The sequence below is a fragment of the Amblyomma mixtum genome, chromosome 3 (assembly GCF_055824585.1).
Source record: "Amblyomma mixtum isolate Tamu chromosome 3, ASM5582458v1, whole genome shotgun sequence".
Taxonomy (NCBI): Eukaryota; Metazoa; Arthropoda; class Arachnida; order Ixodida; family Ixodidae; genus Amblyomma; species Amblyomma mixtum.
The window spans coordinates 348,617,806-348,689,894 of NC_143014.1; positions in this window are offsets into that span (position 1 = coordinate 348,617,806).

Sequence of the window (72,089 nt, forward strand, 5' to 3'; positions counted from 1 at the left end):
TCGAAAAATGTCATAACTGCACCAACTAGCCCGATCCGCTACCCTTCTGGATACACATTACACTTCTGGGCTACATGGCCACCGCGTGACAGCTGAGATAAAATAATGCACAAATAAAAAAACTCCAAAACTTCGGCTGCGGTTCCAAAGCCACTGATTTAGAGAAATTAAGACAGTGAGAACAAGAGCCATGTGGCATCTTGCTTCTCACTGTCGAGGGTCACATTGAGGGCTAAAAAATGCACGACTGCATAAAACGGTCACGAGACCTCGTCCTTATTTGCTATGATTTTTCAACCGGGGAAAATATAATGAGAAGTTTGCGGCACGTACGCTCTTGCTTGCACCGTGCGAGAGTGCTTGCCAAAAGGAAACACGAAAAGACAATGCAACACGCCCGGTTGCTTGCCCTCGAACTGGCGTAGATATCAATAGGGAAATAGCATGTCTACAGATGATATGAGATCTTTAACATATTTTCCTTCTGTCAAGATGCGCATTCAACACGTAACACACTCAAAAAATACAGGATTACCGCATCTTTCTGCCAGCTCCCTTTTTCCTTACGTCTCTTGGTTTTCACCCCTTGCAACGTTTCCTTGAATGCTCCCTCTATTTTTTTTTAGCTTTCTTTAGCAAATAGCGACTAAAGCGTTCTTCTTACACGACCATAATAAGGGAACTGAGTGTCGCTGGGCGTTGGAATTGTTATAAAGGTTCAGTGGTGACCAAACATAAATACATGAAAAGTGGTCGCTAAGAACTTCTAGCGCAACCTTACAGTAATACACGGAAGGAAAAACGAACGCAGACAGCGCACTAGCAGGCCAGTAAGTGCTTTTGCAAACATTTTCCTAGCAGTGTAAAAATAGATGTTGGTAAAGACGGCAAGTAGACTCACCATTTTGCTGAATTTCACGGTTCCACGACGAGAGATTCAGTGTGTGCGCGTCCAACTGAGGAAACACAGGTTGCGCTGTTCGCTCGAATGTTCCTCGTTCATTTGACGCGCGTCATGAGGCTGCTATACATTGTCACTTGGAGCACGTCGCCACCTCGTTGCACCCCCAAGCGGAAAGAAAAGCTGCTACCAACTAGCATATGCTTCGATACGAAAGTTGGAAGGCAAAAAAAAATAGTAGTAATCAATTAGAAATGCTGCGTTTGTTATTCGTGCCGGGCCTGCCTTCCCCTCCCGCATCTAGGCGTCAAAGATTTCGCGGTTCACTCAAATTATTATAGCGATACATAACTAAGCAAACAAATTTCCTTTATACAGCTGCCCTCCACGAGGCATGGGTAGCGCCCCCCCCCCCCCCCCGGATTTTCCCTATCGCCTTCTCAGTTTTAAGAAAACACAAATGCAGACAAAAACAAAGGAACGATTAAAATGACACATGTGTCCCAACTCCCGAGGCCTAAGCAGCTTGCTTCACACCATGCACCACGGTTCCACGTGGTTCTGCCGCCAGAGACAACCTTGAAGGCCATTTCATCGAGCTCTCGACTTTGGGGCTTTGAAGTTCGTCCTAGAAATAGCTGAATGCAGAATTTAGTTACTGCTTGCTCCCTTCTTCAATACGGGAAAAACTGATTGTTCTTATCCCGTGTAGAAAGCGCAGTTTTAGAAAGGTTATGTATGGGATCTACTATTGTTTGGCATTGCAGTAATCCAATCTGTACGAGCTGAGAAATCAGACATCAGAAATGACATGGCAACATAAAAATAAGTCTTCCATTAGGATCTTTGCAAAACGTTACAGAGCGGAGAGTGTTTCGAATACGCGAAGTCAACGGCGACGCACTCCTCTACCTGCGATTTATTAGCCTTTCCGAGGAGCTATAATGAATGCTCACGGACTCGAGCGCTTCCTTAACAAACTAATCGGGTTCCGCCAATTACGCACATCTCCACTACCGCGCGATTGCAACCGGGTAGGGAGTTAGGCCTTGCACCCCCGCTGGCGCCTGCGCGCACTCTACGATCGAGTCGTGGTTCCGGTGCTAGAAATACTTTTTTTTCTATGAATGAAGATAAGAGGTGCAGTTTAAGGGAGCCTCTGTTTCATTAGTGGTACCCTCTACACGAGTGGCCATGAAATGAGGACTTCATTAAACTTTTTCCTGCTTCTTTTTTACCTCCTGTATTACTTCTCCAATTAAGTCCAGGCTAGCCTCTTCCCTCCTCCAAGCCCACTTTTCTTTCTTTTATTTTCTCACGCCGCAGTGAACCGATTCCACTATTACTGCCATTCCCTCTTTCTCTCTCTCTTTTTGTTCTCTTAGGGCCCAGTCGCTTATTCGTTCGGTCCTCTTGATCCCGTCCCTCTTTCTGCTTCTCAAGGTTTTGGTCCCGTCCTTCGTCGTCGCCGCTCAATCCGCAGAGCATGCTACTCTTTAGTTCGGTTTTTCCTCAATGCGGCCCTTCTAGCTTTCAGTGCGCTTGTGTTGTGTCTCCTCGTTCGCTTTTGTCCTCATTTTCTTGCGCTGCTAGGTATGAATCCACACCAACTAGCCCAACTTTCTGTACTTATTCAGTACGACCTTTTTAGGAGGTCTTTGGTTTACCCACCATCACTGATGGGAACGCCTATGAATATTTCTTTTTTTGCGACGGCGCAGTAGTAACTCTCGACCCGATAGATCGGCAAATTGAGTTTGTTGTTTAATACTGCCGTCAACAATTTCACTTAGTTCCTTGCTTCACGCCTTCTTCACACTTCAACATTGGAGCTTATCTGCTGGCATGATTTAACTTGTCAAGGAAAATAATAGGAGCACACATCACTTTAGGAACAAAAGAAACAGAAGACGAAGGATAAAATTCACTAAAGGAAATATCTTTCTGCTGGGTTCAGATACAACTAAAGAATGGACGAGCCAATTCGTGTCCAAGGCGGCCTTCCCACCATCAGCGCCGACTGATCATTCTGACGTCTCGGTGGACTAAACTGAACCTGCTGGCGTCACATCCCATATTTCTGCCGTCCAAGTGCCGTGCGACTCATTGCAATGTCATCTAACAGTAGGAATGAAATTAGCGTCGCGTTTTTAGGAGCACGTTTATCATTGGATTTTTAGTTGTACACGAATATAATATTTATTTACTTATTTATTCATCTTCCGAATTAGATATAAGGATTTCAGTACCTACGAGAGCTCTCGAACTGTGGAAATTTCTCCTTGGGCGGCACCATTGCGCAGTGCAGCAGCCACCCGTGTTCGGGGTGAAACGATAGCTCTACAACGAAGATTAGAGCGATGAAAGTGGCAATGTATTTTACCTTGTTGTTTTCTTGTTTTTGCAAGCGATACTTTTGCAAAATGTTTGTAATGTTTGCCGTGCGCAGTAGCGCTTTTGAAAGCAGCGGTAAGAGTTTGTTACACGCAGTGGTAAAAAAGAAAAATGTTAACTCGGCAGCAAAAGTGGGTGGGAACCGTGCCTCAAATCGGTTCGGAACGGTTCCTCCCATTCGTTTATGTTCAAGTTCAGTTCCAAGATGGCGGAAAAATTGAGGTTCGGTTCAGGTTTTTGCGTCGGTTCGGGTCCGGTCCGACATCCTACTTGTGTTCATCGGAAATGGAGCTGGACAAATTCAGTACGCAGCAGTCTTTTTATGCACTGCACTTATTGCTCGCAACTGCATTTATCTCGTTTGTCTTTTAGATGATCCAGTGGGCATTTCTTTGCAACCTTTCAGAGATGCCCTTAGCTCTTTATTTCATTGTTCATCCCGGAACGGCTTTTTTGGTTTTCCTCCCCAAGCCCATGGTCATGAACGCACAAGTCTTCGTGAACGCTTGTGTCGTACACAAGATGCTTCTTGAGCAGTAGACCGTTAAGGTCACTGAAAAATGTCTGTAATTTCCATCTTCATTCTCTATCTTGACGTTCCTCCCCTTCCCCAAAGTTAAGTAGCGTATGCGAAGAGATTTTTTTGCAGCCGACTTCACCTTTCTTGACACTTAACCCTTCGCTCTTACGCGGAATCTTGCTGCATTGAAAGGAGCTGCCTGGTCCTGCTGTAGATGCGTTGCTGTTGACCTACAGCAGAGGATTTGTAGGGCTGCGCATGAGAAAGCTTTTAAGGCGAAGCCCGTTAATGGCTCCTACTGTCGTCCGTTAAGAAAGCGCACCACACGCGTTTAACTCGGGAAGTAAAAAGGATAGAAGAAACTCAATGTTTGCTTCAGATGGAGGATGAAAAATGAACCTAGAAGCCAAGTTTGATGACTGTAGGTTAATTGAAATGTTGAAATTGCATCAAAATAGCGCGGACGTCGATATTGCCATGATAAGGGTGTGACGTCACATCTACCGTAAGTCGTCGCGGCATAGTGTCCTCGGCTTTCGCCTCACAACACTTTAGTTGCGAAAGTGTCCACGCAAGTTTTTCACCCTCCACATTCTAGTAGCTACGTACATCACACGAGCGGTGTAACTGCCTATATGCTTTTGGTAAGTGCTGTGCGCTCTCAATAGACAAAATTAATGAGATTGAAGGCCTTTGCAAAGAGTGAAAACGAAGTAGGATTATTGCGAGCTTTTTTTATTTGAATGGAATGGTGTACCGGCCACTGTACACAGTTCATATGCGGCATGCTTTCGTGTAAAGTTTTCTTGAAGTGTTCATGAAGGCACGTTTTTTTTTCTACCCGCCGCGGTGGCTCAGTGGTTACGGCACTCGGCTGCAGAACCGAAAGACGTGGGTTCGATCTCGGCCGCGGCGGCCGAATTTCGATGGAGACAAAATTCTAGAGGCCCGTGTACTGTGCGATGTCAGTGCACGTTAAAGAACCCCAGGTGGTCGAAATTTCCGGAGCCCTTCACTACGGCGTCCCTCATAGCCTGAGTTGCTTCGGGTCGCTAAACCTAAGTAAACTATACTAAAGTAAACTAAAGTAAACTAAACTAAACTAAACTAAAGCAAACTAAAGTAAACTAAACTTTTGTTTTTCAATTGTTGGCAGGAAACAAAACTCCCTATATCGCTTTTGCATTTGCCGGTTTTGACAATAAGACATTACAGGCGTTGAGAGCGGTGTGCTTGACAAAATCCACGGTAGCGTTTCGTGCGCGGCCGCTTGGAAACGTAACCAAGGGTAGCGTTACATTTGATGTACTCCGATTCCTGAGATGCATTCCGGTTTGCTGCGCTGAGCATGTTTTTTTTTTGTTTTTTGCGGCCAACACTCGCTGTGTAGGGCCCGGCCTGTGGAGACTGATCTTCCTTGCACACTATACACCGCTCCACCCCGCGTGCTTCTCCACTGAAGACGACACGTTGAGGCTAGCCTTTCCAACGCCATTGATGTGTTGAGGTTCCGATCGATAGCCGATAGCCAGCCGTTTCTACGCCAGCTCCTCTCTGCGTGACGCTGATCGCATCTCGCAAGTACGGAACTGCCACATGTGGCAATAATTCGACGCGACAAGACGCGCAGTGAGTTCGGGCGATGAGCTGACAGCGGTTTCCTCGAAGCTGTCAACAACCGCTTCATCAATATGCATGGAGCGTAATAGATAAGTGAACGCCTCAGAGGAGCTGTGGAACAGAAAAGGGCGTTATACAGGGCATCTTTTCATTGTGCTCCCTGCTTGCGAATGTGTGAACGGCGTACAGAAAGCAGAAGCGGCCGCAACTGAGCAACGCCGTTGAAACGCGGCGCTTCCCAAGTCTCATCGCTTTATGCGGATGTACCAGCGACAGTGTCTTGAGGAATGTCGCTTCATGAAGCACAATTACAGCTAAACAACAGTTAATTCCCGTGACGACCGGCTCGCAGTGTTTTTTGCTTGGCGTTCAGCACCATCTCCCAGCGAATGTGTGTGGACGCGTGTAGGCCGCGACCGACACCGCAACGCATTTCACCGTCCTTCTCTCGGCTCTACTGTGCGACGCGTGCGCGCCTACGCTCCGCAGCTGCTCGTATCAGGCACAGCTTCAGGGTATATCGGTGTTTTTTGTACTTGGTGCACAAGTAGCAGATGATACCATCTATTTTTTTCATAATTTTTCCCCTTTTTTGTTTTTGTCATCCTATTCTGCGTTTACGTTTTCTGGCGCCGCCCGGATGTACACGTCACGGGTACGTCGCACTCTGGGCAGATCAAGGAATATCGAGAATCGTGCCCCACGAGTGTGATCACACGTGGGCTATTGGATTACCCAAGCGAGGTGATGTACGTAGATTTGACGTCTAGGAACCGCTCGGTTCTCCAAAGTTAGGCTGCAATACTGGGCCATGTCGACGACGCTGAATTTTTTGCGACACGAGGCCTTTAGCGCCCATGTGTTAAGTACCATTGCCTTGCTTAGGTGCAAGTGGATAAATGGCTTTGGAGGATAAGAGAGTCATTCTAAGAAATGCACAAACTAGCCCAGCAGTGTGTCTTAGTTTATTGCTCAAAAAACATTCTATGAGTTTCCTGTGAGACGGTATTCACCCTTCTTCGGGCAGGAGTAATTTCTGCACTTCACTTTTTCCCACACACACATTGGAAGCGCTCCAGGTCTCCAGGGAGCCGAATGCCTCAGTTCCTGGTGTGGATGGCACCGAAAGATTTGCACGAAGACGCCGGGGGAGCAGTTGTCCTGAAGCCACTTGTCACGCAATAGCAGCAGCACCTTCTAGTCCTCATGCATTCGGCGAGCTCTTTCCAGCATGAACGTGACGACGCGCAGCTCTTCTCGCTTGCTGCTAACGTCGTGGTACATCATTTCCTTGATGTTCCGTATTCTATCCATAGTCCCTTCGAGCCTGCGGGCAGATTCCGCATTACGGTTTTCCAAGGCGCGCCTATGGTGCCGATCCAGGCCGTGGAGTGTAATGTTTAAACACATAATATGTTGGCAGGTGGTATAAAGCTGCTCACGTATGGCAGCCGAAGCAGCTTCTAGATGCTCAGTCCTGCTGGGCGTAGAATCCATGGCTTGCTGCGGAGACGCCATTTTGCAAAAGATTTCGTCCTCCTCCTCTTCGCCCAGCTGCGTAGCATTGCGTTTCAAAAAGATTAGTGCTGCTTTCAGCGCCGGGGATTTTTCATGATAGCGTGTACACCTCGTGGTGTTCTTCCATAATAAACCACCAATACAAAGTGACGCCTGTCCTTCTTTTTTTTTTTTTTTCAAGGAGCACCTTTTCACCTTTTTTGGACCTTTTCGCGGTCTCCTCGCCGCAAGGGTGCGCCAGTGCAGGCAGACCGCATGGGCACCCAATAAACTCCCGGCACGGATTGCAGACGGTAGCGCCAATTCCTCCTTCTGTTGCGTTCATAGCGAATGGTGTACGAGTTATCTCCACGGCGACGGGCGTGCGAAACACACGGGCGGTGTTCGGATGGCATCTGCTTCACCTGAGGACTGGTCCGAAATCGGGCCAGCTGGGGCAGGTAGGCCGATGTATTGTGGTCTGCTTGCTGCGCGCGGCCGAGCGCCGCGCTTTCGTACACCCTTTATTTCCTCTTGTGGCATATTAAATTTGGTTGCTCTTCTGGTCAACAATGGTAACCGCTGTGCTGTGCCAATGTAACGAGGACGGAGAACATATTTTTCATGCCATTATTGACACATATATCTTTCCCGTTACTTTCAGTCTAAAAATATATTTGTCAAAATACACTATATGGCTACGTTACAGTATTCCGCGTAATACAGATAATGTGCTTCGTCGCGCCACAGGGATTTGACACTGGAGCTTGCCTGGATTACCCGGAATCAGCGAATAAGTGCGGTCGCATCTCCGTAGAACTTTCCTCGCGGCGAGTGCAGCAGTATATGCGACAGTTAACGCCACGTAGTTCGGTACCGCGAGACCGGCCCCCGCTCCAAGCAGGCACTTTTGTTGCCCTGCACTTCGCCTCGACGAAGAGTGCGCGCATACGACTGAAGCTTTTCGCCGATAACAGCCGGTCCAGACAAGTTCCGATGTTAAATTATTTATCAGATAACACAGACTAATGTATATCACAGGAGAAACTTTCACAACTCCAGGAGGCAAATACGGAACAACCTCTATTCTCTTTCCTGCGTCGAAGTCGGGCCACTTAGTCCCGACATTAGTTTAAAATTTGTGGGCCAACCGTTTGTCGCAGAATGTTCTGGATGGTGTCATACAATTCAGCACTTTGCGCAGCATAAACTTCCATGTCAAGTTAAAGCCTGTCTCGCGGAAGGGATTCGAACCGGCGACCTATGTCCGCCCAATGCCACGTCTTTTCGAATCTTCATACGAACATTGCGGCTCAACCGCTAGTCGCAGTGTTGGGGGCGGTTGCATACGGTTTCGCATTTTGTGCAGGAGAAACTTACTAGTTAAGTTAGTGTAGCTCACGTCAGGGATTGAACCGGCGACCTATGTTCACTGTGTTAACGCTCGATATTCGATCCCTGCCTGAGTGGGGGCTAATTATAATTAACAGTTGTGCTGTTCCTGCTGGTGAAGATTCCAGCGCACAAGTCTGTGTGGGATCCATACATGGCCCATTTGTGTCGAATATCTCTTCATTCTGCTGGGCGGCTTACATGAAAATCTTCAAACTGGCGAGGTGCCTGGTGTGTTGTCGCTGGCATGAAGGGATAACTTGTTTACAACGTGTTTACCTGGAGCGAAATTGCAAACCTGATAACATCCTCCTTCAACATGTCGGTTTTTGATGTACTGATTACTGTGCCGTCTTCATGCCATGGGGCCTCAGGTTTGAATGCTTGGATGCCTGTGATCAGGATGAAATTTTACTATAGTGTATGAGTGTACTGTGTGTAAATGATGGTACTAGAAGAAAGGAGAAGAAAAGTAAGAAAGTAAGAAGAAACGATAAGTAGTAGAAAATTCTTTCTTCATTCTGCAGAAAATTTGCCGGTGAGCCGCATAAACGTACTGCCCCAGGGGGGGGGGGGGGCAGTTCGCTAATTAAGAAGGAAAACTTTGGTCTTCAGTACTGCATAAAAACGAGTCTTCTTAGACTTTAGGCCACATATTAACTACGCTGCGTAAAAAAAATGCAGGCGGCATTTAAGCTCAACCTTATAGGTGTACTCCGTAGCGTTAGTGAGTTAACGGTGAATTGGTAATTCTGCACTTTACATTATAGATCCCTCAGAGTAGATATACCATTCTTGGCGCCGTGGTGCAGCGGTTAAGCGATGCATCACTGCCCTACAATGGCAGGTTGTTTTTCCCGAGACACGCCTGGCTGCCAATCGTTTATTTAACTGCCACCTAAAGCGGTGGTCAGTTTGCTCGCAATCCAGTGATCAGGTTGTGGTGCGCTGCAAGGTCACGTAATCTACGTGGCCCACCTAGGTAGGCGGAGCAGCCGGTTGATCCGACTGCGAGGCTTCAAACGGTCGACGCCGCACAATGTTTTTCAAACTCGGGGGCACCAACGCTCTCGCGATAAAAAGGCCGATTAAAGTGCGTGGCGTTCAGACGAACTGCTTGCAAGCGTAGAAAAATTCTTCCCGAATCCGGCATCGGCGCCCCGTGCTATTTGTGGGATATGACCAAGGGTGTACACCATGCAGGGTGGTCAGCCCCGGTCCAGTTTATGGAGCGTGTCGTTTTTGGCTCACTCAGTGAGTGTTTCTATTACGGTTGTACTACAGGCCAAAAATAAAACGCGAACGAGACGACTGAATAACGAACAAAAACATAAAAAGGTCTTAGCCGGGGGGTGCTCCATACTACTGAAGGTAATTTCACTTCGAAGGCGCGAAGACTGCCCCTTAAAAGTGTTCATCAACCTCGCTTGTATTTCCGCTCCCAGAGGTAATACGTTGGTGTTTTTGCGTTGGTTTTTTTGCTGTCTTGTTCGCGTTTCATTCGTTGCTCATATACTGCCCGTATACTACTCATATACTATTCCTTCACTACCTGAGCCTCATTTGTCCTTGACCTCTTCGCCGGGACCAGGCGGCCCAATTGGCCTGTTTTTTTTTTAATTGCACCACGAGTCCGGTTTTCTTAACCAACGAGTATACAGGAAAGTACGAGTACTTAAAGATCGTAGCGAATGCTGTACCACTGCGCCACTGGTACGAGAGACGTTGCACTGATTTTAGCAAGTATTTGCTTCTTCATCCTTCGTCTTTGCAGCTCCGAGAAAGATAGCCAACACGCCACTAAGACTGTTTTAATTAGACCCCCGTCACCGCGTCCGTTACGCGCAACTGCCGCCTTCAGTGGAGGCTGATTCTCAGTACACGCAGAAGCCCCGCCATCAACCAGTTTGCCACAGCAGGGAAAGAGGAGGCAGCTTATTGCAAACCTCTAAAACTAAGAATTTTATTTACTCCTGCACACTGCTTAGGATCTCGTAGTTTGTGCGCGGTCAGATCGTAGATGCACTTAAACCGGACAGTTCACTGCTGCCCATGCCGTGAAAGAATGCAGGCAACTGTATCCCCACGGCGATCGCAAACCACCCGTTGTTTCTTCGCCCATGTGTTGTCGTCTCATATCGGACTCCTCGTGAACTAGTTTTGCGGAACGGCCGACTCAACACATGAGAACTCCTTGCAGTCGATGTTCCACTGAACGTGACACCTCAGTCAGCCAAGGTGTCGTCAGCTCCGGAGGGCGAGGGCGCATCCTTCGGATAGTGTCATGGAGCCGTAGCACAGCTGAGTTCCGAGAAAAATGAACTGAACCTTCCCGCCCAAGTCACCACGGTGGGGCAGAGTCGCTGCTTGGCACTGGCTGGTTCCATCATGTACTTCTTGTGCTCCGGCGAGGCACCGGTTCGCGGGAAGGTCCGACGGAGCTCCACGTAACACACAAAAACTAGGCATGTCCACAATTTTCTAAAAACAAGTTTTGAAAAGGTCCCGATGGAAACGCGCTTCGGTCTCCTCCATATGTCACTGTACGGATGTCCGCTGGGTAGCTAGGCCTTGTTCAGCAGTACAAGCGTACCTACGAATCCGCACAGGAACGCGCTCAGCGCGGCAGTGATGTAGAGGTCTCTGGCCGAGATGCCTTCGAAGGTGAAAACTTCCACGAACCTCCTCAAGCGCGGGTCCATGCTGTGGCTTGAGTTGTGCGTGAGGGACGAACAGCTGGGAACGTTCGAGCTCTTTATGGATAGGGTGAGGGATCGTCTTCGTCTTCTTTTCTGCTACTCCTCTGCAGCTAAGAACTGTGAGATAATGGACATCTTATTTAAACAGTAAGAAAAAGTATTCGTAGAAGGAGCTTCCGAGCGACTCAAAAAGTTGCCTTCTAGTGGGCACAGGTGCCTACGTCCCGTTCTTCACTCGCGTTTTTTTTATGTGCGACATCTCAATATGGTACTGGTACCTCGAAGAAAACGCTTTGGGCACACAGATTGGCTTCAGCAGGCGGTGTTGGCTGCTTTTTTCGCAGGTTTAACGCAACCAGATGTGCGAGACTGTCTTTTATTCTAACTGAAAGGCGCAGAAACAGGACACGGATAAAGGCACAAAGGCACGAGAGATGGCTGACCTAAAGCTGACAGACTTACTCCTACATAGACTTAAGTACCTCACGAATAAAAAAAAAGTACAAACAGGGCTTAAATGATAAGAGAAGAACGAAAACGGAAAGCAAGAAAGAGGCCGACTTAATTCATGTAGTTCTTCGCCGCTATTCACTCAGAGTTTATAATTATAGAAAATGCGGTGGTACTAAGCTCCACGTTAAGGGCATGACGCAATAACGTTAATGACCTTCTTCAGCGGCCTGGGGTCCTCTTTGCACATCACTTCGCAGACACAGACACTGTGGGAAGAGACACACAAGGCTTAGTTCCCATTAAACGAACGTGCCTCGGTGGCTTATAGGGGCAGTGACACGTGATCAAAGGGCACGGGTTCGAATTTCATCTCACCCCTGTTTTCATCTCACCGAAATTTTCTTTTCAGCACAGCTTACTTTCATCGAGCGTGCGTTTTATTTTTCATTCACATCTTTGACATGCCACACAATTACAACGTACAGGCTATGAAAATATGTAGTATTTCCTTGCTTCTGCTAAATCCGGGACAGTAACAGCACATTTTTGAAAACTTAGTTAGATTTTTGTAAAATAATGTCTATTTTAGCTGTGCAACGTTCTACGACGCTTTACCGTCATTTATCTTTTGTACAGTAAAATGTGAGGAAGTGAGAAACTTTTGTATATCGGCTTCAGCAGCCTTTAATGGGGGGGGGGGGGGGGGGGTTGTGAGAAATAAAAAACTTTCAACTTTAACTGCTGGCGAATGTACATTTCGTAGTTGGGATGGAGCTGTGATTGTGGTATCCTCGCCAGATCCGAACCTATCACCCGCCCGGCCTTAATAGTGCCAACCACTCTATTTCGTGTTGTGTTGTGTTTTATGGCCCATAGGCGACTAATACCCCTGTCACTCTAGCAAATTTAATGTAATTAGAACCTTAAGAAAAAAAAATTCAAAAAAAATTTCGAATGTCATTTGGTCTCTTTCGGTGCTACACGGAAAAAAATTATGTCATTCGAAAATGATGGCATCGACGATCAGTGAAGAGAAAATTGTCGAACTGAACGACATCAGCGCGCATAAAAGATGTTTGAAATTGTTGTGCAATGTTTCAAAAGCGACTGAGAACATTTGTGTGCCGTATTATGACCTTAAAATATTATTTACGGCCATTTTGCACCTCTTTAGCCACCAAAAGCCAAGCCGGGTGCAAAGTCAATCACAAATCCGATAAATGTAAACAATGAAAATGGCTGACATGGCGGTGCGCGGACACGCGCGGAGCTTCGAAATGACTTCCAAAAAGTGAACTGCTCAGTTACGTCTTTAAGTACCTTCGAGCTTAACGAACACGGCACGCCTACCAGCAAGAATGACGCAACCCAAAATGACCGACGGTCGCCGGAAAGACGCTGCTTCACGCTCGGCCGCTGCTGTTGGCTGTTGCTGAGACCGAGAGTAGTAGCTATCCACGACAGCCCCTAGTGTGAACAGATTCACACCAACATTAACTTTTTTTATCGAAACTAAATAAATGCACTTTCTAAGTTTGGCAGTGTGCACATTAATTTTTCGCGTCGCTTGTTCCTCCTGCGTATCTGGTGTCCAGAGTACGCATTCGGTTCGAGATCGAATGCGAATGAGTTCCCCCAACTCATTCGGTGGCGAATGTCATTAGAACCTAATGGCATTACATGTTCCCGTGTAGCAGCCGATTAATGACATTAGGTGCTAATTTCATTCGATTCGAATGACATTAAATTTGCTAGTGTGACAGGGGTATAAGGCCATCATGCGCCAAACACCAACCACTCTTTTCCGTGCTTTCGGCCCGTTGTAAGCGTTCAGTGTATATGACGCTCCGGAAATCATCAAAGGCCTAAAGTAATGTAGTGCCGGTTTGTATTGGAAATAAAAATTGGCAGTGGTTTAGCTCTGGTTAAACCTGGAGGATTGCGAAAGCAACGAGGAGAGAGAGACAGGCGATGGAGAGCGCAAGGCAGAGACGGCGGCCCCGGCACGCTAGCTATGCGCCGCTACTGCGCATGCGCAACTGGCGAGCGCGGCGGCGGCACCTCTGAGTCACCTGCGCAGGGAAGGGGGCGGCGCGCCAGCTGTGCGCCGTGTAACACCACAGCTCCTCGCGCATGCGCAGTGTGGCCTTTAGTCAGCTCCGTGATATGGTTCGGCGACTCGCGTGGCGTTGCTTTCGCATCAGAAGAAAGGCAGCCTGGGTCACAAAGCCGTATGAAGCTGTCCCAAAATTCGGTGCACATTAGGAAGACTGGCGTGGCGCGGAAACAATCTCACCAGTGCGAGCCGTTCAGAATTGTAGAGCAGGGCAGAAAGGAACCGCGGAGAGCTCTTAACGTAGCGTGTGTGTCTGCACTCTCCTCTTCGCTCGTCGGCGCGGCGTGAATTCCGCGAGCGCCGTCGAACAATCGAGAAGTGTGGAGGACATGCTACTCACTGCCGACGGAGAGGACGTAGCCTTTAGCGTGCTGAGTGGTTTCCTGTCCTCTTCAGTCGCGCGCCAGCGGCGGAGAATCGGAAGAAAGAGCTCGAAATTTCTGGTAAACGGTCTCCGCACGTGACCAATGGGGATGCGTGCCCGGTGCGAGAATGAGAAGGAAAGTATACAGTTAATACTGTGCGCCTGTGCGCGCCTGTCTTGGTGGGAGGAGCAAATTCAGTCGCTGCGCGCACCTATACTATATGATGGGCGTTGACCGCTGTCTGTCAGCCCATGCCGCCGTCTAATCTTCGGGCGCTGTGGTTTCGGGGAAAGTGCGCCCGCAAGACTCCCGGGCTAACAGCACTCGCCCAGCCACGGACCAGCGAGGCAGCGTGCGCAAGCCTGCGGTACGGCTTCGGGTGCATTTTGGGTGCAAGGCACTTTTGTTGCATTGTCTCTCTCGAGTGTTAATTACTTTGCAGGACCTGTATTGTAGATCACTTTGTATGGGCTCGTACCGGTGATTACAAATTCCTCTCTATCTTCTCTTTGCTGTACTCTATAAAGCTTGTTTTATTTGTGAAACTTTGGCTCCGTCCCATTCTCTGGCTTGTGACTGGCGAAAGCTGGGCAACAAACGACCACTGGATAGCTGGACTCTGGTTGAGCTTGCCAGATTGAGTCGAGGGCACCTCCTTTGAGACCGAAACCACTACCGCGATACGCACTAATGGTGTCTGCGAGCGGACGCGAAGAGTGGACAGCAATTTACATGGTGAATACAAGGGGGGTACTGCGCACAAAAAGACAAGGACAAGATGATAACACAACAAGCGCTTGTTGTGTTATCATCTTGTCCTTGTCTTTTTGTGCGCAGTACCCCCCTTGTATTCACCATGATTGACCGACTAGCCCAACAACGTACGCTTTTAAGCAATTTACATCTAGCGCACACATCACTGCGAGGTTCACGCGCCGTAGAAGCTTCACCTTCCTGGATCCATAATGAGCCCTGACAACATAGGCCCAAATAACTTTCCTTTTGTTGTATTTAATGAATGTTAGTTCACTAAAATTGTGTTCCTCTTTGATTGTGCACCGGTTATTTGTTAATATATTGTGTTCATCCCATCCAGTTTACAACGCTCCGGCTCTGAGAGCGCATCAAAATAAATAAATACACTGCAAGCGTCGTCGTGTATTATCCCCACGGCTTTCCACGTGGCTCCGAGAAGCACATAGTGAGGTGCCCAGGACGGCTGTATTTGTCTGCTCCAAAAGGCAATGTTGAATTAAACACGGAGTTGTAGTACAAGCTTAATAATAATAGCTAATAGACTCAGTTTGCTAATGCTGTTGCTGTTGCTAGTGCTAGTTAGTTGCTAGTTAGTGTTGCTAGTGCTGTTGTGCCTGAACCCTCATTCTGCTGGCCTGTCTCGGAACCAGAGCCGTGCGCCCGCTGTCACGCAAAGCAAGCCCGGACTCGCCGCCATGGCACGGCTTGCAACGACTCATCCTGGCTCGCCGGCGCAGACCCTTCCTCCTCCTCCTCACTAGCGTCGGCTCGAGCCAATCCGAACGGTGGCCTGTGGCGTGACCTTATTGGAGCAAAGGAACGCCTGGTGCAGAGGAACGCAACGGTTACCGGCGGCTATAAGAAGAGAGCCGCGCTGAGACGCAGTTGCAGACGGGCAGCAGACGCGCCATCGTGCCAGAGAGACGCTCTCCGCAGGGCCTCGTCCTAGCCCGTTGTGCTCACGGCTCTTGTACATATCTTGTAAAAAGCCTTGTGAATACTGTATATAAACGTCAGTTCACTAACCGTCGCATCGACCGTTCTTCGCTCAGGTCTGCTCAACAGAGGCAGCAGACTGAGACGCTCAAGTCGCAACCGTGGTGGCAGCGGTGGGGTGCACAAATTCCAACAGTGTTGACCAAGGGTGGGGTGCCTAAATCCCAACAGTGGTGGCAGCGGTGGGATGCTCAAGGCACAACAGTGGTGGCAGCGGTGGGATGCCGAAGTCCCAACAGTGGTGGCAGCGGTGGGATGCACAATTCCCAACAGTGTTGACCAGGGGGGGGGGGGGGGGGGGGCTAAACTCCAACAGTGCGTGCTGATCTACTTGGAAGCGTGAGCTAATGGCGATACTGCGAACCCATCACTTGCTGAGCAGATCTCACTTGAAATGTTTCCAACCCTCCGCCGGTCACTCAGTACTGTGTGCGAGGAAATGAGGGAATTCATGATTGTGGTGAATTTTGTCACCTGTAATTTGGCGAAATGCAGCTTACGCGTGCAAAAATTGTGTGCGCTACTATTCTGTGAGCACTGCCGACGTGCCCTTACATCAACGCTGAGCCTGAGAAGATTGGCAGCAGCGAAGGACTGTTTTGCAGCGTGGCCAAAATTTATGTGCATTTCTGCTGCAGATGACGTTGCGCGAAATCAAGCCTGGCGCCAGTAACAGTGTTGCTTCGCGTCCACGTGCCGAAGATTGCAAGTGTCACCGAGAGGCGTCATCGTCGAAGGCACCCGTGAGCTACTGCGCCAGAGCTACGCCACCTCAGTCGCCTACAAAAGAACCGCTTCAACCCTGTCCCCGACAGATTGGCGACGTGACTAACTTTGAAGTACATTTCTGCACCTGGTTAGTGTTTTTCGGGACACACTGCCGAACCTTTGTTTCTTGCTTTTTATCAGTGTCTGCTGCCAGTTGCTTGAGCTTGATTGTACTTTGTTGCAGCGTACCGGCTAGGACAAAAGATGTTGCAAAAATGAAAGAGAAAATGAGAGCCGAATATGCTAATCTTCAACAGAAATTGCGTCAAGAGCTCAGATTATTTCGCCAAAATATAGAAAGAGAGCTTCGAAGTGAGATTTGCGAGCGTAGAGACGAACAGATTGAAGTTGCGAAAACCCTGGATTGCGCCAAAACACTACCGGTGAACTGAAGAAAAACCTTGAAGCTGAGAATGCGAAGAACGGAAAACACGGCGCTAGATGATAATTGTCATTGTAGAAAAGATGCTGCCGGATGTTGATGACAGACTGTTGCAGTTAGAGCAGTAGCCTAGGAAATGCAGTATTGAAATTCAAGGTATTATGAATGAAGGAAATGAGAGCATTCCTGACATACTTTCTCGGATTGGCAGTGCCATAGAAGGACCTATTTCAGGGTCTGACATTGGAATCTGTCATCGTGTGCTAACAATGAACGCCGAGAAAAGCAACATCATTGTCCAGTTTAAGTCCCGGGTGAAACGTGATGAAGTGCTTGCTAAAGAGTGCAAAGGAAGAGCGTCTGACTAGCAAAGACCTTGGTTTCACAGGTTCAGAACCCACCTGTGTCAATGGGCACTTGCATTGATCACTGAAAATGCTCCTTAAAATGACTATAGAAGAAGAAAAAAGAACATATATGGAAACCTGTTTGCACATGCATACAATGGAAAAATTTTTGCGAAACGTTCCGTTGATAGTTCTGTGGTTTTGATAACAGGCGAGAGCAGGCTTGAGCGAGGTTTTGACGAGCATATTTTGAACTAGCATGCAATCTTCATCCGCTTGTAGACCGCTGTTTTTTTTCATGGATTATCTGCGGTTTGCCACACCTGAATCTATTAGTATTCATGAATCTTCATATAAATCAGTTCTTCCCATAAATGCACGTGCAGTAGGAAATAAAGAAGATGAAACTAATCTTTTACTGAACTAATTTTCGTTTAAGTTCACCATTGTAATGCTCACCGAAACGATGTATTTTTCACGCTGTGACATGGTCCAATTTGAAATTTGCAGAAACTTTCATAAATGGCCCATACTGGTGCGGTAGTACCGTTCCTGTACATGTAACATTGAGTAAAAAGTGTGACCTCGGACCCGATTTGAGTACAGTAATGAAAGGTTATGAAATAGTAATATTAAAATTCTGTAATGAAAGTGTGGCAGTGGTATATCGTTGGCCAAACGAAAATGTTACATCCTTCTTAGATTTTTTTCAAGGCTTCTTGGATTACGTTTAAGAAAACATCTTTTGTCTTACTTGTAGTTATGATTTAAATATTAACATTTTGGAGGAGGACAACTTTGTCCACTATTTTATCACCCTGTTACAGTCGTCCGGTATTGATTTGATAAATTAATAACCTGTCCGACAAGAATTACAACCACTACATAGTCCGCGCTAGTCCTAAGTTTTGCAAACGCTGAAAGCATCCTTTACAGCGCTGGAACTATTACTTCTGTCATAGCTGATCACTGTCTAGTTTTTGTGACACACTCAGTGTTTCACCTCCAAAGAAATCTTGTCAGGTGTAAGGAAGACGACGGGCCTACGCGCGAGTCGCATTGCCATCGCCTGGTGCACGCTCCTGTCGGCCAGCTGACCTCGGACTGCTGTTAGCCTTGCTCCCGTTGTGAAGCTTCGCTGAACAAATCCCACCTGACATTTGAAATGCGTACGCTCCTGTCTCGACTGCCAACGCCGCAAGAAACCCACCAACCGTATTGCTGGCGAGTTGCAGCCGCTGTCTTGTCCGCCTCGCCCTTTCGACCGCATTGGCATCGATTTATACGGGCCCCTCCCGCATACTGCTTCTGGCAAACGATGGGTCATTGTTACCGTCGATCACCTCCCGAGGTATGCTGAAACAGCCGCGCTCTCTGCTGCCACGGCACAGGATGTGGCATCCTTTCTTCTGCGTCGATTCATCCTTCGGCACGGTGCTCCTCGTGAACTCCTCAGCGAACGAGGCCGCGTCTTACTGTCTGACGTCATCAAAGCTCTTCTCCGTGAGTGCAACGTCATCCATCGGACATGCACCGCCTACCACCCTCACACAAACGGCCTCACTGAACGCTTTAACCGAACTCTGGGGGACATGCTGGCTATGTACGTTGGTTCTAACCACACGAACTGGGACCTCATTCTTCCGTATATTACATTCGCGTACAATACTGCTACGCAGTCTACAACCGGATTTTCTCCTTTCTTTCTCCTTTACGGCCGACATCCCTCCGTTCCCATTGATACTGTTCTCCCCTACCACCCTGACGCATATGAATGTACCACCGTTTCCGAAGTCGCCAGGCACGCCGAAGACTGCCGCCAGATCGCCCGGTCGCTCACGACAGCTACCCAGACCCTCCAGAAAACCCGCCACGATGAAGATCAACCTCCCCAGCATTTCTCGGCCGGCTCTCTTGTCTGGCTGTGGATACCTCCCCGTACTCCGGGCCTCTCCAGGAAATTGCTCGCTAGGTATCAAGGGCCCTACCGCATCTTGCAGCAAACATCTCCCGTCAACTACATTGTTGAGCCCCTCACGTCGTCACCCGATCTCAGACGCCGCGGCCGTGAGACTGTCCATATACACCGCCTCAAGACATACTACGACCCCGCTGTCTTGTCTGTCCCTTAAGACGCCAGGATGGCTCCTCTTCTGTCCGGGGGCCATTGTAAGGAGACGACGGGCCTACGCGCGAGCCGCATTGCCATCGCCTGGTGCACGCTCCTGTCGACCAGCTGGCCTCGGACTGCTGTTAGCCCTGCTTCCGTTGTGAAGCTTCGCTGAACAAAGCCCACCTTACGCAGGGAACTATTATTTCTCAGAGCATTACTGAAACCATGTTAGAATATCTTAGAGAAGGAATAAAGGCACAAAACTGGTTGCTAGCTATGAAATAAACGCTGCAAATGATGCAGACAATGCATTTATTACAGTTTTTACCCATTCACTCAAAGCACTTTCGGTTTAAAGCAATCAAACGTACAAACAATAAACCCTTTGGTGAACTATCACCATATCATAATGATAAAGGCTAAATTCGTCTTTGCCACATTTCCTTGCGCACGCGCTGCGAGGAATCACTGCGGCAGATTATAAAGGCAAGAAATCACTGAATCGCAGATATAAGAGGAGCAAAGGTTTTTTGCTATGAGCAGCTTTTCGACAACATTACAAAACAAGTGTCCTGATATAGCCTCGAAAGCTTTCAATAGCCTTCTTGGTCAAGGTAGCAATAGCCCGGTTCCGCTGATAACTGCAAGTGGTCGTGAGCTCTAAGGTAGAGAGCTGGAAAATAACTTTAATCATCACTTTGCTACCGTAGCCTCTGCTGATAACGATTCTACAGTAATAGACGTCCCAGAAGCAAACGCTCTTCGTAGTATATTTTTGAAGACAGTAGACGATCGACAAGTCTTTCACATTTATGTACCTAAAAACAATGCATCGACAGATATCGATAAATTGCATAAACATAGTTAAATATGTCGTCCCGCTCATCTCGTCAATACTAGCTCATATTTTTAGCCTATGTTGGCAAACAGTTTTTCCCGACCGCACGAAATACGCAAGAATTTCTGTACTCTAAAAAAGCGGCGACAGAAACTTGCGGATAAACTTCAACCTATATCGGAACTTCCGACGTTTTCTAGAGAATTTTAGAAAATTATTGCATACCGCATAACATACTTGTTTGACAAGAGAAATCTTATAAATAATTGCCAATATGGTTTCCGAAAAAACAGGCGGTCTGAAAGCTCTCTATTAGAACTTAAAAAATCTTACAAAGCATTGCTGCTGGTCAACATTCCAGCGCACAGGTCTGTGTGGATCCATACACGACCCATTTGTTTGGAATATTTTTTTGATTCTTCTGGGCGGCTCACATGGAAGTTATGCAGCTGGTGAGCACGTACTTAGTGCGTTTTGGCACATATGAAGGGATAACTGGTTTACCTCGAGTGGGATTTCAAATGGCTAATCATATCTGATTACATTTATTTGTGGTTTAATGAGAAAGAGGGACAGTGCAAATTGAACCCGCTTATCAGTGTAGTGTAAATTAGTCATGTCGAAAGTTTAGCATAGGTTTAGCATAGGTGACTGATGGCTTCTCTGCTTTGATGTTTATTAAAGGAGGCTCTGTCGAAAAAAAATTGCTTTTGTGTACGAGACATACCGGTCGATATTTAATGTTGCACAAGGTAAAGAACTGCAATTAGGCTGCATAATGTAATCAGCATGCATGAAGTACAGTGATGAAATTTAATCAGTTCACGAATATTGTCTTCCTCAAACTGTAGACTTAGGGCGTACAACATACCTCACTCCTCTGAGCAGTCGCAACTTGTGTTGCGCGGAAGAAACTCTCTCGGTTAATTCGATGTGCGCAGGCTTTCCGTACCTTTTTCCTACGGTTGCAAAGCTGGCGAAGTTGCTTCTCAACGCTATTGGTGTTTCCACATGCCATACAGCCCTTGAGATATTATCTAGTAGTATCCTCCCAAAAATTATTATTCTTGCAGTGAAATAAAAAAATAGCCTGCCTTCCTTTTCTTGGATGCCCTGCTTGATTTTTGAAAAAAATTGCCAACACAGGAGTAGAAAAAGGCAATTTTTCATGGAGCCTAAAATTTGTGCATTTTGCAAGCTTTTTTACTATTATATTTGAAATGAAATGTTTGTATTGTTCATTAATTTTACAACTTGCGGCTTGAAAAGTCAGCGCCATTCATACTCGCTCTGTTCGACACCGCCTTAATCGTACTGAAAAAGCAGTTTACCACCCTTGTGCACACACCTCTGTGCATCGTAAATTGTCTTCTTTTCATATAGCCAGGGACTGGAAGTGCTTTTGGGCTGATGCAGTTCACCACTTTAATCTTGTGCACTTGAAGAATTGACAGAAAAAATCTATAAGGTATGACGATCCGCCCTACCCGTAACACCGCTGTGGCCTTGTTGTCTTCAATTCCGTCTGCTGTCTGTGCTTTTTGCATTGCTTTCATTTTATTTCGCGCCTGCTTGCCCAGATTTGGGTGCTTGAGCACGACAGCAAAGAGCATTAGAGGCATCATTAAAAAAATGAACCAATAAATGACTGCTGATATGGGCTTAGGGACTGCGAATACTTAAGAACATGGAGAAATTTCGTTGGAAAGCATGGAAAGCATTTTGTATGCATATAAAATTCACTGATTGGGAGTAAGTGCTATGTGCCATGATTGGCACTCCAGCAGATACTGTGAAGTTTTTTACCTTCTGAGAACAAAGACAATGATAAATGACGTGCAATGCACTATCTTGTCTGGGGTATGGCACGTCTTAAGAGAACACTCAGGCACGCTGGCTGACAGTTGAGAGGCAAAAACCGCTCATGTTTCTTTTTGCCTTCCATATCAAGTGGCATGCGGTGAGAAGATATGCGCATGTGCCGCATTACCATGCTTGCACACAAGTCACAATGACTCCACATGCACGAAGCTACCATTCAAGTTGACAGCATAACTCTTCACACGGAAACAATTTTTAAGCACTTTTATGCTTTCACGCTGCGATGCACCAGCATAGTGTTATTCGAGGGCTCTAATACAAAGAAGCGAAAGGTTCGTGTCCCATGTAAGCAGCTGACATCATTGTAAATTATTTAGCTTTTGAAGAAGTCCTTCAATTCGTTCTGTGATACGTTTCGATGAGGAAGTCACCAAGCATAACGGGTTACTTTTCTTATTGCTGTTTTTTTTTGTCTTAGTTCTATTTCAATAATAAATGGGCTTACACACAGGGCTTGCTTGATGTGCTCTGCAGTTGCAGGCGCCTGTAGCATTCCTGAGGGGCTGCATGCTGCAGATTTCGTCAGACAGCTGCGTACAGTCAGAGAGGAATGAAACACGAACATGCATATGGCGTACTTTTCTACTTTGTAGTGAGATATTCATTTAGAAATGGTTTATAAATGTGTACTTCGGTAGATCCTTTACCTTGAACCATGAATCGGGCTGATTACATACTGCGACTGAAACCACCGTCGTAAAATATTTAGATCTCATTTCGTTGCAGCCTGACTGTACATAGGTGCCATTGCTGTATTTTATGAATAATTGTATTCAGGTTTAGAACCGGAATTTTTTCGGGTTTGGTTCGGATTCGGGTCCACGCCTTTCGGGTTCGAGCTCGGTTTCGTTCCGGAGACACATTTCGTTCCGGTTGGAACCGGTTCGAAAAAATAACTGTGATTATTTTCAGTGGCACATAAACTACTGAAGCTGCCGCTCGCCAAAAGCAAGTTAAAATAATGCCTCCTTGTACGCTTTTCAGGTACTAAAGTGCCCAGCAATTTTATTTCAACTTTCACTTTAGTTGCTGTAACAGTCTACCATTATGAGACCTTTCGTTACGAAATTATTTGCATTAATGCGAGTATTAGATGAATAGTTAGTACTAGTGTAGAACGTTGGATAAAGAAAACAACGCAAGCCGTGCTGGAAAGATGTTAATTCTTTGTTCGGATGTGCTTTCCGAGCAGAAAACAAGGGTTACTTTTCTTTTTGCCGGTGTTTTTGTATGAGTTCTATTTAAATTTTAAATAGGCTTACACACAGGGAGACCCAGCGAACAGTTTCACAAATTTGTAAATAAGCTAAGCTATTAAAAACCAAAACTGATGAGGCCAATTTATTAGCAAGTTGGACGTCGCTTCCTAAAAAAATATTCTCAATCAGGTGGCTAGCTGTCTCAGATTTTTTGATTAGCGTTCAAGTTAACACAATCACATGCTCAGTGCGGAGGGGGGCAGAAGCCATGGGGAAAGCGATTCCAGATTGATTTCTCAAGCGGCGAGGATGTCTGTTTCTGAAGTCCTGGAGCGTGAGAAATTTCGGCTCTTTTTCCTCACGAAATGAAAACTGAGCGCTCGAGATGCACACGAGGCTTGGTGCAAATAGAATGTTCGCCGATTACGTGTACCACTAATTACGGCGCAGGAAACCAATGAACCTATTCCTTTGTATCGTCACATTCGGTTTTGTTTCCCGCCTTCGCTATAAAAACAAACACACGCAGCAAGCGTTGACTGTTCTTTTGTTCGCACCAGGCGAAAAGGCTAAAAAATGTGCATACCGTGGTACGATTGCGGAGGCAGTTTTAATTGGGCGTCGTGGGCGCCTAAAGATCGGCGAGCGTTGTTTTTGCAAAAAAAAGTTCTTGTGCACCTCGTGTACTCTGTTCCGGTTTTTCGCACAAAAAAAGTACTTAATTTCCTCGCAATTTACAGCTTTAGAGAATGACGTTTCCTACATTTAAAGAACTGGTATTGGACTTTCTTATACCTGGCTACGTCGTCAGATACTTAAAACTATTGCTATTCCACTGCGAGGGCTTGCAGAATGCTCATTCCTATGCCTGCTAAGCTATTGACCTTTAATCATTGGCACGACTACCGTCTTACCCTCTTTACCCTGAATACCCTGCTTATGCCTTTTTTTATGCCGTTTTCTCCTCTTACTCGAGCGCTTAACTACCTCACTGGCAGGTACTTTTTTCTGGCTTATTCTTTAAGCTCAAAGGGCGCTCTTTCAATATACCGTATTGTGCGTTTTTATCGTAAAGACTTTCAAAATTTTTCTTACCTCAACCGCTGGCTCCTTTGCGGTGAAACTGCACACAGAGCTTGCGTATTATGGTAACTTTTGTATCGTAGCAAGTTTTACAACGGTACTTACTTAGTTGAGCCGTGCATGATGCAAAAGCGCAATCGCGTGCGTCGAGATCGGCGTACCGAAACCCAAAACACCGAGTTTTTGCTAAAGGGCGGCAGTAGCGCCATCTGTCTTCCACAACGAAATTAAACAAGGAGAACACAGCTCAGGACTTCGCGACGTCGTCCTCCGACGCTTTAGGAGAGCCACGAAAGCAGACGATATAAGCTGAATTGAATACAATCATTGCCAGAAAAAAAGACGTCAAACAATATTCTTTTAATGGCAAAGCCTCGTTAGAATAGTTGATTCTGGCATTTTTTCCGCTCAGCTGGCCGAAAAAGTTCGAAGCGCTTCAGTTGAAGCAGACGAAAAGGCCCCCGCGCTCCTTGCAACGCTCGCCTTGGGACGCTTTTCGCTGCAGACGACAGATGGCGCTACTACCGCCCTAAAAAAAAAAACGGTGTTTTGGGCTTCGGTACGCCGATCTCGACGCACACGATTGCGCTTTTGCATCATGCACGTCTCAACTAAGTAAGTACCGTTGTAAAACTTGCTACGATACAAAAGTTACCATAATACGCAAGCGCTGTGTGCAGTTTCACCGCGAACGAGCCAGCGGTTGAGGTAAGAAAAATTTTGAAAGTCTTTACAATAAAAACGCACAATACGGTAGACCATATTTACTATCAAATTTGGCGGGCGGCAGGAGGCTCCCGCCGAGAGCGCCTGCGGAAAGCATGCAAATACATCACCAATGCGGTTGCGACACCTACGATCTCTTACTCGGATTATGTGGTCTGTTGCCTCGGGTAAACAATACCAGCCTTATTCTCAGTTGAGGAACACAGCAAAACACCGAGCTGCCGGGAAGCGTTAGCAAGCACCGCGCGGTATAAGCTGCATCAGCTCCGTACGTACAGCCCAGTATGGCACCGGTGCTGGCTTTTAGGCACGCGTCTAATACGGGACGCCATCAGCAGAGTAAGATGGCGGCGGCCGGGCATCAAAACAAAAAGCTCGAAACAAGCGAACGTCAAGCAAACTGAGGACGGGAGGGGACAGCGTTTATATGCGTGCCGAAAGGCGCTGACAAAAATCTCCACTTCGTCTTCGGGTAGGGGTCATTATCGTACTTGCCGGACAACAGGACTGTCTTACCCCTGTGTCCGGGACGTGATGCTACTGCCATCCTGTTGAGTGAAGGGCTCCGGAAATTTCGACCACCCGGGGTCCTTTAACGTGTACTGACAACGCAGAGTACACGGGCCTCTAGAATTTCGCCTCTGTCGAAATTCGACCACCGACGCCGGGACCGAGCCCGCATCTTACAAGTCAGGAGCCGAGCGCAATAACCACTGAGCCACCGCGGCGGGCTGATGATGACATCTATCAGCATATTGTTGAGCTGGGCTAGGCGTTCGTCAGTTCTCGGTAGGACGTCCATTTATTCACATCACGGAGATGTGCCTCAAAATCAGTGGGGTAATCCATATAGTGCAGAACAACACAACATTCATCAACCAGCAATCTATCCGATTAATGTAGAAGCAATTCAGATAGTTGGACAATAAAAGCTATTTGTCTTGTATGTTCTTTTATTATGCCTTTGGTCTTCAACTGAGCTCATTTTCATATCTATGGCTATAAAATTATCCCCTTTGCCAAGAAAAACATTAAGATATAATTCAGCGCTTTATCCCCGGTGATCTTTCCTGCGAGCACTGGTATGGTTTAGCTAACTTTGCGAAAATAATAGTGTGGGCGTTAATCGGAGCGTTGACCAGAGGCAATGCTGACGCACACCTTTTTGGCCAGGTGCTGGGGATCTCTGGTTATTATTTCACTATTACTAGACATCATTCTTCCAGGATGTTTCAGTAGAAGTTTGCGCTCCCATCACCATGACGTTTATATTTCAGGATGTGGAATGAGAAGTCTCTGGCGACGTTTTCCGATGCACGGCTGCTGGCTGCGATGGCGATATGTATAAGTTACCTACCCTGTATTTTCTTGTGCTCACTGCTTGCATCAGCAGCTTTGAGTGTCGGTTATTATTTAGTTTTTGAGCAATCACATAATTTTTTAACAAACACGGGCTAAGGAACTTACGGCGAATACCCCGTGCTCCCTTAGCAAGCAAAACGGCAGGATGCTTTGAGAAAGATCTCAACTGAGCCGTGCGCTGAAGCATTCGTTGATGACCCGCCTCCTCAGATTTTTCCTAACCAGGGGCGCGACGTCAAAGAGGGAGGGAAGCGCGCATAAGGTCAGCCCTGCATTGCAAAATGACAGGGCCTGTTTATAAAAGCAATACTCCCGTTCTTTTGAGCCGATTATTTGCTCATAGCTCACTCTACAAGCCCGACAGACCTCAGTTCTCGCTGAGCAAGCTGCTCTGGCAGCATTTGTGCTATGCCTCCGTCTGATTATTTTTCAATCTGGCCTGTTTACACCCTATCCCTGCCAACTTCATCTCATCCGATAACCTAACTTTCTGTCGCCACCTGCTACGCTTGGCTTCTCTTGGAATCCACTCCGTTACCCCTAGGGACCAGCCGTTATCTTGCGTTTGCATTACATGCCCTGCCCAGGCCTGTTTCTTGAATCCGACTAGGATGTCATTAAGCCGCGTTTCTTTTCCCGCAGATTAGTTCCGTTAAGATAGAGCTGCTTTACACATTTGTTTTGAGCGGTATTAGTAAACTGCCATGGAAGATGTAAGAGAACCTGCCATATGCGCTCCACCCCATTCGTTCTTCTAGTTATTTCCGTCATGATCCCGATCAGCGTTCACTACCTGCCCTAGGAAGACGTATTCCCTTACCACCTCCAGCAAGTTGCTACAAACTGAGTGCTGTTCCCTCAAACGGTGGCGGCGGCTGGCAAAGGACAGGGTTAATTGGAGACACATTGGAGAGGTAGTTGCCCTACTGTGGGCAAAGTCAAAATGACGATCATGATGGTTATGGTAATGATGTGTATGTACAGCCTTTCTCAAATGTAAAGAGACCTTTGGATCTGTGTCTCACCTTAGTAGAAGAGCCTTTCTAGCCCACTATGAATCATACGTTTCTGAGAAGTGAAGACCGAAGTGCTGCCTTCGGGAAATTTGAAATCCGCCCATTTACAGCGAGCACCCGCACAGCGTATCCCAATGGTGAAAGCGCTGTAGATTTATTCTTCAGCTCTGATCAAATTGCATAAATATCACTCTGCTGTTCCATTTCTCAACAAATTTTTGTCATCAGTAACAAGGCGCGTGCTCTTAGAGGCAGCTCCTTTCCTCTCTGCGGATGCCGGAAGAACCTACCAGTTGCGGCGTCTGTTTTCAAGCATTGCATTCAATTGAAAAAAGAAAACAAGCAAACAAACATATTAGTCCCGCGTATCGTTCGGAACAACTGTCGTCTCATGAAAATGTAACTCCAATTCCAGGGAAACCTGTGCAGGCTAAATGTGTCTATCGTCAATATATTGCTCATTTTTTGTACCAAAACTGTGAAACATGGTAGCAGTTCCCATCGGCTGGTTTTCTTTTCGAAAAAAACCCTTCGTTGTTTCTAGAAACAGATATCCTCGCCTAACGGAGTGCTGAACAGAATCGTTTGAATGGTAACATTACCAACCCGAATTGTGATAGCCTGCGCACGGTGGCTACTGTTCGTTATTAAAACAGGCCCGATTGTGGCTAAACACAGCAGAAGAGGAGGCAACAATCGCTGTGTTGTGTTAGAAGCGTTCTTCTCTCTAAGAGAAAAAGCCGTAGTCTGTGCGTATTTATGGTTTACATGTGCGTGTGTGCGTGTGTGCGTGCGTGCGTGCGTGTGTGTGTGTCTGCGTGTGCGTGTGCCTGTGCGCGTGCGCGTGTGCGTGTGCGTGCGCGCGCGCGTGTGCGTGTGTGTGTGTGTGTGTGTGTGTGTGTGTGTGTGTGTGTGTGTGTGTGTGTGTGTGTGTGTGTGTGCGTGCGTGTGTGTGCGTGCGTGCGTGCGTGCGTGCGTGCGCGAAGCCTTCACCGCCAAGACCGTGCGGGTCGGGTGCGCGGTCAGCGCCCACTGATGAAAATGCACCTTCCACCAAACAGCGTACACTTCACCCTCCAAAAGCCTCGACACTCAGGGAGCCCAAGAAGCAGCGCAGTGAACAAGCAGCGGCGAAATCAGATTGAAATCAATATCGCGATAACCCTCCGCGGTGGCTCAGTAGTTATGACGCTCGGCTGCTGGCACGAAAGGACGCGGGTTCGATCCCGTCCTCAGCGGTCGAATTTCGACGGAGGCGAAAGTCTAGAGGCGCGTGTGCAGTGCGATGTCTGTGCGCGTTAAAGAAGCCCAGGTGGTCAACATTTCCGGAGCCTTGCATTACGGCGTCCCTCATATCGCCTGAGTTGTTCTGGGACGTTAGACCCCCATAAACCATGCACCAAAAATTTGATGGATGGCAAAGAGAAATGTTCTATCAGTACCCTTACTCCATTTGTGCATATTTTTTCCCCCAAAACCTGGGGGCTAGAAGCAGCGGATGCCTGGTTGGATTTCTCGTGTAGAGGAAAGAAACGCCAGACCATTCTATCTTTAAATGTGCATACATGTCCAGGATAGGACGCAGGTCAAAAGTTAAAAATAGGTTGGAATTGACTGTGGCCTGTTTGAAGCAACGTGAAAAAAAAAGACAGATGCAGTGCAGGAGATCGTACACGGCCTTTATAGGCATCAATTATCAGCAAAAAAAAGGAGAAAATATCCTCGTACAAGGTAGATGGTTTGGTTTGGTTTATGGGGTTTAACGTCCCAAAGCGTCTAAGGCTATGAGAGACGCCGTAGTTGAGGGCTCTGGAAATTTCGACCACCTGGGGTTCTTTAACTTGCACTGACATCGCACAGTACACGGGCCTCTAGAATTTCTCCTTCAAAGAAATTCAACCACCGCGGCCGGGATCGAACCCGCGTCTTTCGGGTCAGCAGCCGAGCACCATAATCACTGAGCCACCGCGGCGGCTCGTACACAGTAGAGTAAAAGTGAGAAATTATAAACAAACTGCTAAAGAAACACATTAGGGTGAAATGCAATGCAGTTTAAGTGCCGCACAATGGGGCAAAGATAACGGCAGCAGCAAAAAGAGTCGCGTACACACTTTATATGTAGAGGTTATTGAAATTTGTTTACACAGTACGATTTGAAATCATGTCGCCGGAGGTTACGCCCACCTAGTCGGTTAGATACGTACAGGTTAAGAATACCAGATGTAAGGAAATTAAGTGTTCGTTACCGTAATTATTTCTATTGCTTGAAAGGGACGATTTCTGAGTGGATCGGCTTTGGACATACTTTTTCGCCGGCTTTAACGTTGTGACATAAGAAAAAAAAATTAAGAATTAACGGGAGGAAAGTTTTATGTACTATAATAGACGATGTTCCCGAAAAAAAAAACATTTGTGCTAATTACATCATATCTGGTAAATGAATCCGCCGTATGGGCAGCAAATCTAGCACCTGCGGTAAGCCTGATAGATTTCTTTTGAAGAATTACGAGTTTTTCAAGATTCTGAAGAGGCCCATGATTGTTGGCTTCTTCGAAGGATATTCTGAAAGCTTATTTAAGTTAGGCATAACTTTGTACATTTGCTCCGTGGGGCATCATTAAATGCATGTAAATGAAAACCTCTGAAAGCCCGCAAAATGTTTTACAGGGCTAAATCCTTCTGGTAGCGTTATTATGGCTGCGTCCGAGATGATTCTGTGGTGTAAAAGGCTGGCATCGCATCGATGTGTGGCCTTGTCTTCGCAAAATGTGTTGCTGAGCGGCCTGGTTGACTACACGGCGCCAACAGAAACGAAATGCAAAGAAGCGCATGCTCTTGGTATTGTTGATAGCCGACAGCTGGCTAAGTTGTTGGAGCGCGAACAGAAATGACAGACAAGAAAAAGATGGTCTAACCTGGGTACCCTCTCAGCCACGTCGTTAAAGAAGAAATTGTCACGACAATTATTCTAATGCTTTCTAATTTCTGTAACGAGTATATATCGTTCTTGTGGCGATTTTCTCGTCAAACGCAGTTTTAAACGACCTCTATTGTCCTTATATGGTACACATGAGACATAACCTTCCGAGTGCTTTCCATGTATGATCACCGCAAATATGCTAACCCATCCTCTAATACAAATTAATTCATTTTCCGCGTAGGGCTGACTTCGAAACTTTCAAGAGTCCTTAGGAATTTCTGGCCATGGTCCAACTTCGAAATTTCGGGGGCCCTCATATTTTCCACTTTGGCGGTACCCTGTAGTCGGTCCACTGGTGGGCATGCGGTGTTATGTCCCAAACCTCTCAATCGCATTCACAGATCGCGAGAAGTCCACATAACACTCCTGGCGTTGTGGTGCAGCAACTGTACCTGCAGCAGGTGACTGTTTTGAAACATCGCCACCGGTGGGGCTTGAGAGATCCATGTTGCTCTTCCCGGGCTCGTATAATGCTCATGCTCGGCGCCACGGTGAGCAGATGACAACTGCACTGAACTGGGCAAGGTGGTTGACATCCTCACAATCAGGTGGCCAGGTTGCCACCTGCCACGGTGGCAGTTGTGATGACGTCACAGGGTGACCTGAGATCTATAGAGCAATCAGGTAATTCCGTGGGGAGTTTCAAATTTCGCGGTCCTCTCTGATTGGTCTATTCGGGGTCACCTGACTCTGTTGACGCCATTAGGGATTTGGCCAACCAGCGAATTTTGGTTTCTGCGATGACGGCGACTGCTGACGAGAGCGTAAATGCGCAATAATATTTCTTCTTCCATGCATCGTCCTTTGCATTCCTTTCTCTTCTTCGTGCGAGTTTCGATGTTTGCTCCAAAGGTGCCAAAGACAACATTGAAAAGAAGATGGGCGATGCGTCATCTACAGTCAACATTCCGAAATGGAGGAAGCAGCATGAGCAGTGCCATGTTTACTGAGGAGAAGAAGAAGAAGGAGCTAACTCCGGCTAGGGAGCTACACGTCCGCATAGCGTCCGTCAAGCTGAGAGGCAGAGGATGGCGTCCAGACAGGAAAATCGGGCCGAATGGTGTCGCCGGGACGTCGCGCCGCAGGCGGCCGCTGATGCGAGCGGCCTCGGTGATTTCTCCGACAGTGCGTGCACCTGGCCCTCAGCTTTATCCAGGAAAAGCTGAAGACAACGAACGCCACCATGTACAGGTGAGATAACAAGTAGACGCCTGTGCGTCAATGCCTGATTTACACGCGAAACATGTCACTGCGCAAATATTTGATATTTGTCTCAGAATGTAATCGCCTAAACCATTTAACTCGCGCGCTACCCTTCCGATGGGAACCACTCTTGATGGACGCCTCAAAACTAGCCATTCACGTAGTAGAGGTACTAACCTACACTGAAACTGGAAGACAAGCAGATTGCGCTCGCTGCAAAAACTCGCTGCAAAGGTGCCGAACCGATATTCCCTTGTTTTTGTTCTCAGTATCACCGCCTGTCGGGCCCCGCTCGTGGAGGTTTGCCCCCATGAGCTTGATCCCGTTAATTAACGGTAGAATCTGCACCATCTTGACAAGCATGATGTCAACAAATTTCGTTTCGGTCATTCCAGATGCGCCTTAGAAGTTAAAGTAAAAAAATAATTACGATGTTATTGATAATTCTTACCAACACTGGAGGCAGTCATAGTAAAAATATTGCCTTGAGCCAGGAGAGGTAAGCATAGTGTATTCGAATTGGTCTACACCCTTGCGCTAACCGTGAACGCCAAATCCTGTAATTCCTCTTCTGGAATTGTCATGAATCATCGGCTAAGGAGCATAAGCGTAAATTATTAACTAAGGCTTTGGCTGCGGACACGGCACTCAACAAGCATGGTCTCCAACGTGCTAGTTTTTGCGTGTCTGCAGGTCCCGTTCCTCGTCGCTGCTAGGAATTCAAGCGTTGTCAATTTCGACAAGCCAGGGCGCTCACCGCTGCGCCCTGCTTATCTGCAACTATCATCGATGCAGCTGATCGACACGTTCATCCAAAGATCCTTCTTCGCCGACTGCCACCAATGACCATCGATCACAGCACTGGCTCTTCCCCACACAAGCGGACTCTCGGACCCTCACGGTTTCAGTTGCGGGCACGGCACGCATACAAGCATGGTCTCCCATGTGCTGGTTTTTGCCTGTCTGCAGGTAAGATGAGACACTTCCTTAGTTAGAAGTAATTACTCTTGTCTCTAGTTGTTCTGCCGTGCCCCCGCACTCTAGCGTGGCTTGTTTGTGATTGTTGGTCTGCATGTCTTAAACTTATCACAAGTGGTGACGTTGAAATCAATCCGGGCCCGGGCAGATAAAAAACTCGAACAGAGTTTGGAAACGCTGAAGGAACGCACGAGGAAGCTAGGCGACATTAAACGCGACCAGAGAGCAGTTCAAAAAAAAAATGTGAAAGAAAACAGTATCGTCATGCTGGTGATAGCAGAAGCGATAAATCACCAACTATGAACCCGTGCCGACACCGATCTTTCATTCGTTTCTCCCTCTCTGTCGCCCCTCTTTCCCTCGCCACTCTGGCTATATAATACCCCTTGATCCGAGAATAAAGCGTCATTCTCCGACCTGGCTACGCTGTCTGATGTATCGACCGGGAGCGGCTTGTCCACCGACAACGCCGTCTCAACACGTCATAAAAAGCTTTGAGGACAGCTTAGCTCTTCGTTTTCGAAGACCAACGACGCGTAGGAGACCGTTACTGGCCTAAACGAAGCAGTCGCTGACCTATCTAGGAAAGTTGAGGACATGGAAAACCGCCAACGCCGCAATAACCTTATTGTTTATGGTCTACGAGAACAAGACAACGAAACGCGCAAAGATTTGGTGAAAGCGGTGAATGAAAAAGTGTTTTCTGTGATTGCCGTTGCTCCCAAAAGCTTAGAGCGAATACACCGCCTCGGTGGAAAGCACCCCTTTTCGAGACCAGTTATTTTCCGCCTTTTTGATTTCAACGAAAAGCAGGAAATCGTACGCAACTGCTCCAAGCTGACACTGGCGTTTCAATCTGCGAGGATTTTTAGAAGCTAGTTTCACATTGCAGAAAGTGTCTTTGGGAAAGCGCGACAAGTGAGAACTTAAGTGGAAAAAAAGTGCGTCTTGTTTACGACAAGCTCTATGTGAATGGCAAATCTTATTACTGGGAGGATGAAGCTAAAACACGGAAGGCTTACAGGGATGCTTGTAAGCACGAGAGTGAAAGCAACCGACAGCGCAACGAGAACTCCTCCTTATGAGCTCATAATTTTGAACCTTAATGTAAGCAGTATTTTCTAGAAGACGTCACATTTTGAAGCTGTTCTTTTAGAACACGAACCGGATAACGTGACTGTCTTGAGAGTGCTGATTTTCTTCCTACGAATTACGCAGCATGTCGGAAAGACCGTGGGTCTCGAGGAGGGGGAGTTGCCATTGTTTATAAAACTTCACTTGTTTGTGCAGAAATTTCTTCTCCACCTGATTTGGAGTGTGTCATGTGTTCCATGGGAATAGATGTTTTGTAAATTGTAGTTGTCGCAGTATGTCGTCCTCCAGGTACCACCGAGGAATGCATGGGTTTACTTAATGATTTCTTCACTCACAAGTTCGGTCACTGTAAATACAAGATGATAAGGGCTGGGGATTTTAATCTACCTCTTATTTACTGGATAAAGTGCACGCTAAAGGACCCCACGTGGTCGAAATTTCCGGAGCCCCTTACTACAGCGTCTCTCATAGCCTATGTTGTTTTGGGACGTTAAACCCCATAAACCAAACCAAATCACTAATTGTGAACACACCCACGCGAATCCATGAATCGGGAGAGTCGCTACTTGACCTTGTTTTTCTATGTAAGTCTGTTTCAGAGCTTAATTATCGGTGTGAAGTCTCAGAACGGATCTCTAATCACAAGATGGTCATTACGCACTTATGCACCAAATACCACACCGTAGAAAACTTTAAAACCTTGACCGTCCCGGACTTCCTTAAAGCTGATGATAACACAATTAGATAACATAGAACTAGGGTACGATGATTTCACTCGTAATATCTCTCTAGAGGCTACATCTGTAAACTATGTGTGCGAGAAGTTTAAAATGATAATGTTTAACTCGGTGAAACGATTTTTCCCATGCGCACTAAAAAATCAACAGAAGAAGTCCATGGATTACATGAACAATTGTTCATAAAAGCGCCTTTTGAAACGTCTTAGAGCTAAAAAATCCACCTCTAAAACACTGCGCGAGTATATTAAAGCAGTCTCTCAGGAGTTAAAAATGAAAATTATCCAAGCAAAGCACTTTTATATGAGTCAAACGCTAACTCGTTTCATCAAAACGGCTCCGGGAAAATTTTGGAGATTTATTTCGAAGCCAACATCTGGCATTGAATTGTTGACAAGCAAAGACAGAGCTACTACTGACTGGACTGAATTGGCTTGCCTCCTAAATGAATACTTTGAATCAGTTTTTATTTGAATGACGGTATTACGCCCCAAACGGACACTCTTCATATACAACCTGAGCCTGGGCTTAAAGTAAGTCAATCCGGCATTTTCAATGGACGTCTTAAACTGCACAAAGAAAAATCTGCAGGCCCTGATGAAATTTCTAATGCTTTTTTAAAGAGATACGCAGAGTGGTGTTCCTTTTATCTCATAGTTTTTTTCACGAAATCCCTTGAGTCTGGTCAAGTACCCAATGACTGGAAACCGGATAAGGTTATACCAATTCATAAACAAGGTCCCAAAGATGACGTCACGAATTGCCGGCCAATTTCCCTGAGCAGTACATGTTGCAAAACGCTGGAGCATATTTTGACCCTTTCGTTTGATGAAAATTGTGGAGGAAAATGGGATTCTGGGGATCAATCAGCACGGTTTTCGAAGAGGGTACTGAACATACAGAATTGTGACTGCGCTTGCACATGAGATTGGTGAATGTATTCATGGGAAGGGACAAATAGATATATTTTTTACCGATTTTCGGAAAGCATTTGACGGAGCATCAAATAGAAAACTGCTTATAAAGCGGTCTTGTACCCTCGGCAAGAATCTGCTAGTGAACTGGATAGAGGCATATATATCAGAAAAGGAGCAATTTGTTTCATTAAACTCCACTCCTAGTTCTCAAAAATCAGTTCGACCAGGTGTGCCGCAAGGTTCGGTAATTGCGCCTTTGCAGGTTTCAATATATTGTTACCGGTGAACGCTTACTAAATAAGTGAACGAATCGTGAACGAAGAAGTGGCGGTGCGCTGGACGACGCCGACGTGGTCACAGTCTGAGCTGAGTGCTGGCCATCTTGGAGCAGCCGCCAATATAGACTTACCGCCATAACTTCCCCGTAACATCATTTGGTGTGAGGTGCTGGGGTCTCTTCATCGCCATCATGGTCCCGGAGCTTCGGTGTCCTGCGCCTGCCGTGGACGTCGGCCGCGAGTGCCTGGTCCGCGCCGCCTGGCCATACCCCAGCCCGCCCGACCTGAACCGATCTCACCGCTCACCCCAGCCCCGTCCCCCGCCCGGAACACAAGACACAACGACCCAAGACCCGACCGACCCGAGACCCGACCGACCCAAGACAGACCCACACGTGAAGACACCGCCCCCCTGCCCCTGCCGTCCGGTGCGTCCACGGACCTCGGCCGTCAGCTCCTGGCACCCTCCGGCCCGGATGCTTCGTGGACCGGGACTCATCCTTCGATCATCTCATCCACTGTGGCGGCCAGCACCTCACTACTTTCTTCTTTCCGTCCCACCATCCTGTGAAGCTCACCACCATTTTACGCGTCTCTGTCGCCGATCGGGACGATCGTTCGGTGGCCCCTTGAAGTGTGACGAAGACGACGAAGCTGGCACTGGCGCGGGACAGTGCGCTCGCGCTTGGGCAGCGGCCTTTCAAATCATCTCTCTTCCATCGTTCATCACGCCTCATTCTTCGGCTGGTCGCCACGTTACAACATATCACTGACATGAGCACAGGGTTTTCCCCACAAGTTGCGATGAAACATTATACAGATGAGATCATTGTGTATTCAAAAATATATACCTCTTCTGAAACGAGTGAATTTAACAACCATTTGGAGAAAATTAGTCTCTGGTGCGCCGAGTGGCAAATGGAACTGAATGCATCGAATACATTATAATACAGTATAAATAAATAAATAAATAAATAAATAAATAAATAAATAAATAAATAAATAAATAAATAAATAAATAAATAAATAAATAAATAAATATTTAAATAAGTAGAAATCAATTTATGGCGTTTCAGCTGCTGAAGCAGGCCGTGTTGACCTAGGGCGCAATGTTTTGACAGCATTGCATACACCTGCCTGCAGCTGTCATATGAATACCTCGGTCTATAATTTTCAGTCCCCTAAAACCACGGAAATTCGAAATAACGGGCCATAGCCGTGTTGTCGAACCGTGGAACCTAAGAGGTGGTATTTTGCGTCTTCCGTGGCGTACACAGCTCCACATGCGTCTTTAGATGCTTTTTCGGCTATACATGCTGTCTTTCTGCAGCATTCGCGGAGCCTCCTGCGTCTAATGTAAGTTTTCGGACCACAGGAACCAAAGAGTTATGCATCTGAAAGGGCACCTTCGGTGGGATCCGGTTGGGAGCCCGAATGCAAATATGAGTTCCACCGTTCTCCACAGCGCGCCATGCGTGCAATCTAGAACTGTGCTTCAAGGACGGAACGAAAACTGACATTCACAGTGACGCTTAAGTTCTTTCCTGCCTAATTTTCTGGCTTCCAGGCTCATGATGAAGCCGTCCAGCAGAGAGAGAAAGTGAAAGCTTCGAAGGAGACAAGCAGTTCTTCTAGGCGGAACAAACGTTACTTGGGTGCATACAGGCCACTAGGTACGTCATAGTCTATGTGTTGGAAGACAGCTTTAACTGACCCCTGCCATCTAGCAGAATCTGTCTGCAAGTGTACAGGTCAATAATGCGCAAGTGACCATGAGACTGGCGTCTGTCTCGTCGTCAAGAGTAGATCTAAACATGAAATACTTTTCAGTGCTGGCGTAGCGCGATTATTGGATGGATTATAGATGGTGCTAGCCGCAATAACTAAATGTGTCTAGTGCCGGTCATGCTAAACCACGCCACAAAAGAGCGCACCGCAATACTGTGCACTGTTCTATATCGGTGCAATTCTGATCGCTACTACTGCCAGCCTCTGCGACAATCGCATCTATCCTTCCCCGTCCCCTGTTTCCGGCTTCCTCTCGCCATGTTTCGTAACAATCGCTTTTCTTATTGCTGTGTTTTCAACGTGAGCGGCGCGGTAAGGCTGTTGTCGGCACAGTCAAGCGACTGTCAGTTCTTGCGTCGAACTAGCGTGGCGGACCATATGCAGAATAGTGTGCCTAGATGTTGTTTTCCTTTTGTTGCGAAAGCAACAATACCCGACTCGCCGAGCCATTTCACGGAGCTGACGAAATGCCATACTGCGCATGCGCGAGGAGCAGTGTCGTCACATGGCGCACACCTGGCGCGCCGCCGCCGTCGCTGCGCTTGTGACTCTGAGATGCCGCCGCCGCGCTCGCCAGTTGCGCATGCAGTAGTGCACAGAATTCTGAATCCTGAGGCTGGTGATGTGCTCGGGGATCGGGACCAGGGTTTTCACCGCATTAGGGCGAAGCAGCCAGACTACGGAGGGAAGCCTTCGGGAGGAATAGCAAACTTGAAGGTTTATTTTACATTTTAGACAGTAGCAAGGAGACCAAAGTCAGAAAATGGGGGAGGATGATCTGGCACTCCACAGATTGCTGCTTAAATGCAGTTCACATTCCCCAGGCACCCAGCTAGGGAATCTGATCTCTGGTTGAGCGTCCAATGGGCCGCTAGCGTCTTCTTAGGCTCCGCCCTCCCCACGTGGCCGCGCACACCGCACAGACACGCACACACACGGGCAAGGAGGAACTTGGCGTCTCTCAGTCGCGAACTGTTTGACCAGGCCCAAAGGTCGTTCGCCGCTGAGTGACGATCCCGATCGATGGGGACGCGTGCGCTTACCGCTCACACCGGTGACCTCTTCAGTTCGGTGGAAGGGACAAATCAGCCTTGTCGCCTCTCCGCTTTGTCGGCTGCTCAGGGCGCACGCGGGCACTGAGTTGGCGGCGCCGTCGCCCCGCCGTCGTCGCCACTGGGTCTCGTCCGTCGGTCCACGGCAGTCCGGGAGAAGCGCCGCAGTCAGCCTCCCCGGCGAAGGGGATTAGACGCCTTTGTGTACGCCGACGCCGTTGCCAGTAGCTGCCCCACGCAGTGTCTCTTTTGTCTTCCCCGAGCAGTAGCGCTTCGGCCAAAGTGGCCTGATGGCGCCCGATTGGCTCGCCTGTTTCCGCTGCCAGTCCCCAGGAGCGCAGTCCGGCACCAGAGCCGCATTCAGCCTCGCCGGCGAAGGGGATTAGAGCCTTTGTCCACGCCAACACCGTCGCCAGAAGCCGCCCCCAGGCAGTGTCTCTTTCGTCTCCTCCGAACAGCAGCGCTTTCGGCCCCATACTTGACGGCGCCTGACTGGCTCGCCGTTCTCCGCTGGCTGGGCCTCCGATCATTACAGTCCGTCCGCCGCGAAGAAGACGTCACGAAGTAGTTGCTTCTGATCGGTGCACCACGAATGTACGTCAGCGTCCTTCTGCTCGACAGGTCGGCCAGGAAGCCCTGCACATCTTGCAGGGGTCCTCGAAACGGAGAATTAGTGATCAGGCCTACGCTAAGCCCATACCTCCAGCAGGGCAGCACACGGCCAACCTCAGAGAACTGCCAGGTTTTCGGATAAGGTTAAACAAAGGCTGTAAATTTTGATACACACCACAGCCCTTGCTCGAAAGCGCATGCCTGGAAAGCTGGCCTGCCGGACATAGTTGAGCATATTTTGTTTTCTTTTGTAATGGAAGCCACTCGCTTCCGAATTTTGATCAAAGAAAACCGCTCCAACTAGACGACAAAGAGAACAAAACGGTGACTCTTCAGAGATGCAAATGCGGAGAAAACAAATCCAAACTTTTTGCTCTCGGGAACTTTAAGCACTTCCAATAGGGCCACGGAGAAAACACGTGCTGAGGCCCTCGCATTTCAGTTTGCTCGCCTTCTTTGTAATGGAGTTCAATTCGTAATTACCACTAGAATTACGAACGTGCTTACTTCCCCTCATTTGCATGACCGCATAGTGCCGTCACCTTTGCTCCGCCTGGCAAAGCTTTCCTCAATATCGGAGCGCAAGTCATTAATCTCTTTAATGCCTTGAAACAAAGTTGCTCCCGGCGCTTATGCCAGTGTCCTACAATGGCCTGTCTTTCCAGCATTTCCGCGTGACAGCGGACGCTGCTATACATAAGCACTACTTGTGCATTGTCAAACAATTAGCATTAAAAGAAATGCAAGGCCACTGCTGCCAAATTTAACAACGCTGAAAAGTTTTTCGGCAGCAGCAAAAAAAAAAGAAGCAAACAGCAGAGACTCATTCTCGGAATCTGCTAACTACCCCCGTCGCGACACGAAGGGTCCTATTCTTGAGCCGCGCTCGGCGCGGTCGCAGACTAACAGTAGCTTCGGCCGCCGAGACCCGACAAAAGCCGAAGGGCTTAAGTGCGCGTTCACCTCTTCGGGCTCCAGACGCCACGCGACATTGATTTGTTCCGCACCCCGGTCGCGCGTCTCCACCACCTGAGCAGGACTTGAAAAGAATGCGGGAGGGGGACGGTCTAAGAAAGCAATGCCTACGAGCATTCCCCCCTCGATTCAAGAATGGCCTTAGACTGAAACGCGTTCTGCTGCGCTCTTTCGGGTGGTAGCTATGCTTGCTTCTCTGTGGCCTGCTGCAAGCTTCGCTCGTCCCGCAGGAACTACCGCAGCGTCGCCACAATGGGTCAGGTGGCTTTCGCTGTGTCTGAACTCGCCGAGTCATTCTGGCCCTCGTGCGGTGCCTGTCGCATCTGGCGTGCCGCGGTGACCGTCTCGGCCGATTGCACTGTTGGCTGGCCTTTAGCTTTCCGTTGTCTTCGGCCGGTACTGTGTCTGTTCTCAGGAGAGCACGCTCTCGCTTGGTTCTCCCTGCGCGTGGCCGCCTTCTGAAAACTGCCTTAGCAGATCGGCCCTGCGCGCCTCCCTTTCTTGCGGTGTCCTCACCCTCTGCATCTTCTCTCTGATGCAGCACCGAGCCGCATTTCCCACTTGATTTTGAACGATGGGCTCGTGCTTTCGGCGAGTCACTGCATGTCGTAGTATCTGACTGTCTCATCGGCACTTTAATCTCTCCTGAGCATAATATGTTCTCTCGAGGCTTGCTGTTCGAGCCTACGACACTAACGCTCTGGCTTGCAACTTGACCTGAACCACGCTGTTCGCCTAACGTAGCGTTTTTGTCTTGTGTGCTACCCTCTCGATCGCAGCAATCAACCTCACTTATCAACAGAGCATCTGCCTCAGGGTTAGAGACGGCCGCGTTCTTCCCGGAAAGTGGACGCTCCTCTGGGCTCAAAACCGCCGCGCTGCACCTTTCCTTACTGCTAGCATTAGTGCCAACATTATCCCCTGAGCCTTCACGGCTTGCGGATATGCACTTTTCGCTAGCCTTAGTGCTTACACAATCCCCCGAGCGCTCGCGGCTTGCGGATCTACACTTTTCTTCATTTCTATCCCTAGTGCTTACACTATCCCTCGAGCCCTCACGGCTTGCTGATCTGCACTTTTTCTCATTGCTAGCCTGAGTGCCTTCACAATCCCCCGAGCCCTCGCGGCTGGCGGATCTGCACTTTTCTTCATTTCTTGCCTCAGTGCCTACACTATCCCCCGAGCCCTCACGGCTTGCGGATCTGCACTGTTCTCTAGATTTTTGACCTTCATCATCGGTCGCTGCTGCTGAAGTAGCCTTTCTTTCTAGAGCCAAACCTGCCCTATCCCGGCACTTCTTAACAGCCCTCGTGTCTTTCGGCGACTGAGCGGTGCTCTTAAGTCGGTCGCTGACATTGTTGTGCTGTAGCCTACCACAGTCACTTTAGGTTTCGAGATCGACCTCTGCGGGAATTCAAAAATTATGAAAAGCTCACTTTTAGCTCTTGCATAACTCTCCGCGTCCTCGTCCGACCGGAGCGCTAGGACGTTGGCGACTTCACATGGGAGGAAAGCCAGCAGCATAACTGACCAATAGCCCCGGTCCAGCTTCCGTACTAATGCCTTCAAAATTTAGAAGAAAAGTCATTATTTCATCGCCTGTTCGGAAAACACTTAACCTAGATCGAATTGTTTTCATTCTGACGAGGTTAATTTGACGTGTGATTTCCCGCAGCTCCCTTTCCCGCTTTTGATCGAGCCGTTTTTTCTCGATCTCCATGTGCTCTTCACGCTTCTTCTTTTCTTCATCCTCTCGCTTCTTTTGTTCCCGTGCCTTCTCTAATTCCTCCCGAACGTACTCCCAACATCCGACTATCTCCTCCGCGTCTGCACCGCTTGCCTCAATTGCCTCAATTAAGAGCGGTTTCCTACGGATAGACCCACAATCGATGCCCAATTTCCCGCATATCAAAACCAGGTCCGGTTTGCGCAGCTTTTTCCAGTCCATGTCTGCTCCCAGGCGACGGCTAGTCTCTACTAGTGGTCAGAGAAGATTCCCACGCAATCTCTGGAGCCACATTCCATTACCTAGGTTTACAAATTCCAAAGATGTACAACCTGGCAAAACTCAAAAAGAGACAAGACCGTGCACTTACCCATACCGGAGCCAGGACGCTGCGCAGACCATCCCACAGCTGCCAACCAGTTGATGTGCTCGGTGGATCTGGACCTGGGTCTTCACCGCATTAGGGCGAAGCAGTCAGACTACGGAGGGAAGCCTTCGGGAGGAATAGCGAGCTTTAAGGTTTATTTTGCATTATGTACAGTAGCAAGGAGACCAAAGTCAGAAAATGGGGGAGGATGATCTGGCACTCCACAGATTGCTGCTTAAATGCAGTTCACATTCCCCAAGCACCCAGCTAGGGAATCTGTTCTCTGGTTGAGCGTCCAATGGGCCGCTAGCGTCTTCTTAGGCTCCGCCCTCCCCACGTGGCCGCGCACACCGCACAGACACACACACACACGGGCAAGGAGGAACTTGGCGTCTCTCAGTCGCGAACTGTTTGACCAGGCCCAAAGGTCGTTCGCCGCTGAGTGACGATCCCGATCGATGGGGACGCGTGCGCTTACCGCTCACACCGGTGACGTCTTCAGTTCGGTGGAAGGGACAAATCAGCCTTGTCGCCTCTCCGCTTTGTCGGCTGCACAGGGCGCACGCGGGCACTGAGTTGGCGGCGCCGTCGCCCCGCCGTCGTCGCCACTGGGTCTCGTCCGTCGGTCCACGGCAGTCCGGGAGAAGCGCCGCACTCAGCCTCCCCGGCGAAGGGGATTAGACGCCTTTGTGTACGCCGACGCCGTTGCCAGTAGCTGCCCAACGCAGTGTCTCTTTTGTCTTCCCCGAGCAGCAGCGCTTCGGCCAAAGTGGCCTGATGGCGGCCGATTGGCTCGCCTGTTTCCGCTGCCAATCCCCAGGAGCGCAGTCCGGCACCAGAGCCGCATTCAGCATCGCCGGCGAAGGGGAGTAGAGCCTTTGTCCACGCCAACACCGTCGCCAGAAGCCGCCCCCAGGCAGTGTCTCTTTCGTCTCCTCCGAACAGCAGCGCTTTCGGCCGCATACCTGACGGCGCCTGACTGGCTCGCCGTTCTCCGCTGGCTGGGCCTCCGATCATTACACTGGTCACAGCGATCTGAGTGAAGTGTTACGGCGCTTCACGAGCAGCATATGTCCTGTCGTACTTGTGTCTATTTTGTCCTCGTTTTTTCGTGCTGCTACGTTTTCAAGATGGATCAATCCCAACTGGCCCAAACTTCGGTGCGTTTGCACGAGGGAAAGCTGCCCGTTACTCGTGGTTGGTCCTTGTCTGCAGTTCAGCAGACGCAAGGAGGGAACGCACCTCTATAGCGTCTATAGACGCTGAAACAATTGCACCTAGGGGCAGAGTGTATCCCCCCACGTGACGTGAATTACGGAGGGCATTGATTGCACCATGATTGTACCTTGACAATCAATATGTCTGCAGATAACCATTGGGAACGCGTGTAGTTTATTGGGAACGTTATTTGTAAAAAAAAACTGCTCCGTTATTTTTTAGGTGGTCTTAACTATTCGCTTTGAGCGCAGGGAAAATTTTAAAAGGAAGATTTGTCTTCGCATCGGATGATTAGGCATTTCCTATCATTATGTTCATAACCGTACCTTACAACATTTCTAAGGGGCCTCATAACTAAGAGTGGTGTCCAATGTTTGCCATCCTTCTTCAGTAGCTTTATATTTCATGTAAAATAATGCTACGAAAGCATAAGCCATCGATTCTGTTTTGTTGCTCTAGTAACAGGTGAAGTGTAACATAAGTTATCATTTGAGATATTCAAGATCAAAGACAACAGACATGTTTCCTGCAACTTCTGGCCAGAAACAACATGCACTGAAACATCTGTTTAGCAGCCGCCAGACAAGTAGTCAGCACCTGAGTCAATTTTACGATTTTTTCTTGAGGACATGCCTATCTTATCTTGCATCTGTTTTGCGCATATAGTAGTCGACTACTTTACACAGCGGTCTACCTCACGCAATGTTAACTCGTTGAAGCACACAGATGATATCCCGGGTGCCTTTAGGACATTAACTCTGACCATGCTGCAGCACTGAATGTGAGACCTGCGTCTCAGGTGGCAAATCAAATACAGCCATTCTCAGGAAGGCACAACTTGGTGCCCTCTTATTATACACATCTAGTCATTTTGGTTTCACCTGTGGCATCACTTCCACAGCCGCTTGATGCGCTGCTCTTCAACTGGTCGTGGCACTTCTCAAGAAGCTCTGGCTGCCCGGAAACAGACTAAGTGGCATTAAGCAATGCTTTTCACAGATATCTGCCCGCAAAAGGCTCGTTGATCATATGGCTCTAGTACGCCCGCAAAGTTTCGGGGTCTTCCGAATCTAGCAGGGGACCAGGGTGTAGCAGGGGACACAGTAATGGCAAATAGCTGGCCCATTCAACTTTACAAACGTTTTCTAACTGTCCATCAAACAGCACAAGAAAGCTTTGCAAAGAACTGCGCAGTAGTGCACAGATCACATGCTCCAAACGAAGCAAGAACAGAGTGTAATACTTTCTAAATGTAGATAAGGCATGACGTGTACCTTTAGTGCTCCGCCTGGTGCCTGTTAGAGAATCAGTAGAAATAAGTGCACTGTTTTGCTTTCGGCAGTAAAGAAATTCGTCTGGGCGAAATCTCTAAAAAGACTTCGGACATGCTCGCGGACCACTTGTTTTCAAAAGATGGCTGTTATGTCTGAACTAAACGAAGGAAAATCATAAGAGTCACTGAGTAATCGCCAGTATAATTCCGCTACTCAAGATTGGTAAAAATCAATAAGAGTTCTTTTTTACGTTCTAACCTGCCCTACAACGATATCTCCTCCACGGTGGCTTTATGGAGATGTTTGTGATAGCAGAACTAAGCCTGTATTTTTATTTTCGATTTGAAACTGCTTTGAAGCACAACGTATACAATATCGAAGACAACATTGCTGCAGCCAAGCTCTCACATTGTCCGATGTATTTTCACACAGCTTCGCAGTTCTTGCCATGTATCGCGGTAATACAGCCGATCACTTGCTGAGGGTTCAGTTTGCGGAACCCCATGGATAGAGCTGGGAAAAGAGTGAAATATGGGGACACTCTCAAAAAGCTGATTTATTTGATAAATACATAGCGAAACGCAGAACGTCGCTAAGCCAAACGTAAAGAACTTAAGTTTAAAACTTCATATTCCAAACGCACACAGGCAATAAGATTTTTTTTAAAAACAGTTCATCGCTAAATGTCAAGCGGTCTCTTTCACGTGGCAGCATGACCTGTTAAAATGCGCCGAATTCAGGAGCTCTCCTAAATATCGACAAAATGGTGACAACGTTTTCTAAGAACAGCTGCGAAATTGTTCAATATATGTCACAAGGGTAGAAAATTGGGCGAGTCGGTAACGGTGATCCGTGGTATGTAGGGTAGCGTAAAACGGGGAAGGGACAGAGAGGGACAGATAGTTGTGTGCGTGTTTCTCTGTGCCTTGTCCCGTTTTGAGTTACCCCTGATAATATTGTTCAGTGTATACTACCAAGGACACCGCAGTGGTCATCCGAATTCGTTCGTTTTCAAGTCCCAATGCAGACGACTCAAACTTCTCACAGCGGAGACAATATGTGCCTTTTCAAAGCAGCATATCTGACTGTGCTTACGCTGTATATTTCACCGGAACCTGGCCGGACTTGAGTCTCTGCTTGCGTTTCCTTTCCTTGCCGCTGCTGCAGGAAGAGGAGGTGGGTAGGCTCGATTCAAGCCTCCTGTAAACCTGCACCCGGTGGTTCCTTCGCCGAGACGTCGCACTGGCGAGGGGCGCTGCCACACAGCTGGGGGAAGCGCAAGCTGAAGAACCTCGTCCCCAGTCGAGAGCCTGTGGCCGTGACAGAAAAGGGGAGGAGCACGGGGACCAAGCCGAAGCACCGAGGGCGCACGTTCTGCCTGGTGGCGCTGCTTTGCGAATGCTGCACTCGTCTGCACTGGACACCGAGGATCGCCTCACTAAGCCGCCTCGTTGAAATTGCACCACGTGGTTGTTGTGCAGAGTTAACTTACAACAGCTTGCCTGCGTCAACAGTCGTCTACTTATTTGTTTCACAATACCACAGGCCCTACTAAGCCTAAGCAGGAGTGGGGAAAAATTCACGTTAGACTTCAAGCAAGCACAACAGCACTATTATGTTAATCAAACAGAAAATCTAGAAAGAAAGGCGTCAATGTATCGCGTACTGTCACATTCAGCATAACTTGTAGCTTGTCCAGAGAGCACCAGTAGAGGTTTACGCTTCACAGTAAATAAACGCGCCCTACACAGCGCATTAAATTTGCACAAACATCCAGTGCACTTTTACGAAATGAAGTGCGTTGCAGCTGATATTCTGCGTAAAAGTTCCATTACAAGGCGTCTTGAGATTACTGGCGCCAAAAATTTGTTTCGCAGCTATAATCTACACCGGACTGTTAAGCAAAAAAAAACTGAACTTCAGCGTGAAGTTGCGCGAGAATGTGCTATACGTATCTCGCTAAATACTTGAACCTAGGGAAATACTTGCACGAACATCGTCTCAGGCATTGATGCAGCAAGTCGAGCATATATCCGTCTATTTCTCCGACCACAAGGCTTCCTTCATGAGAGTCATGAAATATTATTGTAGTGTTTCTTGAAGGAAAATGTGTGAAAAATAACAAGTCTGTAAATGAAGATACATGCATTGCTCGAATTCTTAGCCTTAGTTTATCAAAAAACTGAAACAGCTGATCAGCTGCGCTCAAACTTCGCATTACAAAGTAACCTAATTGTTGGCATTTTTTTTCTTTGTCTCAATGTTATTGAAACTTTGTCATTTTTTGGTGAGAGTTCAGATCCTACGACTACTAGGAAGCAACACACTAAGTGTGATTCTGAATCCGCCGATACAGCCGCTATTTGACTGTGTTTTCAGCAAATCTGATTCAGGAAATGCTCAGAAAAAGTTTTGAGCAATTAAAGGAAAAGGAAACACAATGTATTTCTTCTATGGTTCCTTATGGAAAAGGCGGTCACAAGCTCGGCCGGCTGCAGCTCGGGTGCTTAAGGTCATCATCATCATAATCATCAGTCAGACTACTCCCACTGCAGGGCAAAGGCCTCTCCTATTTCTCTCCAATTAACCCTGTCCTTTCCCAGTTGTGGCCACCGTATCTCCGCAAACTTCTTAATTTCAATTGCACAGCTAACATTCTGCCGCCCCTTGATACCTTTGGCTTCTCTTGGAATCCACTGCGCTACCCTTAAATACCACTGGTTATCTTGCCTCCGAATTACATGCCTTGCTCAAGCTTATTTCTTCCTCTTGATTTCTCCTAGGATGTTAACCTGCTTTTGTTCCCTCACCCACTCCACCCGCTTCCGAACTCTTAACGTTACCCTTATCATTTTTCTTTCCATAGCTCGCTGCGTTGTCCTTAACTTAAGCTGAACCCTCTTAGCCTCCACGTTTCTTTCCCATAGGTGAGTCCCGGTAAGATACAGCTGCTGTAGACTTTTCTCTGGAGGGATATTGGCAAACTGCCATTCATGATCTGAGAGAACCTGCCATACTCGCTCCACCCCTTTGTTATTATTCCAGTTATTTCCCTCTCATGATCCAGATCAGCGGTCATTACCTGCCCTAAGTAGACATATTCTCTTACTACTTCTTGCACCTCGCTACCAATTGCGAACTGCTGTTCCATAGCTAGACTCATGAAGATTACTTTGGTTTTCGGCATGTTAATTTAAAACCCCACCGTTCCAGTCTGCCTGTCTAATTCGTTGATCACGCTTTGCAGTTCATGTCCTGAGTGACTTACCAAAACAATGTCATCAGCGAATTGCAAATTACATATTTATTTTCCATTAACTCTTATCGCCAACTGTTCCCACTTCAGGCCCCAGAACACCTGCTGCAAACAGGCCTTGAATAGCATGGCGAAGATCGTGTCTCTCTACCTGACACCTTTCCTTATTCGAATTTTATTGCTGACTTAATGGAGGACTATGGTAGCTGTTCAATCGTTACAAATATATTCCAATATTTGCACATAACTTTCTTCTACACCCTGATTCCACAATGCCTGCAAGACAGCCGAGCTTTCCTGCGTCAAACGCTTTCTCGCAATCAGTGAAGGCGACATATAGGAGTTGGTTATACTCTGCGCATTTCTCTATCACTTGATTGAGAGCGTGAATATAGTCTATTGTCGACCGTCCTTTACCAAAGCCGGCCTTATCATCTGGTTGATTGATGTCTAGGGTTGTCCTGACTCTATTAGCGATTACCTTAGTAAATACGCTGTAGGCTACGGAGAGTCAGCTAATCGGTCTGTCATTCTTCAAGTTCTTGATGTCTCCTTTCTTTTGAATGAAGATAATGTAAGCGTTCTTCCAAGCTCCTGGTACGCTCGAGGTCACAAGGCATTGCGTATACAGGGTGTCGAGATTTTCTAGCACAATATCTCGAGCGTCCTTCAACAAATATTCTGTTATTTGATCCTCACCAGCTGTTTTCACCCTTTGCATTGCTCCTAAGGCTTTCTTTACTTTCGGGATGTCCCATTGCTGTGCTTGACTGCCTCTCTCAGTAACGCTCTGATTACATTCATGACTGTATTGATTTGTGTATAACATACAGTGATGACGTAGGGTTAGAGCATCCGCCTCGCCTGCAAGAGGACCGGGGATCGAATCCCGGTGACACGCAATTCTCCACCGGGTGTTTTAAAAAAGTAAAAAGAAAAAAAATCCGCTTGTCGATGGAATTACACAACCAGGCCAGGAGTGCGGCCTGATCTCGGTGACCAGAACCGAGAAAGAACTTTCTCACAAGAACAATATTTGGCCATCCTGGTGCAGCGCTCGGCCGCAAGTTTCTATGAACAAACCAATTGACCCTCGGCCCTCAGCCATCAGCGGCTAAGGAGCAACTGGCCAAAGCGGCGGCAAGACCTGTGACGCAGCAGAGGGTGCTAAGAATCTCTGGCTCCGGACAGGCCGCCATTGGAAACTGAACCTGGCAACGTTTAACGCTAGAAGCTTATCCATTGAGGCTAGCTAAGCAGTCATGTTGGAGGTATTAGAGGATATTAAATGGGATGTCGTAGGGCTTATTGAGATTAGAGGGGCAGATGAGGCGCATACAGTCCTAAAGGGTGGGCGCGTACTGTGGTATCTTGGATATCAGACAGACGAGAACTAGGTGTGGGATTCATCATCAATCAGGGTATAGCTGGGAACACAGAGGAGTTTTACAGTATTAACGAGTGTGGCAGCTGTCGTAAATAGGCTTGATAAGAGGTTCCAGCTGAATGCGGTGCAGGCCTACGCGCCTACGTCAAGCCATGATGTCCAGGTTATGGAATGCTTGTATCAGATGTGGAATCAGCAATGACCAAAGTAAAATCACAGTACACTGTACTGATGGGCGACTTTAATGCAAAGGTAGGAAAAAGCAGACTGGAGACAAGGCGGTAGGTGACTATAGCATAGGTTCTAGGAACAGTAGGGGAGAGTTATTAGTAGAGTTCGCAGATAGAAATAATTTACGGATTATGAATACCTTCTTCCGCAAACGAGCAAACAGGAAGTGGACGTGGAAGAGCCCCAATGGTGAGACTAAAAATGAAATCGACTTCATACAGTGCGCTCACCCTGGCATCGTAGAGGATGTGGAGGCCCTCGGAAAGGTCCATTGTAGCAACCACACAATGGTAAGGCCTCGTGTTAGCTTGGATTTTAGAAGAGAACGGAGGAAATTAGTGAAGCGGAAGTCTATTAAGGAGTTAGCAATAAGAGGGAAAGTAGAGGAATTCTGGATTGTGCTGCAGAGATTTTCTGCTCTAACTAAAGATGACAACCGTAATGTTGAAACAATTAACGATCGTCTCACAGATATATTTACGCAGTGCGCCGTCGAATTAGGCGGTAGCATGGTTCGCCAGTATACGGGGAAGGCATCTCAGGAGACTAAAGATGTGATTAAGAAACGCCAAAGCATGGGACATCTAACTCCATAGACAGAATAGAACTAGTACAGCTGTCGAAGTTAATAAATAAGCGGAAGGTGGCCGACATAAGGAAGTTTAAGATGAAGAAAATCGAGCATGCTATAAAGAGCGGAGGTAGCCTAAAAGCAGAGAAGCGAAAGCTAAGTATATGCAAAAACCAGATGTATGCGCTAAAAGCCAAAGGTGGCAATGCCATTAGCAGTATGGATAAGATAGTATTAGTAGATTATCAGTATTGATTATTAGTAGTATCAGTAGATTATTAGTATTAGTAGAGATTAGTAGTAGATGGATAAGATAGTATTAGGTATCCTTTACACACTTGACAAATTTTCATTGCAAACATTTGTACTTAAGGAGCGTCAAAATGGAACCTCTGACACGGTCGGTAAAAAACTAAAAAATTTTAAGAGTTGTGCACCACGGGTCATCTCTCGAAATATTGTGTGAATATAAGGGTAACGCCTGCTTTCTCAATTAAGCCCTGTTCAAATAAGGGGAGTGGTAGTAAATATTAAACCCGAAAAGTTGTTTCCATGCACGTGGCTCTTGCGCAGTGCTTTCCTCGTCTATGAACGCGTTGAGTCTGCCTTCACACGGTTACGAAAGAAAAAAATTGGCAGAGGCTTAGCTTGCTTAAGCCCGGAAGGCTGCGAAAGAAAGTTACGAGCAAGTTTAGCGACTACAGTAGTGAAAGGCAAAACCCTGAATGCGGCACGGAATGCCGGAATGAGCTTAAAGTGCTTCTGAGGTGACCACTATACCACAGAGTTGGCAAGGCGCCTTTCCTTTCCTCCAAATGAACGCAGTCTACAACGCTGTCTATGTCAGAGCGCATCAATGAAGGCCGGAATTAGCTTAAAGTGTTATTGAGGTGTCCACTAAGCCGCAGAGTTGGCAAGGCGCTTTCCTTCCCTCCAAATCAGCGCAGTCTACAACGCTGTCTATGTCAGAGCGCGTCAATGAACGCCACAACAGAGGTCAAGCTAAAGGTCAAACGTGGATCTGCCGGGACGACGATGAAGGCTCAAAACCTATCGCAGTATTGCTTTCGCAATAAAGCACGGTAGGTAAGAGGCTGAGATAAAACCAGCTCCCAGATTGGCCTTAACATGGAAGAGGCGAAAAAGGCTATTTCCTTTGGTCTCTATCTTTTTGCCCTAAATAGAGCAGCCCTCAATTTCGCGTAAAGTGCGTGTGGCGACTTCATAGCAAGAGAGGGCCAGGGATATTTTTTTTTGTGTGTGTGCATTTAGCAGTTGGGAAATTTTGTTCAGCCGCTTGCACTTCAATGTTATAACAGCACGGGATTGCGTTCAAATCTGTGGAATGCCTGCACCTGCTGCCCTCTCTCACTAAGAACCCATCCACTTCACAAAATGACTAGCTTCATACAGGCAAACTGAAATCACTACGTTATCCAATTTGTTTTTACGATTTAAAACAGGGAGATTATGACAGTATCTCTTACAACTAAGCCGCAGCGTGCGTTGATAAATTAAGCAGACGAGATACCACCATGCCATAATTGTCCTAAGTCCAACACGGACAGACATAATGCCTCGCCAAGCACTGCCGATAATATGAATAATGTTCGTTTCTCGCTAAGCGGTTGTCAAGGCATTATAGCAGGGTGTTCTAAGTATTAGCCGGTATTGTTATTATTATTATTATTATTAGCGTATTAGCGTTGTGACTGAGGCCGCAACGATGTTACCTCAAAATGAGAGGTATTAAGATTGTAATACAGAGGGGAATTACAAACTATGTTGCATTTTGCGACGACGACAATGGAGATTGAATACTAGGGGAGGTGCGTATACAAAGTCGCTTAGGAGCAAGCTGTTAAAAGTAGACAAAACTGCTCAGTCTCACAAGCATAAGTAAATAAAGGTCCGCGTGGAGGTTAAAACTTGCAATATTGCGTTCAGTGACCGAGAGCGCAGCGGCAGTTCGCATAGCTCGAAGGGGCACGAAGTGCAGAAGGCGGTGGCCCTTTCGAAGCAGCGGCGGTCTCGCCTTAGTGAATGTTGTTTCAGCGACAGCTCGGGTTCTCGCGAGTGATCAGCCACTGTCCTGAGGAAACGAATGGCGCAGGCTGAGATTCGACCTTCTTTCAAAGCTATCTAGTGCAGGCAAGGAGGGAACTCAGGAGCATTGGCACCGTATTTTAGATTTTCTGCAATGGAAAATTTATTACGAGCACAGGTGATATACACAAAAACTTATTGGACCGATAGCTACAAATTCTAGTGGCCGGTCCAATACAAACATTACTTTCAGTTCAGCCGCAGAGCGCGGAAGACTAAAGAGTTAATCATGGCATACACAGTAGTGCAGGCTACAAAGAGACGCAGAAAAAAACCGAGAATAAGATAGGAGACATCAAGAAGCATACAAATAATACAAAATACAAAAACACATAACTAAGAAAATAATACACAGAATGCAAAGAAAAACATACCAAGACCAAGCACCGCCAAGGAAAATCAGATGTCAAGAATTCACAAAACAAGAGTTTCAGGCAAAATTGGATTAGTCTTGTAATGCAGTTTAAAAGTAATATTAAAATTTATGGCTAATTTTACCTCCATGGGCAATACGTTCCATATTTTTGCTCCATTGAACTCTCTTCGGCATTCACTGTATATATTGCTATATTTTGGAAGGTTAAATTTACATTTCGATGCTTGTCTTTTTTTACGGGAAGATAGGGCAAAAAGGCTTAACGGAAGGATAAGAACTAGTGTTTATCATGCTGTTTATCTAGAGAGCGATTTTATAGTTACGCAAGGATGGAAACGAGAGTACTTGAATCAAAAATGTTGCCCCTAGAGTTATCTGAATAAGATCTTATCGCGTTCAGTGTAAATATTTGACAAAATTAATGCATCACTTCACGCACAACACAGCGTACACGTACCGTGTTCGTCAAAAGTAGCCGGTCAAAGGGCTTTGCTTGTTAGCCATGAAATGGCTGTTATGCTTGGGATGCCCCCCCCCTCCCCCCTCCCCAGCCTAAGTTGATTACCGCGCGGACTCCTTCGACCGGAGGGACCACGGCGGCGGCGGCGTAGGCACACCACTCGGGCAACGACCTGCAGAACCGGGGAACCTAAGTCCCATGCGCGGCCATTTGCACAGGGGGGAACGCCACTCGCGCTGCCTGCGCGACTTGGATGGCATTCCCCTCTTCCTGAATCTCGTCACTTGTCGGCGGAGTGTCCAGTGGTGAGACAGGGTGCGGTCGGCACCGAAGTGAACTTTTCGGGAAGCGTCTTCTGCACCAGGCCCGGCCCTCATCCAGTGGTCTCAGGGAATGAAGAGAATATAAAACTCGCCAGAGAGCGCGGCCAAGAGACTCCCGTTGGAGACGGAAATGCCTTCCACTGAGAGGGACTCTCACTTCCTCTCTCTTGTAAATCATGTAAATAGCCTGTATAAAGTTTTTCCTTGTATCTTGCTCGTAACCCCGTCTCGCGCCTTCCGCGTCCATTCGCTGGCGAGACCACGCTGCCCGAAGTTCCTATAACTGGTTGCCAGCGGTGGGATAGAAGCTGCGTCCAATCAACTGGAAGGCAGCTATGAGATGTCCACCTTAAGTCACCGGCTCCAACGGACCCCAGCAGCTTGGTGACTGATGGCGTCAACTAAGCTTCTGAAGAGCGAGAGATGGACACGTCAAGTAACCGGATCCAACGGACACCGGCAGCTACGGGCCTGACGGCGCCAGCTATATCTCGTCAGGGTGAGTGCCCGATGTTTTAAAATCATTTCGCCAGACTGCACTAGCACAGACAGATGTTAGTAGTGGGAATTTGGTTTTCTGGGAAATGAAAATTTGGCAGGTTTTTGTTTTCTTCGCCTCAAGCTGAGGCTTGTGTTTTAGCAGGGATTAGCGGCACGAGGTGTGTTCCGCGAGAGAGAAGTTGAAGGTAGAGGACTTCCTTGAAATTTTGGAAGAACTGGGCATTTCAGTAGACGCTACTAAAACATAAGAGGCGATTTTGGATGTTATGCGGGCAGGAGAGGTGACAGTCGACGAGGCACACGAGTCGTGGGAGACGATTGTGCAGCGAAAAGCGGAGCGAGAAACGCGAAGGCTTCGTCAGGAGAAAGAGAAACGAGAGGAACACGAAAGGAGAAAACTCTGAGAGGGTAAGAGAAGAGCGAACTGCCTGAGCAGTAGGAAAGACGGAGGCTCCGCGAGGAGCAAGGAAGAATGGCAGGAGTAGCGTCGTAAGAGATGCGCTTTGCTTGTTGAACTGCGTGAACGAGAGCAGGAGGAGCTAGTGCGTACGATTAAGTTTCTCAAATGGCGAAGAGTCAGAGATTGTTTGAGGATTTTTTGAAGGGGCGAGAGCTTCAGAGCTTTCCTTGAAAACTTTGAAAGGATCTGTACTGAAGAGGAGCTAGACCAGGGCAAACAGTCAGTGATGTTGGTGGCTATCCTTCCATGTGACCTCGGCTGCGTACTAGCGCGCCTGTCCGACGAGGATGTAGGCCACTACGAGATAGCAAAGAGTGCCCTCTTCCGCTTCTCTGGCATTCGTGTAGAGGCTGACTCAGATCGTAGTGACGGCAGCGGGAAGCGCTCCTATCAGAGTGTCAGCTACCGGCCAGGAACCAGCTTGGACATCAAGGGAGACAACAGTTGCGCAAGACAATAAGGACAAGTCGGGTATAAGCCTAGAAAGAACGTCCAGTTCAGGAGAAACGCCTGCAGGATCTGTCGATTTCAAGGGAGAGGTAAAAGATTGTTGCACCGCCCGCCATAACAGAGGCGCTAGGGATGGTTTGGCCGGAAACGCGAACAACAAAGAAATGAGCGGCACAGTCGCTTCTAGCCCAAAAGTAGATGCACTTGTTGCAGAAAAAGCTGACATTTCAGATCGAGCGCAAAGCAGCGAGCACGCATGCCACCACACCGAAGGAGTAACAAAAGCTCCTTCTGCCGGCCGTTGGGTGAGCGATAACATGCAGAGCGCAGAAGGAAAGCTTCGAGGGAATGGGCGGAACTGTGCGTTACCGGATAGACACGTTGAAGCGCCAAGCCGGAGCGCCGCGTTAGCTTTAAAAGGCGATGCCACACGGATGGTTGGTGCAACCTACAAAGGTGAATGTGGTGCGCCGCATTATGGACAGCAGGAGAGCGAATCATCGGGTTCAGCGGAAAACAGGGGAGCGAGCGGTTGTTCAGGTGAGCCGTCGCCGGGCACTCTGCGAAAAGCGCCAGTGGCTTTGCTGCGCGAGAAAAGTGTCGAAAACGATGAGCCTTTGGGAATTCATGGATCGACTGAGGCGAGGGCTGGCAGCTTGGCACCTGTTGGCAACACAAGAAATTTTGACGGGCAACAAAAGTCAACAGCCTGGAGACGGCTACGCGTGAAGGCAGCTAATCCCAACACCTCTGCGAGAAAGCAAAAATTGTGGGTCAAGCTTGTACATTCGAGGACCCCGCTTAATTTCTCGAAATTGCCACCGCAGCGCTCAAAAGATCGCATGCGTTGAATAAAAGTCCAGCCTACTAATAATGCGGTCTGGGTGTAAGCCACGTGCCCCATTGTGGGACCACAGATTGTGGGGCCACGTGCCCCATTGTGGGACCACAGGCACCTAAAGATTACCCACAGTAATTGTGTGCTGGTGTCCGCTTACACGCAAGCACAAGCGAGAGCACTGTTGGCCATTGTAGCTTAGGCAGCTGGCGTGAGCTCCCAGAGATGCTAACTTTTCAGCCGAATTAAGTTTTGCAGAACGTTATTACTTCGTAAGTGTTTGCTGTGAAAATTTTGCACATTTACGTCTTGTCTGCTGCCATGCAGAACGTAATACAGATCACATGGACAGTTGTGGTAGTTGCGAAAGGGAAGCAACTTGGGGGCAAAATTTAAAGCCTCTGTTTGACCTCTCGGTTGATTGTTCGTTGCCCGGGTGACATCAGAGAACCGTTTCCACCTTTCCGACCGATTGTAGACCAGTTCTAATTTTCCCTGTTTCTTGAAGTGGCATGCATTATGACAAAGCTTATAAGAGGTCCGAACACCTGAACATTGTATCGGCTAGGCACTTCTTGTTCGTTGGGGGAAAATTTTGTTTCATTTTAGTTTTTACTTAGAGGGATGGATAGGCGTAATCAGTTTTGCTTTTGTTTTGGTCTGTCGGGACGAGTGGGCTTCAGACGGCACTTGCTTTTTTTGTGTGTGGCTTCCCGTTTGTTATCCTATTTGGCTCCCTTCCCAGAAAAATTCCCGGAGCTGGACATCGGCAACCTATGAAGAGAGGCTTGGAGGAGTGCAGAACGAGAGCCCCTTCTCGCATGTCCAGTCAGCCGGGCAGCGTAGGAGCGGCTCATCGTCCGGACGCATTGTCCGGCGGCGGGGGTGCTGTGATGCTTGGGATGCCCCCTCCCTCCGCCCTCCCCCAGCTTAAGTGGATTAGCGCGCGGACTCCCTCGACCGGGGTGACCACTGCGGCGGCGGCGAAGGCCGAACTCGAACGCACACCACTCGGGCAACGACCTGCAGGCCGGGGAACCCAAGCCCCATGCGCGGCCACTTGCACAGGGGGGAACGCCACTCGCGCGGCCTGCGCGACTTAGATGGAATTCCTCTCTTCTTCAATCTCGTCATATGACGGGGAGTGTTCAGTGGTGAGAGAGTCTGTGAGCGGCCCCGAAGGGAACTTTTCAGGACGCGCCTCCTGCAGCAGGCCCGACCCCTATTCAGGTGTCTCAGGGAATGAAGAGCATGTAAAACTGGGCAGAGAGTACGGCCAAGAGACTCCCGTTGGCGCAGGAGCCCCCTTCCACTGAGAGGCACTCTTAGTTGCTCTCTCTTGTAAATCATGTAAATAGTCTGCATAAAGTTTTTCCTTGCTATCTCATCGTAACCCCTTCTCTCGCCTTCAGCGTCCCTTCTCCGACCCGAACATAATGCCCCGTTACCAATACGGCGGAGCTCTTGCAATATTTAAACTCTAAAACTGCGTAACATTAAGGAGTACCCTTGTCCTCACCTTTCGTGACCTTTTGTGGCCCGTAGGAGTGGCGTAAGGGCTCCACAATGCGGCTGAGAAGCAAACCCAGCTGCTCGATTACTTTTGGCAAAGGGGATACACATTTTCGAAGCGCTAAAACAATAACGACGCAGAAGGAACAGACAGGGACGAGCGCTCCCTCTGCGTCCCTGTTGTTTTAGCGCTTCGAAAAATGTCATAACTGCACCAACTAGCCCGATCCGCTACCCTTCTGGATACACATTACACTTCTGGGCTACATGGCCACCGCGTGACAGCTGAGATAAAATAATGCACAAATAAAAAAACTCCAAAACTTCGGCTGTGGTTCCAAAGCCACTGATTTAGAGAAATTAAGACAGCGAGAACAAGAGCCATGTGGCATCTTGCTTCTCACTGTCGAGGGTCACATTGAGGGCTAAAAAATGCACGACTGCATAAAACGGTCACGAGACCTCGTCCTTATTTGCTATGATTTTTCAACCGGGGAAAATATAATGAGAAGTTTGCGGCACGTACGCTCTTGCTTGCACCGTGCGAGAGTGCTTGCCAAAAGGAAACACGAAGAGACAATGCAACTCGCCCGGTTGCTTGCCCTCGAACTGGCGTAGATATCAATAGGGAAATAGCATGTCTACAGATGATATGAGATCTTTAACATATTTTCCTTTTGTCGAGATGCGCATTCAACACGTAACACACTCAAAAAATACAGGATTACCGCATCTTTCTGCCAGCTCCCTTTTTCCTTACGTCTCTTGGTTTTCACCTCTTGCAACGTTTCCTTAAATGCTCCCTCTAATTTTTTTAGCTTTCTTTAGCAAATAGCGACTAAAGCGTTCTTCTTACACGACCATATTAAGGGAAGTGAGTGTCGCTGGGCGTTGGAATTGTTATAAAGGTTCAGTGGTGACCAAACATAAATACATTAAAAGTGGTCGCAAAGAACTTCTAGCGCAACCTTACAGTAATACACGGAAGGTAAAAACGAACGCAGACAGCGCACTAGCAGGCCAGTAAGTGCTTTTGCAAACATGTTCCTAGCAGTGTAAAAATAGATGTTGGTAAAGACGGCAAGTAGACTCACCATTTTGCTGAAGTTCATGGTTCCGTGACGAGAGATTCAGTGTGTGTGCGTCCAACTAAGGAAACACAGGTTGCGCTGTTCGCTCGAATGTTCCTCGTTCATTTGACGCGCGTCATGATGTTGCTATACATTGTCACTTGGAGCACGTCGCCACCTCGTTGCACCCCCAAGAGGAAAGAAAAGCTGCTACCAACTAGCATATGCTTCGATATGAAAGTTGGAAGGCAAAAAAAAATAGTAGTAATCAATTAGAAATGCTGCGTTTGTTCCTCGTGCCGGGCCTGCCCTCCTCTCCCGTATCTAGGCATCAAAGATTTCGCGGTTCACTCAAATTATTATAGCGATAAATAGCTAAGCAAACAAATTTCCTTTGTACAGCTGCCCTCTACGAGGCATGGGTAGCGCCCCCCCGCCCCCCCGGATTTTCCCTATCCCCTTCTCAGTTTTAAGAAAACACAAATGCAGACAAAAACAAAGGAACGATTAAAATGACACATGTGTCCCAACTCCCGAGGCCTAAGCATCTTGCTTCACACCATGCACCACGGTTCCACGTGGTTCTGCCGCCAGAGACAACCTTGAAGGCCATTTCATTGAGCTCTCGACTTTGGGGCTTTGAAGTTCGTCCTAGAAATAGCTGAATGCAGAATTTAGTTACTGCTTGCTCCGTTCTTCAATACGGGAAAAACTGATTGTTCTTATCCCGTGTAGAAAGCGCAGTTTCAGAAAGGTTATGTATGGGATCTACTATTCTTTGGCATTGCAGTAATCCAATCTGTACGAGCTGAGAAATCAGACATCAGAAATGGCATGGCAACATAAAAAAAAAGTCTTTCATTAGGATCTTTACAAAACGTCACAGAGCAGAGAGTGTTTCGAAAAGGCGAAGACAACGGCGACGCACTCCTCTACCTGCGATTTATTAGCCTTTCCGAGGAGCTATAATGAATGCTCACGGACTCGAGCCCTTCCTTAACAAACTAATCGCGTTCCGCCAATTAGGCACATCTCCACTACCGCGCGATCGCGACCGGGTAGAGAGTTAAGCCTTGCACCCCAGCTGGCGCCAGCGCACACTCTCCGATCGAGTCGTGATTGCGGTGGTAGATATGTTTTTTTTTCTTTGAATAAAGAAAAGAGGTGCAGTTTAAGGGAGTCTCTGTTTGATTAGTGGTACCCTCTACACGAGTGGCATTGAAATGAGGACTTCATTAAACTTTTTCCTGCTTCTTTTTTACCTCCTGTATTACTTCTCCAAGTCCAGGCTAGCCTCTTCCCTCCTCCAAGCCCGCTTTTCTTTCTTTTATTTTCTCACGCCGCAGTGAACCGATTCCACTATTACTGCCATTCCCTCTTTCTCTCTCTCTCTTTGTTCTCTTAGGGCCCAGTCGCTTATTCGCTCGGTCCTCTTGACCCCGTCCCTCTTTCGGCTCCTCAATGTTTTGGTCCCGTCCATCGTCGTCACCGCTCCTCAATGCGGCCCTTCTAGCTTTCAGTGCGCTTGTGTTGTGTCTCCTCGTTCGCTTTGGTCCTCGTTTTCTTGCGCTGCTAAGTATGAATCCATACCAACTAGCTCAACTTTCTGTACTTATTCAGTGCGACCTTTGTAGCCGGTCTTTGGTTTACCCACCATCGCTGATGGGAATACCTATGAATATTTCTTTTTTTCGATGCCGCAGTAGTAACTACCGACGCGATAGATTGGCAAATTGAGTTTGTTGTTTAATACTGCCGTCAACAATTTCACTTAGTTCCTTGCTTCACGCCTTCTTCACACTTCAACATTGGAGCTTATCTGCTGGCATGATTTAACTTATCAAGGAAAATAATAGAAGCACACATCACTTTAGGAACAAAAGAAACAGAAGACGAAGGAAAAAATTCACTAAAGGAAAAATAGCACGTTTATCATTGGATTTTAGTTGTACACGAATATAATATTTCTTTACTTATTTATTCATCTTCCGAATTAGATATAAGGATTTCAGGAGCTACGAGAGCTCTCGAACTGTGGAAATTTCACCTTGGGCGGCACAATTGCGCAGTGCAGCAGCCACATGTGTTCGGGGTGAAACCATAGCTCTGCAACGAAGATTAGAGCGATGAAAGTGGCAACGTATTTTACCTTGTTGTTTTCTTGTTTTTGCAAGCGATAGTTTTCCAAAATGGTTGTAATGTTTGCGGTGCGCAGTAGCGCTTTTGAAAGCAGCGGCAAGAGTGTGTTACACGCAGTGGTAAAAAAGAAAAAGTTAAGTTAACTCTGCAGCAAAAGTGGGTGGGAACCCTGCCTCAAATCGGTTCGAAACGGTTCCTCCCATTCGTTTATGTTCAAGTTCAATTCCAAGATGGCGGAAAAAATTGAGGTTCGGTTCAGGTTTTTGCGTCGGTTCGGGTCCGGTTCGACACCCTACTTGTGTTCATCGGAAATGGAGCTGGACAAATTCAGTACGCAGCAGTCTTTTTATGCACTGCACTTATTGCTCGCAACTGCATTTGTCTCGTTTCTCTTTTAGATGATCCAGTGGGCATTTCTTTGCAACCTTTCACAGATGCCCTTAGCTCTTTATTTCATTGTTCATCCCGGAAGGGCTTTTTTGGTTTTCCTCTCCAAGCCCATGGTCATGAACGCACAAGTCTTCTTGAACGCTTGTGTCGTCCACAAGATGCTTCTTGAGCAGTAGACCGTTAAGGCCACTGAAAAATGTCTGTAATTTCCATCTTCATTCTCTATCTTGACGTTCCTCCCCTTCTCTAAAGTTAAGTAGCGTATGCGAAGATATTTTTTTGCAGCCGACTTCACCTTTCTTGACACTTAACCCTTCGCTCTTACGAGGAATCTTGCTGCATTGAAAGGAGCTGCCTGGTCCTGCTGTAGATGCGTTGCTGTTGTCCTACAGCAGAGGATTTGTAGGGCTGCGCATGAGAAAGCTTTTACGGCGAAGCCCGTTAATGGCTCCGACTGTCGTCCGTTAAGAAAGCGTACCACACGCGTTTCATTCGGGAAGTAAAAAGGATAGAAGAAAACCAATGTTTGGTTCAGATGGAGAATGAAAAGCGAACCTAGAAGCCAAGTTTGATGACTGTAGGATAATTGAAATGTTGAAATTGCATCAAAATAGCGCAGACGTCGATACTGCCATAATAAGGGTGTGACGACACGTCCACCGGAAGTCGTCGCGGCATAGTGTCCTCGGCTTTCGCCTCTCAACACTTTAGTTGCGAAAGTGTCCACGCAAGTTTTTCACCCTTCACATTCTAGTAGCTACGTACATCACACGAGCGGTGTAACTGCCTATATGCTTTTGGTAAGTGCTGTGCGCTCTCATCAGACAAAATTAATGAGATTGAAGGCCTTTGGAAAGAGTGAAAACGAAGTAGGATTATTGCGAGCTTTTTTTATTTGAATGGAATGGTGTACCGGCCACTGTACACAGTTCATATGTGGCATGCTTTCGTGTAATGTTTTCTTGAAGTGTTCATGAAGGCACGTTTTTTTTTTCTACCCGCCGCGGTGGCTCAGTGGTTACGGCACTCGGCTGCAGAACCGAAAGACGTGGGTTCGATCCCGGCCGCGGCGGCCGAATTTCGATGGAGACAAAATTCTAGAGGCCCGTGTACTGTGCGATGTCAGTGCACGTTAAAGAACCCCAGGTGGTCGAAATTTCCGGAGCCCTTCACTACGGCGTCCCTCATAGCCTGAGTTGCTTCGGGTCGCTAAACTAAACTATACTAAAGTAAACTAAAGTAAACTACCCTAAACTAAAGTAAAGTAAACTAAAGTAAACAAAACTTTTGTTTTTCAATTGTTGGCAGGAAACAAAACTCCCTATATCGCTTTTGCATTTGCCGGTTTTGACAATAATACATTACAGGCGTTGAGAGCGGTGTGCTTGACAGAATCCACGGTAGCGTTTCGTGCGCGGCCGCTTGCAAACGTAACCAAGGATATCGTTACATTTGATGTACCCCGATTCCTGAGATGCATTCCGGTTTGCTGTGCTGAGCATGTTTTTTTTTTGTTTTTTGCGGGCAACACTCGCTGTGTAGGGCCCGGCCTGTGGAGACAGATCTTCCTTGCACACTTTACACCGCTCCACCCCGCGTGCTTCTCCACTGAAGACGGCACGTTGAGGCTAGCCTTTCCAACGCCATTTATGTGTTGAGGTTCCGATCGATAGCCGATAGCCAGCCATTTCTACGCCAGCTCCTCTCTGCGTGACGCTGATCGCATCTCGCAAGTACGGAACTGCCACATGTGGCGATAATTCGACGCGACAAGCCGCGCAGTGAGTTCGGGCGATGAGCTGACAGCGGTTTCCTCGAAGCTGTTAACAACCGCTTCATCTATATGCATGGAGCGTAATAGATAAGTGAACACCTCAGAGGAGCTGTGGAACAGGAAAGGGCGTTATACAGGGAATCTTTTCATTGTGCTCCCTGCTTGCGAATGTGTGAACGGCGTGCAGAACACAGAAGCGGCCGCAACTGAGCAACGCCGTTGAAACGCGGCGCTTCCCAAGTCTCATCGCTTTATGCGGATGTACCAGCGACAGTGTCTTGAGGAATGTCGCTTCATGAAGCACAATTAAAGCTAAACAACAGTTAATTCCCGTGACGACCGGCTCGCAGGGTTTTTTGCGTGGCGTTCAGCATCATCTCCCAGCGAATGTGTGTGGACGCGTGTAGGCCGGGACCGCCACCGCAACGCATTTCACCGTCCCTCTCTCGGCTCTACTGTGCGACGCGTGCGCGCCTACGCACCGCAGCTGCTCGTTTCAGGCACAGCTTCAGGGTATATCGGTGTTTTTTGTACTTGGCGCACAAGTAGCAGATGATACTATCTATTTTTTCATAATTTTTCCCCTTTTTTTGTTTTTGTCATCCTATTCTGCGTTTACGTTTTCTGGCGCCGCCCGGATGTACACGTCACGGGTACGTCGCACTCTGGGCAGATCAAGGAATATCGAGAATCGTGCCCCAGGAGTGTGATCACATGTGGGCTATTGGATTACCCAAGCGAGGTGATGTACGTAGTTTTGACGTCAAGGAACCGCTCGGTTCTCCATAGTTAGGGTGAAATACTCGGCCATGTCGACGACGCTGAATTTTTTGCGACACGAGGCCTTTAGCGTCCATGTGTTAAATACCATTACCTTGCTTAGGTGCACAAAAAACAAAGTGGATAAATGGCTTTGGAGGATAAGAGATTCATTCTAAGAAATGCACAAACTAGCCCAGCAGTGTGTCTTAGTTTATTGCTCAAAAAACATTCTATGAGTTTCCTGTGAAACGGTATTCACCCTTCTTCGGGCAGCAGTCATTTCTGCACTTCACTTTTTCCCACACACACGTTGGAAGCGCTCCAGGTCTCCAGGGAGCCGAATGCCTCAGTTCCTGGTGTGGATGGCACCCAAAGATTTGCACGAAGACGCCGGGGAGCAGTTGTCCTGAAGCCACTTGTTACGCAATAGCAGCAGCACCTTCTAGTCCTCATGCATTCGGCGAGCTCTTTCCAACATCAACGTGACGACGCGCAGCTCTTCTCGCTTGCTGCTAAAGTCGTGGTACATCCTTTCCTTGATGTTCCGTATTCTATCCATAGTCCCTTCGAGCCTGCGGGCAGATTCCGCATTACGGTTCTCCAAGGCGCGCCTATGGTGCCGATCCAGGCCATGGAGTGTAATGTTTAAACACATAATATGTTGGCAGGTGGTATAAAGCTGCTTACGTATGGCAGCCGAAGCAGCTTCTAGATGCTCAGTACTGCTGGGCGTAGAATCCATGGCTTGCTGTGGAGACGCCTTTTGCAAAAGATTTCGTCCTCCTCCTCTTCGCCCAGCTGCGTAGCAGTGCGTTTCAAAAAGATTAGTGCTGCTTTCAGCGCCGGGGATTTTTTACGATAGCGTGTACACCTCGTGGTGTTCTTGCATAATTAACCACCAATACAAAGTGACGCCTGTCCTTCTTTTTTTCTTCAAGGAGCACCTTTTCACCTTTTTTGGACCTTTTCGCGGTCTCCTCGCCGCAAGGGTGCGCCAGTGCAGGCAGACCGCATGGGCACCCAATAAACTCCCGGCACGGATTGCAGACGGTAGCGCCAATTCCTCCTTCTGTTGCGTTCATAGCGAATGGTGTACGAGTTATCTCCACGCCGACGGGCGTGCGAAACACACGGGCGCTCTTCGGATGGCATCTGCTTCACCTGAGGACTGGTCCAAAATCGGGCCAGCTGGGGCAGGTAGGCCGATGTATTGTCGTCTGCCTGCTGCGCGCGGCCGCGCGCCACGCTTTCGTACACCCTTTATTTCCTCTTGTGGCATATTAAATTTGGTTGCTCTTCTGGTCAACAATGGTAACCGCTGTGCTGTGCCAATGTAACGAGAACGGAGAACATATTTTTCATGCCATTATTGACACATATATCTTTCCCGTTACTTTCAGTCTAAAAATATATTTGTCAAAATACACTATATGGCTACGTTACAGTATTCCGCATAATACAGATAATGTGCTTCGTCGCACCACAGGGATTTGACACTGGAACTTGCCTGGATTGCCCGGAATCAGCGAATAAGTGCGGTCGCATCTCCGTAGAACTTTACTCGCGGCGAGTGCAGCAGTATATGCGACAGTTTACGCCACGTAGTTCGGTACCACGAGACCGGCCCCCGCTCCAAGCAGGCACTTTTGTTGCCTTGCACTTCGCCTCGACGAAGAGTGCGCGCATACGACTGAAGCTTTTCGCCGATAACAGCCAGTCCAGACAAGTTCCGATGTTAAATTATTTATCAAATAACACAGACTAATGTATATCACAGGATAAACTTTTACAACTCCAGGAGACAAATACAGAACAAGCTCTATTCTCTTTCCTGCGTCGAAGTCGGGCCACTTAGTCCCGACATTAGTTTAAAATTTGTGGGCCAACCGTTTGTCGCAGAATGTTCTGGATGATGTCATACTATTCAGCACTTTGTGCAGCATAAACTTCCATGTTAAGTTAAAGCCTGTCTCGCGGAAGGGATTCGAACCGGCGACCTATGTACGCCCAATGCCACGTCTTTACGAATTTTCATACGAACATTGCGGCTCAACCGCTAGTCGCAGTGTTGGGGGCGGTTGCATACGGTTTCGCATTTTGTGCAGAAGAAACTTACTAGTTAAGTACTAGTTAAGTTAGTGTAGCTCACGTCAGGGATTGAACCGGCGACCTATGTTCACTGTGTTAACGCTCGATATTCGATCCCTGCCTGAGTGGGGGCTAATTATAATTAACAGTTGTGCTGTTCCTGCTGGTGAAGATTCCAGCGCACAAGTCTGTGTGGGATCCATACATGGCCCATTTGTGTCGAATATCTCTTCATTCTGCTGGGCGGCTTACATGAAAATCTTCAAACTGGCGAGGTGCCTGGTGTGTTGTCGCTGGCATGAAGGGATAACTTGTTTACAACGTGTTTACCTGGAGCGAAATTGCAAACCTGATAACATCCTCCTTCAACATGTCGGTTTTTGATGTACTGATTACTGTGCCGTCTTCATGCCATGGGGCCTCAGGTTTGAATGCTTGGATGCCTGTGATTAGGATGAAATTTTACTATAGTGTATGAGTGTACTGTGTGTAAATGATGGTACTAGAAGAAAGGAGAAGAAAAGTAAGAAAGTAAGAAGAAACGATAAGTAGTAGAAAATTCTTTCTTCATTCTGCAGAAAATTTGCCGGTGAGCCGCATAAACGTACTGCCCCAGGGGGGGGGGGGGGGGGGCAGTTCGCTAATTAAGAAGGAAAACTTTGGTGTTCAGTACTGCATAAAAACGAGTCTTCTTAGACTTTAGGCCACATATTAACTACGCTGCGTAAAAAAAATGCAGGCGGCATTTAAGCTCAACCTTATAGGTGTACTCCGTAGCGTTAGTGAGTTAACGGTGAATTGGTAATTCTGCACTTTACATTATAGATCCCTCAGAGTAGATATACCATTCTTGGCGCCGTGGTGCAGCGGTTAAGCGATGCATCACTGCCCTACAATGGCAGGTTGTTTTTCCCGAGACACGCCTGGCTGCCAATCGTTTATTTAACTGCCACCTGCAGTGGTGGTCAGTTTGCTCGCAATCCAGTGATCAGGTTGTGGTGCGCTGCAAGGTCACGTAATCTACGTGGCCCACCTAGGTAGGCGGAGCAGCCGGTTGATCCGACTGCGAGGCTTCAAACGGTCGACGCCGCACAATGTTTTTCAAACTCGGGGGCACCAACGCTCTCGCGATAAAAAGGCCGATTAAAGTGCGTGGCGTTCAGACGAACTGCTTGCAAGCGTCGAAAAATTCTTCCCGAATCTCGCATCGGCGCCCCGTGCTATTTGTGGGATATGACCAAGGGTGTACACCATGCAGGGTGGTCAGCCCCGGTCCAGTTTATGGAGCGTGTCGTTTTTGGCTCACTCAGTGAGTGTTTCTATTACGGTTGTACTAGAGGCCAAAAATAAAACGCGAACGACACGACTGAATAACGAACAAAAAAATAAAAAGTTCTTAGCCGGGGGGTGCTCTATACTACTGAAGGTAATTTTACTTCGAAGGCGCGAAGACTGCCCCTTAAAAGTGTTTATCAACCTCGATTGTATTTCCGCTCCCAGAGGTAATACGTTGGTGTTTTTTTTTTGCGTTGGTTTTTTTGCTGTCTTGTTCGCGTTTCATTCGTTGCTCATATACTGCCCGTATACTACTCATATACTATGCCTTCACTACCTGAGCCTAATTTGTCCTTGACCTCTTCGCCGGCACCAGGCGGCCCAATTGGCCTGTTTTTTTTTTTTTAATTGCACCACGAGTCCGGTTTTCTTAACCAACGAGTATACAGGAAAGTACGGGTACTTAAAGATCGTGGCGAATGCTGTACCTCTGCGCCACTGGTATGAGAGACGTTGCACTGATTTTAGCAAGTATTTCCTTCTTCATCCTTCGTCTTTGCAGCTCTGAGAAAGATAGCCAACACGCCACTAAGACTGTTTTAATTATACCCCCGTCACCGCGTCCGTTACGCGCAACTGCCGCCTTCAGTGGAGGCTGATTCTCAGTACACGCAGAAGCCCCGCCATCAACCAGTTTGCCACAGCAGGGAAAGAGGAGGCAGCTTATTGCAAACCTCTAAAACTAAGAATTTTATTTACTCCTGCACACTGCTTAGGATCTCGTAGTTTGTGCGCGGTCAGATCGTGGATGCACTTAAACCAGACAGTTCACTGCTGCCCATGCCGTGAAAGAATGCAGGCAACTGTATCCCCACGGCGATCGGAAACCACCCGTTGTTTCTTCGCCCAAGTGTTGTCGTCTCATATCGGACTCCTCGTGAACTAGTTTTGCGGAACGGCCGACTCAACACATGAGAACTCCTTGCAGTCGATGTTCCACTGAACGTGTGACACCTCAGTCAGCCAAGGTGTCGTCAGCTCCGGAGGGCGAGGGCGCATCCTTCGGATCAGTGTCATGGAGCCGTAGCACAGCTGAGGTCCGAGAAAACTGAACTGAACCTTCCCGCCCAAGTCGCCACGGTGGGGCAGAGTCGCTGCTTGGCACTGGCTGGTTCCGTCATGTACTTCTTGTGCTCAGGCGAGGCACCGGTTCGCGGGAAGGTCCGACGGAGCTCCACGTAACACACGAAAACTAGGCATGTCCACAATTTTCTAAAAACAAGTTTTGAAAAGGTCCCGATGGAAACGCGCTTCGGTCTTCTCCATATGCCACTGTACGGATGTCCGCTGGGTAGCTAGGCCTTGTTCAACAGTACAAGCGTACCTACGAATCCGCACAGGAACGCGCTCAGCGCGGCAGTGATGTAGAGGTCTCTGGCCGAGATGCCTTCGAAAGTGAAAACTTCCACGAACCTCCTCAAGCGCGGGTCCATGCTGTGGCTTGAGATGTGCGTGAGGGACGAACAGCTGGGAACGTTCGAGCTCTATGGATAGGGTGAGGGATCGTCTTCGTCTTCTTTTCTACTACTCCTCTGCAGCTAAGAACTGTGAGATAATGGACATTTTATTTAAACAGTAAGAAAAAGTATTCGTAGAAGGAGCTTCCGAGCGACTCAAAAAGTTGCCTTCTAGTGGGCACAGGTGCCTACGTCCCGTTCTTCAGTGGCGTTTTTTTTTTATGCGCGACATCTCAATATGGTACTGGTACCTCGAAGAAAACGCTTTATGCACACAGATTGGCTTCAGCAGGCGGTGTTGGCTGCTTTTTTCGCAGGTTTAACGCAACCACATGTGCGAGACTGTCTTTTATTCTAACTGAAAGGCGCAGAAACAGGACACGGATAAAGGCACAAAGGCACGAGAGAGGGCTGACCTAAAGCTGACAGACTAACTCCTACATAGACCTAAGTACAAACAGGGCTTAAATAATAAAAGAAGAACGAAAACGGAAAGCAAGAAAGAGGCCGACTTAATTCATGCACTTCTTCGCCGCTATTCACTCAGAGTTTATAATTATAGAAAATGCGGTGGTACTAAGCTCCACGTTAAGGGCATGACGCAATAACGTTAACGGCCTTCTTCAGCGGCCTGGGGTCCTCTTTGCACATCACTTCGCAGACACAGACACTGTGGGACAAGACACACAAGGCTTAGTTCCCATTAAACGAACGTGCCTCGGTGGCTTATAGGGGCAGTGACACGTGGTCAAGGGGCACGGGTTCGAATTTCATCTCACCCCTGTTTTCATCTCACCGAAATTTTCTTTTCAGCACAGCTTACTTTCTTCGAGCGTGCGTTTTATTTTTCATTCACATCTTTGACATGCCACACAATTACAACGTACAGGCCATAAAAATATGTAGTATTTCCTTGCTTGTGCTAAATCCGGGACAGTAACAGCACATTTTTGAAAACTTAGTTATCTTTTTGTAAAATAATATCTATTTAAGCTGTGAAACCTTCTACGACGCATTACCGTCATTTATCTTTTGTACAGTAAAATGTGAGGAAGTGAGAAACTTTTGTATATCGGCTTCAGCAGCCTTTAATGGGGGTGGTTTTTTTGTGAGAAATAAAAAACTTTCAACTTTAACTGCTGGCGAATGTACATTTCGTAGTTGGGATGGAGCTGTGATTGTGGTATCCTCGCCAGATCCGAACCTATCACCCGCCCGGCCTTAATAGTGCCAACCACTCTATTTCGTGTTGTGTTGTGTTTTATGGCCCATAGGCGACTAATACCCCTGTCACTCTAGCAAATTTAATGTAATTAGAACCTTAAGAAAAAAAAATTCAAAAAAAATTTCGAATGTCATTTGGTCTCTTTCGGTGCTACACGGAAAAAAATTGTCATTCGAAAATGATGGCATCGACGATCAGTGAAGAGAAAATTGTCGAACTGAACGACATCAGCGCGCATAAAAGATGTTTGAAATTGTTGTGCAATGTTTCAAAAGCGACAGAGAACATTTGTGTGCCGTATTATGACCTTAAAATATTATTTACGGCCATTTTGCACCTCTTTAGCCACCAAAAGCCAAGCCGGGTGCAAAGTCAATCACAAATCCGATAAATGTAAACAATGAAAATGGCTGACATGGCGGTGCGCGGACACGCGCGGAGCTTCGAAATGACTTCCAAAAAGTGAACTGCTCAGTTACGTCTTTAAGTACCTTCGAGCTTAACGAACACGGCACGCCTACCAGCAAGAATGACGCAACCCAAAATGACCGACGGTCGCCGGAAAGACGCTGCTTCACGCTCGGCCGCTGCTGTTGGCTGTTGCTGAGACCGAGAGTAGTAGCTATCCACGACAGCCCCTAGTGTGAACAGATTCACACCAACATTAACTTTTTAATCGAAACTAAATAAATGCACTTTCTAAGTTTGGCAGTGTGCACATTATTTTGTCGCGTCGCTTGTTCCTCCTGCGTATCTGGTGTCCAGAGTACGCATTCGGTTCGAGATCGAATGCGAATGAGTTCCCCCAACTCATTCGATGGCGAATGTCATTAGAACCTAATGGCATTACATGTTCCCGTGTAGCAGCCGATTAATGACATTAGGTGCTAATTTCATTCGATTCGAATGACATTAAATTTGCTAGTGTGACAGGGGTATAAGGCCATCATGCGCCAAACGCCAAGCACTCTTTTCCGTGCTTTCGGCCCGTTGTAAGCGTTCAGTGTATATGACGCTCCGGAAATCATCAAAGGCCTAAAGTTATTGTAGTGCCGGTTTGTATTGGAAATAAAAATTGGCAGTGGTTTAGCTCTGGTTAATCCTGGAGGATTGCGAAAGCAACGAGGAGAGAGAGAGGCGATGGAGAGCGCGCGGCAGCGACGGCGGCCCCGGCACGCTAGCTATGCGCCGCTACTGCGCATGCGCAACTGGCGAGCGCGGCGGCGGGACCTCTGAGTCACCTGCGCAGCGAAGGGGGCGGCGCGCCAGCTGTGCGCCGTGTAACACCGCAGCTCCTCGCGCATGCGCAGTGTGGCCTTTAGTCAGCTCCGTGAAATGGTTCGGCGACTCGCGTGGCGTTGCTTTCGCAACAGAAGAAAGGCAGCCTGGGTCACAAAGCCGTAAGAAGCTGTCCCAAAATTCGGTGCACATTAGGAAGACCGGCGCGGCGCGGAAACAATCTCACCATTGCGAGCCGTTGAGAATTGTAGAGCAGGGCAGAAAGGAACCGCGGAGAGCTCTTAACGTAGCGTGTGTGTCTGCACTCTCCTCTTCGCTCGTCGGCGCGGCGTGAATTCCGCGAGCGCCGTCGAACAATCGAGAAGTCTGGAGGACATGCTACTCACTGCCGACGGAGAGGACGTAGCCTTTAGCGTGCTGAGTGGTTTCCTGTCCTCTTCAGTTGCGCGCCAGCGGCGGAGAATCGGAAGAAAGAGCTCGAAATTTCTGGAAAACAGTCTCCGCACGTGACCAATGGGGATGCGTGCCCGGTGCGAGAATGAGAAGGAAAGTATACAGTTAATACTGTGCGCCTGTGCGCGCCTGTCTTGGTGCGAGGAACAAATTCAGTCGCTGCGCGCACCTATACTATATGATGGGCGTTGACCGCTGTCTGTCAGCCCATGCCGCCGTCTAATCTTCGGGTGCTGTGGTTTCGGGGGAAGTGCGCCCGCAAGACTCCCGGGCTAACAACACTCGCCCAGCCACGGACCAGCGAGGCACCGTGCGCAAGCCTGCGGTACGGCTTCGGGTGCGTTTTGGGTGCAAGGCAGTTTTGTTGCATTGTCTCTCTCGAGTGTTAATTACTTTGCAGGACCTGTATTGTAGATCACTTTGTATGGGCTCGTACGGGTGATTACAAATTCCTCTCTATCTTCTCTTTGCTGTACTGTATAAAACTTGTTTTATTTGTGAAACTTTGGCTCCGTCCCATTCTCTGGCTTGTGACTGGCGAAAGCTGGGCAACAAACGACCACTGGATAGCTGGATTCTGGTTGAGCTTGCCACATTGAGTCGAGGGCACCTCCTTTGAGACCGAAACCACTACCGCGATACGCACTAATGGTGTCTGGGAGCGCACGCGAAAAGTGGACAGCAATTTACATCTAGCGCACACATCACTGCGAGGTTCACGCGCCGTAGAAGCTTCACTTTCCTGGATCCATAATGAGCCCTGACAACATAGGCCCAAATAACTTTCCTTTTGTTGTATTTAATGAAAGTTAGTTCTCTAAAATTGTGTTCCTCTTTGATTGTGCACCGGTTATTTGTTAATATATTTTGTTTATCCAATCCAATTTACAGCGCCCCGGCTCTGAGAGCCATTCACAATAAATAAATACTCTGGAAGCGTCGTCGTGTATTATCCCCACGGCTTTCCACGTGGCTTCGAGAAGCACATAGTGAGGTGCCCAGGACGGCTGTATTTGTCTGCTCCAAAAGGCAATGTTGGATTAAACACGAAGTTGTAGTACA